The sequence below is a fragment of the Triturus cristatus genome, chromosome 6 (genome assembly GCF_964204655.1).
Source record: "Triturus cristatus chromosome 6, aTriCri1.1, whole genome shotgun sequence".
NCBI lineage: Eukaryota > Metazoa > Chordata > Amphibia > Caudata > Salamandridae > Triturus > Triturus cristatus.
The window spans coordinates 235122313-235194401 of record NC_140589.1 but is presented as its reverse complement, the minus strand read 5'-3'; the positions used below and the strand labels follow the sequence as shown (position 1 = coordinate 235194401).

The 72089-nt window shown below is 44.6% G+C and overlaps 1 protein-coding gene across 1 annotated transcript; it reads right to left on the bottom strand.

Moving 5' to 3' along the window:
- Positions 1–22878: 22878 nt before the first annotated feature.
- On the bottom strand, positions 22879–71365 carry SF3B6 (splicing factor 3b subunit 6). Its single transcript, XM_085610596.1, has 4 exons — positions 71185–71365; positions 49494–49612; positions 27248–27386; positions 22879–23199 (listed from the first exon to the last, which is right to left on the bottom strand). Exons 1-4 carry the CDS (start codon positions 71212–71214, stop codon positions 23110–23112), a joined length of 378 nt encoding a protein of 125 aa, XP_085466722.1. The 5' UTR covers positions 71215–71365; the 3' UTR covers positions 22879–23109.
- Between the last annotated feature and the right edge of the window lie 724 nt (positions 71366–72089).

Sequence of the window (72089 nt, the reverse complement as noted above, 5' to 3'; positions counted from 1 at the left end):
GAGCTTTTGTAAATGGGGGATCTGCAAGTGCAAACAAGTGCTTTCAGGCCTCCAAATACAGTGCATGTGCGCCGGCCGGGCGCGCGCACCATTTGGAGGCCTGAAAGCACTCGTTTGCTTTCACTTTCGTGGGCCGTACGGCAGTAAAGATCGGCAGTAAAGATTGCAATCTCTTTGTTCCCAGCATCAGTGATATGCAAATGAACAAACAGCGTGAGGCCAAAGGTCTTATTTTTTTTTAAAACAAACCAGGTCACTGCTACAGTGAAAGGAACAACAAGCATTTACACAATGCAATAGGTCTCGCATTTACGCGAGTTTGAGCTATTCACATTGCAAATAACAATGCCTTTTATTTGTGTTTTCGTTTTTCAAACATAAATAAAAGGCATCGTCATTTACAATGCCAATAGCTTAAACTCGCGTAAATGCGAGACCTATTGCATTGCAAATGCTTGTTCACAGTTGTAATTGTACGCTGAAGTTAGCAATTCGGATAATGGAGATCCATCAATTGCAGCAGAGATTACGCTTTTTGCAAACCTAAGTTACACATTATTGAGGAAAGCTTTTTTGTAAACAGCCCAGAACATCAAACCATTACCCTGCTGTGCTAATTCCCTTTACAGTACTGAGTTTCAGCATGGTCCCTGCAGTCTCTTCATAGCTCCCTTCAAACAGAAGCTAACCTGACTCCTGGAAGTTAGTAATGAGTTAGCTTTGATCCAGTCAATTCAATTCAATAATTCTTTATTCGGTGGTTAAAAACCATCATAAATGAGTACACATATATACAATTAAAATAGTATTAAATGATTATACAAGAACATTGACTGAATCTATATACATAAAAATAATTCATTATTCACAAAGAATCCACCTTGATGGCTTAATCAAAGTAACGGGTGGCGGAACCTGCAGGATTCATGAATGGTACTGACCTCTGGTTACCCTTAATCTTAGTGCAAATTTATAACAGAACACAGTGTTAGCGGGTCACTGGCCCTTTGTAGAAAAGTCAGTGCCTCTTTGGCTCGAGTAAACCTAGCCTTTTTTCAAATTTCTTTTAAAAATCTTCGTCTTGGTATTGCATATAGAGGACATAAGAATGAAGGGTGTCCTGCGGAGACCTATTGTCGCAGCCGCAGGCCCCCTTCTGCTCAATTGAATGACTAAAACCAGCTGGGTCGGCTAACAAATATGATAAAAATTTGAGCCTAAACGTGACATTAAAAACCTTTCTTGAGCATTATACATAACACAAAGATACGGTTCCATCCCTTCAGTGGTTTCAAGCCTGCTGTAAGCACTCACTGATGGTTTGACCCCTTCTATTGTGGTTCTGACCGATGCTCTTAGGTCCATGAAAATTCTCTTGAGGTTAAGCTTATCCTGTGCAATGATCACTGAAGGGTTTATGTAAAGCTCTTGGCAACCCATGTTTTCCAAGCTAGTCTTGACGTAGTTAAGCCATGGGATATTCAGGCTTTTGTCTCTGCCAAGGCAGTCTTTGAGGATAAGCCTACTCAGCGCGGCTTCCGGGTTTGTCCAAATTTTGAGCCAGGCCAGAATTGGTCGGAATTTAATCAAATCCTCTAGGTAGGGTCTTCCTAATTCTCTGTGGCCTATAACGGCTGGTGTGCAATTAGGGACTTTCAGTATTGAGCGAAAAAATTTATTTTCCTCCCTTTGCAGTGCGTCAAGATTTATAAAACCCCACACTTCTGAGCCGTACATGGCTTTGGGACAACACATTGAGTCATAAAGGTTCATTGTTTGTTCCGGGCACCAGCGGCCAACTCTCCTCCCGTAACCTGCAATGGCCCCAGTTGATGCCACCAATTTGCCACACCTTTCCTGTACCAGAGGTGCAAATTTCAATGACTCGTCAAAGAGCACGCCTAAGTACGAGAAAGGTTGCACCCTTTCTAGTGTGTGATTGCCAATTCTATATAGGAAACTAGTCCGTGGTTTGTGACCTGCTGTCATTACATATGATTTTTTTTATTTTGGCGGACAGATCTAACACGTCCATGAATTTGACAAACCCATCGATTAGGATCTGAAGGCTTTTGGGGGTTCGCGCCAGGAGAACTGCATCATCTGCGTACAACAGCACCGGGATGTTACGTGTCCCCACCCTTGGGCAATCTGTTTTTAAGTTGGTCAGGGACTGTTCTAGATTATTAATGTATAGCGAAAATAAGAAAGGGGCTAATATGTAACCCTGCCTCACACCGCTAGTGCAACTGAAAGAATCAGTCAATTTCATCTCCTACTCAAATTCCACATAGCAACAACAACCGGACTACAGTTGCTGCAATATTTTTCTTTAGTCTGGCTCAGGTTGGGGTATACTATTTTGGGGGAACATTGCCATGAACTGTGATAGTTTGTGGACCAGATGACATACCTCCATGTTAGTCAATTGTAGTGCTCCTGCTGAATGGTTGAAGTATAATCCAGGTATTTTTAATCTTGGCAGGTCACGTCTAAAGACACTTTTGAAATCTCTTAACTGTTTTTCAGATTTGTGCAGTATATTTGTAATGGGGCATGCCCAATATAAAATGCAAAATTGCGTCCCTGACATTTATCGCCTGCAATTTTTCCTACAATACATTTTTTCCACTTGGCGTGGTCTAGTTTTATTTTGCCCTATACTGGGTGTATGCCTTAAACTAAGTTGTCAAGTTCGTGGTGCAAGCTAATTGCTTGGTATTTCATGTGTTTTCATATGTTAACTGTTATTATGGCTCCCACACATATTAGCGAATCATCAAATATTGTTGCAGTTGATATGATAAGTGGGCCTGAATCAAGCAGGGAGAGTAGTGCGGGAGAGGGAACAAGAGTGGGGGGTGGGTGAGCTAGGAGGAAAGAGGCGTTCACAACAGAAAGAGCAAAAGGCAGGAGGGAGAATGGGATGCAGAGAAGGGAGCCAGCAGAAGCAGAAAGACCTAGGATTGTGAAATAGTCACTCATGCAGTTTAACGCCAGCACTGGATTGGAGATAGAAAGAGATACCCTAATGGCCAATAACATGAAGTAAGAGAGAAACACTGCTCTGGGATAAGTCAAGATGCGACGGACAAAGTTACAAGCCAGTGGCTCTAAGAGTCTGGTAAAAAAAAAGCCAATGGTTGAAAGGGGCAGACCAAACAAGCATTTGCAATGCAATAGGTCTCGCATTTTTACGAGTTTGAGCTATTGGCATTGTAAATGACAATGCTTTTTATTTAAGTTTTTTTTTTTTAAACATAAATAAAAGGCACTGTCATTTACAATGCGAATAGCTCAAACTCTCGCAAACGCGAGACCTATTGCATTGCAAATGCTTGTTTATATAGTGCTTCATACCAAACGCATGCCATATCAGGGTGCTGTTTAATGAGACTCGATTTACTGACTTTGTACAGAAAGGAAGATGAGATGATCGTGCAGGGTTTCGAATAAGCGGCTGATGATTGAGAGGAAATGTTCATAATGGACAGTTAACAAACCAAGCCATCTAGGCAGTTTTATGGAAGCATCTCCTCAGAGCCGGGGAACATCATTCTTAATTAGATGGGAATACGCGTTCAAATGCGGAGATGTTTTGTAATAGGAACGGCTTAAGAGGACGAGTCTTCATTTAAGAGAACCAGGGCTCCACCAAGAAAATTGTCAGAAACATGGCCTCGTTTTGACGGATTGGGGTTTGCTGGCTACATTCTACATAATGAATATGAAAGAACCTTACCATTGAGTTTAAACAATTAACAAGGGAAAATTGGACTTAACCGGACGGGGAGACAGTCATTTTGATGGCATCAAAGGTACACTGTTGTGCGGCAGAAGGAGCAGGGTACCGCCATAGTGGTCAATGGCTAATGTAAGACCTGTTTCAATATACGGTTCCATACAGGGGTGAAAGCGTGGCCATTTTATTTTCTATTCATGAAGAACTGTCGGTGCCACAATCAATTCAAAAAGTAAATGGAAACATTAAACTAGGTACAACACGAGCAAGTTCAGACGAAAATTGACAAGCGTGGTACACTGCACCAAGCCTTTTTCAGCAGAGAAAAAAAAGTTGGTAGACCTGCTCACGAAACTAAAATGAAAAAAAGAAATGTTTCATCTAAGGACAGCAAATCGAGGCAGGCAGAACACTTGTGGTTTCTCCAACAAATGGCTTGAACCTCGTGCCGCCATGCAATCCGTTTGGCATCGCACTTCAAAGGGTCCGCTCCCCCGCCAGGAATGCGCTCCCCCGCCCCCGCGCGCGCGCCACGCTCCGCCGGGCTTGTCTTGTCTTGTTGTTATATTTGCACGTTAGTTTTGCTTTCCAGCCTGTGCTATTCACAGTAGTTTGATGGAAACGTCGTACAGATCTTGACAGTTGTACAGTATAGAAAACCGCAAAAGTTTAGCGCCTTCGTTTTGTTGCTTGGAAGTAGTAACAGTCCGACTGCAGTCCTTTACGTTAAATGTATATTCGAGATTTGGTGCTTTAATAACAGCATGCAGGGCCTTATTGTATGTATTTTAAACTCCAGGCGTCCGACGTGTGGCCGGTTTTGGCCCAGCCCTGACTTCCGAAAGCATCGGCCGATCTCGAAATCTTCACGGTTTCACCACAGAACAGTTCACTTCTAGCGGGGACGGCACTTCGAAGACATGCACTTTGCTAAAACGGAAGTTACCGTGGGGTGGACAGCCAGGGAACCTAAGACCTCACCCCACTGATTTAAACCCATGTTAACAAGCAGGCGTGAGCCATGACTCGAAACTGCTGAGTCTGCACCATCTCCTCTGTGAATACAAACCTGTGTCAGAGAGTGGTTGATAGTGAATAAAACCCTTTCGAGAGAGGAGAGTCCTGTCATGGTTTGTGCATAAAAAGCTTTGTGAGCCCCCGTGCCAGACGAGCGTAGTGTGCATGTTTGTGAATAAAACCCTTAATTGTGTTCCTCCGTGCCAGAGAGGAGTCTGGTGTGCATGTTTGTAAATAAAAACCTTTCTAGTGGGCATGTTTGTGAATAAAAACCTAGTGGGAATGTTTGTGAATAAAAACCTTTCTAGTGGGCATGTTTGTGAATAAAAACCTTAATTGCGTGCCCTGTATGACCCGTACCAGAGAGGAGTGTGGTGTACAGGTTTGTGAATATCTCTGAGCTCCAGTGGCAGTGAGGCGTGTAAGTGTACGTTTGTGATTAAAAACCTTTCTTTTAAGCCCTCTCTGCCTGAGGAGTGTAGTGTGCAGGTTTGTGAATAAAACACTTTATCGAGACCCCTGTGCCAGAGAGGAGCGGAGTGGGCAAGGTTATGAATAAAAACCTTTTTTATTTTAGCCTCCGTGACAGAGAAGATCGTAGTGGGCATGATTGTGAATAAAACCTTTGTGAGACCATGTGCCAGAGAGCAGTGCATTGCGCATGTTTGTGAGTATAAATCTATGTGAGCCCCCATGCCAGAGAGCAGTACGCTGGGCATGTTTGTGGAAAAAAAAACTTTCTTTCGATCCCACGTGCCAGAGATGAGTGTAATGTACATGTTTTCTCTCCCCTTGTTTCTTTTCTTCGTTGTGCGGCTGGCAGACGCCCGGCACTGCCTCTCAGCTGAAGAGCTGGGACACGAAAGAACAGTAGCCCGTTTGATCTAGTCCAGATGGCCCGGGGGGGAGGGGCGGCTGTGGCATGCACGCCCTCCCAGCGGAAGAGGCAGTTTAGTGGTGTTGATGCGACGGGCCCTCAGGCGAGAACTGTGCGCGCCCCTCCCGGCGGTAGTACAGTGGTGGTGCCATGGCCATCCGCGCCGGCTCCTGCCCGCTTGAGTGATAGGGGCGCCTATAGAAGTGGTGGTGAAAGGAGTAAGTGTGTTGACCACTCTTAAAGCGACATGGCTGCGCGAGTTTATCAATGAATCAATTTATTATGAATCGTTCAGTTGTGCGTCTTCGCCACGGAATAACAGCTATTCATTAATTTTCATGTGATAAAGCGGTGCTTTCCTGCAGCTTTTATACAGGGGCAGGCTCTGACCTGCGGTACGGTTTCCATGACACCCGTCACTCATCCTTTCAGCCGGAAGATGAAAGGCGGAAGCCGCCTTTTGATAGTGAGCAGCTAATTGGACTGGCAGATCCTGAGTTTCAACGTGAAAAGGTGGAGGAAAAAAAGAGCGGTAACAGCTGTGTTTTGGAACCATCACATCATGCAAGGATACAGCATATAAAGGGCAAGAAACCCAACACTAGATTTTCAAAGAAAATCTATTCAAAAAACGTAGGCAATATTGTAGTCAAATGCATTAGATGACGACTGAAGTTCTTTTAAAGGGTATTTTTTTTGTTTTTTGTATTCAAGCTTTTGTGTCACGTTTAATAAAAAAAAAAAAACATGAAGCCGAGGGAGAACAAGCATTGGCCGCACGCGCGCCCCGCGCTTAAAAGTTTTTTTTTTAAACGCGCTTGGGGGCGTGGGAGCGCATTCCAGGCGGGGGAGCGGACCCTTTGAAGTGCTCCCAAAAAGCGGATTGCATGGCGGCACTGCACCAAATAATTCTACAAGGAATAGAAAATGCCTAACAGAGCCCATATCTATTGAATTTACCAATACTTGTTTAACTTTGTAAGTCTAAGATTAAAGCCCTGCATGCAAACTACTATTTGCAAAAAAGGCCCGGGAGACTGAAGGCATCATATATAATGTGGGGCCACTTGGCAGCACGGCTAACTCACAAATGCCACATGCCGTCTTAAGCTCATTGAACAATGAGTTCTAATGCCTGGGTTGCCACATATACATATGCGTAAGGATGTTTATATTGCATACATACTGGATACGATATATGGAAATCAAGTACCGTGGGATGCAGGTTCAAATGCTGTTCTAGTGCCGTTTGCAGTAAAGGCCATTAGGGCAGATGAAAGCCCACCAAGCCGTGTTTGAATGTACTTCACACAAACAGCAGAGAATGAGCTTTGCTGCGTGTGGCCTGATGCAAGCGTTGGTCCGCAGACTAGCTCTACAAAGTATGTTGAAAGAATACGAAAGCCCGCCGAGCTGTGTTTGAATGTACTCCATACAAACAGCAGATGGAGAGCTTTGCTGCGTGTGCTCTGATGCAAACTCTGGTCCGCAGACAAGCTCTTCAATGTATGTTGAAATAATATCTGGTACACTGAGCCCGAGGACAGACCAACACTGCGAGGGATGCACACGGACAGCTTGTTTACGCAGCGTGAGAACGGCTTCTTGCGCAGCTTTATCTCCGGATATCAGACTGCCACGAGTAACTCAGGCTCACATCCTAAAAGGCAATGTACAAAGTAATAATCATATGGATAATAGGATTGTTGGAAAGCATGCCTGTTTAAAAGTGAAAGTGGGCAGAAACCCATTAAAGAAAAGAGGGCTTACAAACTAAAGCAAGCTGTCGCCATCATGCTTTCACTTTAATGAAAACAAGCCCGGCAGAGCGTGGCGCGTGCGTGCTTCGGGGCGGGGGAGCGCATTCCAGGCGGGGGAGCGGACCCTTTGAAGTGCTCCCAAAAAGCGGATTGCATGGCGGCACGATGCGCATGATTGTGCGCGTGCTAGCCATGCAATCCGCTTTTTGGGAGCACTTTTCAAACCCCCTTACAATAGTCTCGCTTTGCGATCGCTTGCGCGATAGCAAGGCGAGACCTAAAAACTACTTGTCAAAGTATATTGTAAGAAAAAAAGCCTGGAAAACCAGACATAAAATTAAAATGTGCATGGAAATGGAAATCTAAGGCGGACCTAGATTTCCAGAGGACTTTTGGAAATCTGTGCTGCTCTGAAAGTCTGAATTATATACTGCAAAGGTACGAGTTATCAAAACTTTCTGACTGACCCAAGCAGTAAACTCTTGTATCACTTTCAATAATGCTCAGTGCGATTTCGTTTTGACGCATCGAGCATAATGTCATCGTCATAATCATTCTACTTTAACTCTTATAAAAGTAGCAGTGGAAAAAGCAGACAGACTCGTCATGTCCCATTTTTCTTTTTCGAGTCTAACGATTTGTGTCTCGGCCCATAGTTCCAGAGACAGATGTTTTGGAATATCAATGATTTTCATCACTTAAGACACACATATGGACATTTTCTTCCCAAATATGAGGTACACAGCAGGGACACTGGTAACACTGACATTGGGGCTGGTAAGATGCTGCAACAGTGATACGTGGACAGACGTTTTCTTTTAACACCACATCGGCCAACATAATCTCCTTCAGTTTCTCAGTTCTTCGGAAAGCCAAACTTTTTTTCCACACTCCCACAAACATGAACGAAGTCTGAGAAGTCAGAATAGTCCTACCACTGGAGCTAAACTCCTTCAGAAGAGCAAAAATCAATTTTTCGGATCATTTCATCCTGCCAATATGTTTCTATCCTACCCGTTCTTCTGCAAAAATCAGCTCCTACTGCTGCTACTAGAACATCTGGCATGCTACTTAACTTCTGTACATGAGTGGGTCCCTTCTTGGTCACCATCAACACCAAACCCAAGTTATAGGTACTGGATATTAGAAAAATGTGCTTCCATCGTCCCTTCCACCCTTGCTTAGCTTATTCACTTTATTAATGCCCCAAGAACGAGAACATGCTAGCAGCCTCATAGGTTCCTTCCCACAGTACTCAGGATGTATAACTATTTGGTTCAAGTCTATCCACAACACCCTACCTCCACACCAATTGCAAACCCTTACACGCTGGATCCCGAACTGTGCTCAGTCAACCACTATTTCTTTCACACACAAACACCTTGGTGTTTCATTATTCATCACATTCTTTACTCTACTTCTCTCCCTACTAATGGAGTACTGTTAGACCAGACATCCATGATTTTGTTTTTGTTGGCCTTCCTACTCTGTGCACTTTACCACAGCTTACTAGTGCTAAAGTGCTTATGTTCTCTCCCTAAAACCTGGTAGAATTGGCTTATATCAAACTGTCATATTTAATTTACTTGTAAGCCCCTACTAAGGAGGCACTACTTGTGCCCAGGGCCTCTAATTTAAACATGTCTCAGGCCTGCCATTGCAGCCTGTATGTGCAGTTTTAAACTGACATTTCGACCTGGCAAAAGAAACCTCCTGCCAGGCCCAAACCTTCATTTTTAATACATATATGTCACCCCCCGGTAGGCCCTAAAAATCCCAGAGTGCAGATTGCAGTGTATTAAAAAAATTGGACATATACTTTTAAGTTTTACATGGTAGTGAAAAACTCTTAAATGCGTTTCACTACTGCAAGGCCAACCTCTCCCATAGGATAACATTGGCATTACCATATTACATTAAAAAGTTGTAACTTTCAAATGGGAACAGGTGACAATTTCATGTATCGTGCCTTTGGTTTTGTAATCAAACAACCTATCTTATGGTGAAGTCCAATTTTAAATTACATTTGAAAATGCCACTTTCAGAAAGTTAAAGAAAATGTTTCTAAGACGACATGTCCTAGACGTAGCCTGCACTACCAGAATTACCACTCTTGGAGTGTTGATGAATATTGTACAATATTGGAAGACGTATAAACAAAATTTCATCCAGTACAACCAATTTAAACATAACAAGAGAAACCAATATACGTCAGCAAAAAAAATGAATTCACAGTCCAACGTAGTTCGTTGCTTCTTGAATTCAAAAGCGTTGTTTTCCAATACTGAATATAGAACTCCACTGTTACATTAACATATGATGTGAAGTCTTGAATTGTGATGTCCCCAATGCATTTCGGGTGATTCATACACCCTTCATCAGGGGAAATCTACAGAAAACATATACAAGTTATATTCATACAGTTAAATACAAATAGTAATGTCGTACATTTGTAATATACCGGCCTCCAAATTACTGAGAAAAAAGAATTTGCATGATATGTAGAAAATATCTTCATAGATGTTATCTCAACAGTTCAGAGTTGCAACCTTAACACACCGACCCAGGAACATGCCCAAAAGAAAATGAATGTGTGATCCAAGTGTGCTAAAAAACAAACAAATAACACAGTGACCATAATCCACTTGTGAGATATACACCATTCCTATAAGTGCTGATAAAGTCCAGTCTAATAGGTGGAATTACCTATGTGAGCCCTCTGGCTCAGACATATGGCGAGTCGCTAATGTCGGTGGTTCAATTGATCTGCTACTATCACTTTCTGATACTGAGGAATGTCGGGACAAATCGTATTTGCGCCAAGCGCCCGAAATTATCAACAGAATGTCCTGTGGAATGAATGCAAGAAACCTCACTTTAGTGATTGCCCTGAAAAACAAGAAAATGATGTTTCACCTCTAGTGTACTTCAACCTTGTGCATCTCACCTTACTTTTCTTGTCTTGGTTTACATTCCAAGTCATTCAAAAACTGCTCGTACTTTCTGAAAGCATGCGCAAAAGATTAGGTGCCAATCATGGTATAAGTAGGTATATGTAATTTCCCTGTATTAAATAAGTCTCCACTCTAAACTACCAACTTACTTGTTGAAAAATAAGGGGCCCTTAACGGTGTAGTCTCGCCATCAAGTGGCGTCCGCGCTGTTCCTAGCCGTTAATGAAGCTTACTAACGCGTTAGCGAGTTCGTGCGAAAACCACTGAACATGAAAATAGGACTGGTGTAGCTAACACGCGCTGCAGCCATGTCTGTGTGTATCCATGAAATAAAGGAAAAAACACCCAATGTGCTCAAATAAGTACAAATGCAAGGTGTAAAATGTGGATAACCTGTACTAAAGTAAATCCAATCGCTGAAATGTGATCGTGCCTCCCACGGGAGTCTTCTAGAGACAATGACGAATATACAAAGTTATTCACCTGCACAGAGCCTGATAGTTAAAGATGGCGTGAACTTGTTAACAGCACTATCAAACTAAAAAGCATCCTAGTATATTGCAGGTCTATGTATATATGACATTTGTGCAACACATATTAAAAAAGATGACAGCATTAATAATGGTATTCATGTAACCATCAAGCATTCGAAAAATTAAACAAAACCAATATCGTCCACCTTAAGACGTTCAAAATACATTTCTTCAAAAACATCAGTCAATGTTAATTACATGTGTTGGTTTTTCAACTACAATTGCATACAAACGATACATGTACATCAATTTCAGGAACTGTGCTGCAGTTTCTACTGTAACCATAATGCCTAGTTAATTGAATACACTGCCTGTACCCCTTAGCGAACAAGAAGCTGTGCATAAACGATCGTTCATAAAAAAATTCTTGTGTGACATCCTAGAATCAAACATACTGTATTAATGTGTTATTAAAATTAATGCATATGAGATAATCTTGTGCAGTCAAGATGGCTGAACGCCATCAACCCTATACTTGTCGATAAACAGACTTCATAAAGTACATTACATAATTGAATCAACGTTAGTTCCAATAAAATTGGATAAAAAATAAATAAATAATAAAAGTGAAAATGAGTGTGCGAGAAAGTAAGTGCTCATACTTATAGTGACATATCATCCAAAACTGGGTTGCTGTGTAAAAGGTGTAACTGGTACCTAAAAAAGTCAGTCTGTTAGAAATATGCTCTCACATCATCTGGTGCAGAGCATACATGCCCTTACAGGAAACACGACAGTTCCAGTTTGTCATTGAGGCCCTTGGGGCAGAGAGTGTTCAGGTATTTTATCCAAAAGGTTTCTCTCTGCGTGATGACTTTAGACATATCTTTGTCATCACGATGTTTGACTATCTCTAAGATCGGCCGCAGACAGAAAAAACACTAGTAGTTAATATTTCACAGACACCACTTACCCTAAACACAAACAGCAGTACTTAACAAAGGTATCACGTTTGTGCCCACATTTCAAGCAAAGACATTGGACACAGAGATAGATTTGTACAAATTCACTAGGAAACTTAGACTTCGATATTTCTTCGCTAACCTAGAAACCACTTCTGACCATCAGCCAGAATACAGAGAATTTAAACCCAAGAGTAGTTTTCTCACTCCAACTTCAAACAAAGTCATAGATTCTTTTGAGACTCTGGTGAAAAGAGATTTATCTCATCTTTCTCTTAAATCCAACAAATGCAACAATTTAACACTTAAAGACAAACAAGCGCTCAAATCATTGAAATCTGCTGAATCTCTAGTTTTTTTATCCTGCAGATAAGGGAGAAACCCTAGTGGTAATGGATCGTAGTTACTACGATTCAAAGGTAGAAACTATACTTTCCGATGAAACCACATATCTTCCCCTTAAGAATGATCCCACTAAGGAGTTTCAAGACTCTTTATGGGAATTACTGGGGCACGCCTTGGACATGAAATGGATCACAATGAAAACACGTGATTACTTGTATACCAGGTTTCCTCGGAGACCAACAATTTACATGTTACCCAAAATCCATAAGAATTTGGAAGACCCGCCTTTCCGACCCATAGTATCTGGGTGCGGTTCAATACATGAACCTTTAGGGCAGTACATAGACACTTTTTTACAACCTTTTGTACAAGCGGGTAACACATACATTCAAGACACCACTCATTTTTTGAAACTGATCAGGGATCTCCGACTGCCACCTATGAAAGAGATATGGCTAGGCACAGTGGATGTGGTATCTCTTTACACTTCTATACCACACTCAGAGGGAATTGAGGCCATTGAGTGGGCTCTGTTACAACAAGAGGAATTAGCTGCTAATAAAGTTTTTCTCCTACAATTACTACAATTCAGCTTATTCAACAGCTACTTCAGCTGGAAGGACAGGTTCTTCCTGCAAACCCATGGTACTTCTATGGGTTTTGCAGGAGCACCAAGCTATGCGAATACATTCATGATGCAATTCGAGCAGGAACACGTGCTCAATGATTCATCTTGGACTGATCAGCTAATCATGTATCGTAGATACATTGACGATATTTTTAGGTCTCGCCTGACCCAGGGCATGCGCTGGTCTGGCGAGACTTATTGAGAGGGCTCCAAAAAGTGCTACCAGGCCAGCCTAGAGCTACAGTGCATGTGCGCGGGCGCCGCACATTACTGAGATTACTTTCACTTTCGCGGCCACTTTGATGTTTGATCGCGATCACTTTCACGGCCGCACGGCATAGCCAATAGGTCTCGCTTTTGGGATCTTATAAGTATTTAGTTATGCAACTGTTGCATGGCTAAACACTTATAAGGTCCCAAAGGCGAGACCTATTGGCTATGCCAATGCTTGTTATTATTTGGCAGGGTTCTAAACAGTCTTTAGAAAATAAATTGAGGGACTTGAACACTAAAAACCCGAGAATTCAATTTTCTCATCTTACTTGGATGTTAACGTAGAAATAACAGGATCCAACATCAATACCTCGGTCTACAAAAAAAACTACTGACCGCAATAACACACTGCACTACAGTAGTTTTCACCCCGATTCCCTGAAAAAGAACTTACCTTTTTCACAATTCCTACGTATTAAACGTATCTCATCCAATGATAACCAATTCGCCCAAGCTCTTGGTGAATCTAAAAAAAAACTTCCTGGATCGAGGTTATCCTTGTGAGGTGATTGACGCTTCTGCCAAGAGGATAGAAGGAATCACAAGAGAAGAGCTCCTTTAGAAAAAAGAAAAACCACCCCCTGAACGGGAGGTTTATGTATCTACATTTTCCAGCCAGTCGGCAGCAATCAAGAGAATCATTTTACGTCATTGGGACATCTTACAAACTGAACCCGACTTTCAAAATCGGTTTCAAAATCCAAAATCCCCCCATATTTGCATATAAACGTTCCAACAATTTGCGTGAGATTTTGAACAAAAAACATTTTTTGACACGTGGAGAAACACACAAAGGAATGCAAAAATGCTTTAATCGCACTCATTGCAATAATGTCCTTACTGGATCCACATTATCACATCCTAGGTCAGGTAAACCAATAACCTTAAAATACACAGGCAACTGCAATACCAGCAATGTAATTTACTTGATCAAGTGTCCTTGCTCTCTTTACTATGTAGGGAAGACAGAAAGGGCCTTAAGGATTCGCATCACAGAACACAAAAGCAGAATCAGAACACGGACATTAAGTTCGCCACTAGCTACTCATTGGGCATCAGCACATCATTCTATAGCCCAGCTTAGATTCACTATCTTAGAGATAGTCAAACATCGTGATGACAAAGATATGTCTAAAGTCATCACGCAGAGAAAAACCTTTTGGATAAAATACCTGAACACTCTCGCCCCAAAGGGCCTCAATGACAAACTGGAACTGTCGTGTTTCCTGTAAGGGCATTTATGCTCTGCACCAGATGATGTGAGAGCATATTTCTAACAGACTGACTTTTTTAGGTACCAGTTGCACCTTTTACACAGCAACCCAGTTTTGGATGATATGTCACTATAAGTATGAGCACTTACTTTCTCACACTCTCATTTTCACTTTTATTATTTATTTTGTATCCAATTTTATTGGAACTAACGTTGATTCAATTATGTAATGTACTTTATGAAGTCTGTTTATCGACAAGTATAGGGTTGATGGCGTTCAGCCATCTTGACTGCACAAGATTATCTCATATGCATTCATTTTAATAACACATTAATACAGTAGGTTTGATTTTAGGATGTCACACAAGAATTGTTTTTATTAACGATTGTTTATGCACAGCTTCTTGTTCGCTAAGGGGTACAGGCAGTGTATTCAATTAACTAGGCATTATGGTTACAGTAGAAACCGCAGCACAGTTCCTGAAATTGATGTACATGTATCGTTTGTATGCAATTGTAGTTGAAAAACCAACACATGTAATTAACATTGACTGATGTTTTTGAAGAAATGTATTTTGAACGTCTTAAGGTGGACGATATTAGTTTTGTTTAATTTTTCGAATGCTTGATGGTTACATGAATACCATTATTAATGCTGTCATCTTTTTAGGTCGAGGACTACCGGTCTGCCGAAGGCAGAACCGGAAGTCGGAAGATTTAATGTTTCCTAGAGTGGCTATTTAGCCCGCCTCTCTTTTTGCTTCTCCTCCATTGGCTGGCTTCCTAAACGGAGGCCCGCCATTGGAGGAGAGAGCCGTCCCTCCAAATAGGCTCCGTCTTTTTCAGATTCGGGGGCGTGTTCCTTGCTGTTCTTTCCACTTTTTAGCCACGCCCTTTTAGAACGGCAGGAACACGCCCCCGAATCCGAAAAAGTTTCGAAGTTTCCATCCGCCATTTTTTTTGCTATCGTTTGGCCGGCCGTGAGGATCTTCATGCTGTTGTGCGTCGAGGACATGAGGTAATGCCTTTTCTCCTTTCCTCTCCTCGCCGTTTAAAATGATTCTATGTTTGTATTTCTTGATGGATATTAAGCGACAATGACGCATCCTGAGTTGCATAATAAACAATAAAGCATTGGGCCGCCTGAAAAGGGACATTCATTTTCCCGTGTAGCCCTCCCTCTTTCTTTGTCAAATGCTGGCATTATGCTTTTCGTACAAGACAAGGGTCATTGAACAAACTAAAGCAATGCGAGGGAATAATATTATTCATATAATCAAAGTTGATTGTAAAACATAATCCTCCGCCATAAAATGTAGTGCTACGAAAAGCGGCCCGGGAGCCTCGAAGCACGTGTATTCCTGTGGTCACGACTTTTTTTTGGCACAATGAGTCGGGTAGTAGTTGATGAAAAACAATACATTTTTAAATGATTCTCGAGAAAATGTCTACTTAAAGGATCAGAGAAGATAATATTTGGATAATGCAGGTACCCCCCCCCCCCCCAACCAGCCACCGTTTTGCTTATAGGATGTGGCGCCGGAGGGGGTAGTCCTTCCTTTTGGGGTGCAGCCGCAGCACTTCCGCATGTTTTCTGTATTTACCACAAACGCCACCCTCTCTCGCAGTAGAATAGGAGTAACGGGATTGGAAAAAGCACCTTCACGTGTCGTCTGTCCGGCTTTGTTGAGCAGCGCACCCTTCACCCCCACGCTCATTACTAATTGAAGGAGCACGAGTGCTGGTCACAGCCTAGGTCGACCTAGGAAACTACACGCGCTGCACACCCTGTTAGAGATGAAAACATCTCGGATGAGAGAACACAGAGGCCCGCCCGACTTTACCCAGGATTTAAATCTGAGGATCATTCTGGTGTTTATAGAACACAGGAATCGCACATGACATGCTATGACAGAGATTGCAAATATAGCCACTTGGACAGATTCTTTGGCGGGCAGACTGCCGGGTGGATGCAGGGATTGGCGGGGAGAGAAATAAAAAAAATCGGTAGATTTGTAGTCTGATTCTTAGACGGTTAATATATTCATAGGTTCTTAAAAGTGACAGCTGAAAATAGTTGGTTGTATGGACAGAAATACATAGATTGGAGTGCATTAATACACGTACAGAGGCATAACTAGAAAATAATACATAAATAGATAAATGGAGTAGATAGAGGTATTGTATTGCAACATTTATATAGCGCTTACTATCGCTATATGGGGCGCGAAGCGCTTGCTACATTATACTTACCTAGACAGGCATACATAGATAGTGCACATATAAATGTAGATAGTCCTAAGTAGTAAATAGATGGATACATAGTTGAATACATGGATAGATAGTCCTAGGTAGATGGGTATAATAGACAGACGAATAGAATGGAGTGCATCGATGCTTTTAGATAGTCAAAGTAGATAGGCATACACAATGGCTAAATAGAGTGGGGTGCACAGAATCATGTATAGACAAACGTAGGTAGGCATACATGGATAGATAAATAAAGCGAAGTGCATAGATGCATGCAGACACACGTGGAAAGGTATACATAGATGTATACATAGTTGAATAAATGGGTTGATAGTCGTAGGCAGATGGGTATAACTGACAGACGAATAGAATGGAGTGCATTGATGCTTTTAGGTAGTCCTAAGTAGATAGGCATAAACAATGACTAAATAGAGTCGAGTGCACAGAATCATGTATAGCCAAACGTAAATGGGCATACATAGATAAATCGAGTGAAGTGCATAGATATATGTAGACACACGTAGATAAGTATACATGGATGGATAAATAGACTGGAGTGCACAGATATATATAGAAAGATATTGATATATGGACGAACAGATACACGTAGAAAGATCTAAACATATGGATAAATACAGTGGATTGTGCAGATTCTACACGTAGAACGATATAAAATATGTGGATGAATACAGTGGAGTGCATAGATGAAGACAGACATGTGGATAAGCATAAATGGATAAATAGATTGGAGTGCACAGATTCATTTAGATAGACAAATGTAAATAGGCATAAATAGATAGATAAATGGAGTGAAGTGCATAGATATATGTAGACATACGTGGATAGGTATGGATGGATACATTGAGTGGAATGCATAGATATATGTAGAAATATATAAATGTATGAAGACTAGAGAGATTACATAGATGTAGATGGAAGTTTATGTATATGCATAAATAGATGAATAAATAGAGTGGAGTGCGCACGTAGACAGATATATATGGGTGAATAGAGCGGAGTGCATAGATGTAGATACACTTTTTGTGGATAGGCATAAATAGATGACAGATAGACCTCAATCACTCTCTATCTCTCTACCTCACTCTTTCTATCTCACTAACTCACTTTCACTCTCTCTTTCACTACCTCTCTCTTTCTCACTACATCACAACATCACTCTATGCTTATATATCACTACCTCACAACATCCCTCTCCCTCACTATCTCACTCTTTCAATACCTCACTCTATCTCACTACCTCACTCTCTATCTACCTCACTCTCTCTCACTACCTCACTCTCTATTTCAATACCTCACTCTCTCTCTCTATCTCACAACCTCACTCTCTCTCTGCTAATGCAATAGGTATCACATATGCAAAAAAAAAGCTAATGCCAATAGAAATGACAATGCCATTTATTTAGGGATACAAAAATGATAAAAAAAAATAATGAGCAATACCAATAGCTCTACCTATAATATTGCCGAGACCATTGCATTGTAAATGCTTGTTTAATATGTGTTGCACAAACGTCATATATACATAGACCTGCAATATACTAGGATGCTTTTTAGTTTGATAGTGCTGTTAACAAGTTCACGCCATCTTTAACTATCAGGCTCTGTGCAAGTGAATGACTTTGTATATTCGTCATTGTCTCTAGAAGACTCCCGTGGGAGGCACGATCACATTTCAGCGATTGGATTTACTTTAGTACAGGTTATCCACATTTTACACCTTGCATTTGTACTTATTTGAGCACATTGGGTGTTTTTTCCTTTATTTCATGGATACACACAGACATACTGACATGGATGCAGCGCGTGTTAGCTACACCAGTCCTAGTTTCATGTTCAGTGGTTTTCGCACGAACTCGCTAACGAGTTAGTAAGCTTCATTAACGGCTAGGAACAGCGCGGACGCCACTTGATGGCGAGACTACACCGTTAAGGGCCCCTTATTTTTCAACAAGTAAGTTGGTAGTTTAGAGTGGAGACTTATTTAATACAGGGAAATTACTTATACCTACTTATACCATGATTGGCACCTAATCTTTTGCGCATGCTTTCAGAAAGTACGAGCAGTTTTTGAACGACTTGGAATGTAAACCAAGACAAGAAAAGTAAGGTGAGATGCACAAGGTTGAAGTACACTAGAGGTGAAACATCATTTTCTTGTTTTTCAGGGCAATCACTAAAGTGAGGTTTCTTGCATTCCTTCCACAGGACATTCTGTTGCTAATTTCGGGCGCTTGGCGCAAATACGATTTGTCCTGACATTCCTCAGTATCAGAAAGTGATAGTAGCAGATCAATTGAACCACCGACATTAGCGACTCGCCATATGTCTGAGCCAGAGGGCTCATATAGGTAATTCCACCTATTAGACTGGACTTTATCAGCACTTATAGGAATGGTGTATATCTCACAAGTAGATTATGGTCACTGTGTTATTTGTTTCTTTTTTAGCACACTTGGATCACACATTCATTTTCTGTTGGGCATGTTCCTGGGTCGGTGTCTTAAGGTTGAAACTCTGAACTGTTGAGATAACATCTATGAAGATATTTTCTAGATATCATGCAAATTCTTTTTTCTCGGTAATTTGGAGGCCGGTAAATTACAAATGTACAAAATTACTATTTGTATTTAACTGTATGAATATAACTCGTAAATGTTTTCTGTAGATTTCCCCTGATGAAGGGTGTATGAATCACCCAAAATGCATTGGGAACATCACAATTCAAGACTTCACATCATATGTTAATGTAACAGTGGAGTTCTATATTCAGTATTGGAAAACAACGCTTTTGAATTCAAGAATCTACGAACTACGTTGGACTGTGAATTCATTGTTTTTGCTGATGTATATTGGTTTCTCTTGTTATGTTTAAATTGGTTGTACTGGATGAAATTTTCTTTATACGTCTTCCAATATTGTACAATATTCATCAACACTGTAAGAGTGGTAATTCTGGTAGTGCAGGCTACGTCTAGGACATGTCGTCTTAGAAACATTTTCTTCAGTTTGAATCAGTGGTTTGGTAGAACCACTTCGAAGTCAGCACACCTACACAGATGAAAGTGTATAACTGTTTTATTACTTTGATTACTTTCCATTGTAAAGAATGCACCACAGTTGATAGTATTCACAATTATACTTTCAGAAAGTTGGCATTTTCCTGCCTTAAGCACACACAAAAGGTGATGGTAGAATGCTTGCAATAAGTCTAACCACTGGCAATAGCTTGGGGTAGCACTCCAATCCATTTGTTCACAATGCCACCATGACACAACAGCCCGACTGTTCGTATAAACAGGATGTTTGCACTACAGTGACGGCCCTCCGCAAAGCTTCCCTGCTTCTTGCGGTCCCCTCCACTGGGATTCTTTGTACTGTACTGAGAAGGTAACTCTAGAGCGGGACTGACCTAGTTCCTGTATCTGACCAGCGCTCCATTGCAGTCGGCCTGAACTTGGAACTTTCTCCTTGTCTCGCCTGACCAGAAAGCTGCAAGTGGCGCTTTGGGCTTTTTTGCGCCATTTTCACTCGAATTTTTAAAACTGCTTATCTCTGGTTCTACTGGTTGGGTTTTTCCTAGTTTGGTCTTGATTTATGCTTTACATTTTACTCTATTTTCCAAAATGATGTGTGGTTTTTCTTGTGTTTTCAATTTATTACGGTTTGAGGTTCTACATAAATACTTTACACATTGCCTCTAAGTTAAGCCTGACTGCTCGGTGCCAAGCTACCAGAGGGTTGAGCACAAGTTAATTTGGGGTTTGATTGTGCCTCACCCTGACCAGGATTGTAGTTGCTGCTTGAAAGGGTTTCACCCTTCACCTCCCAACCAGTATGTCAGATTCTCACAAGTACACTCTGCGCTCAGCTGTAAGGCGGGAACTCCTTTATTTGCTGTGTTCAAGATGGTCTTCTGGCATACTTTTCACAGTACGGAAATAATAAACATGGGGGACACTAGTATCTCCCAAGATGAAACCGCCCACACTTCCTCGATTCTATACAGCTCACATCGCGGACCTGCTTCCACATCCTATGTATGCTACGAAAGATCTTCAAGTGGTTTCCTCAGAACACCAGAAAAATATCACGCAAGCAATCACCACCAGCAGGCTGGACTACGGCCACACTCTCTAAACCGGCATCTCCAAACAACTTGTACACAGACTCCAGATCATTCAGAACACCGCTGCAAGACTCTTACTCGCTTCACTGGCTCCCCATTCACAAGCACAGCCAATTCAAACTTTTCATGCACAAATACGAAGCCATACACAACACAGGACCGGAATGCCTGAACAGCCACAAACCCACACGACACCTATGCTCTGCCTCACTTTCACACATTCCCCTGCATCCGCAAAAGCAAAAGTGGAGGTTGCTCCTTCTACCTTAGACTCAAGGCATGAAACGACCTCCCTCAACACATCAGAACCTCCTCCTTACTTCTTAAGTTGCGCAAAAAGTGGAAGATACGGCCTTTTGTATAAGCACTTTGGGGACCTCACACCTACAAAGCACCTAAATACCCTCGGGTGATTAGGGCGTTATACAAATCAATATAACATAACATCTCTAGTAGGTTTGTAAATTCTGTAGCCTATTCCATTCTTTGCTGCCTCACCCCCTTCTATACAGATATCCATCACCACCTAATACATGTATCCAAAATGTGGAGGTCTTCGTGTACCAGATTGTAGTCCTATGCTCAACAGTAATGTGTCAAATCTCTCAATCCGTAAGGGAGGACACGGACACAAGGACACTGCTCAGACCCCTGGAGAGGGACATACCATCTCCAACACCTGGACAGTGGCATTCGGCCAATGGACGAAGGAACAGAAAAAATAAGCAGAACTGCGATTATGGCGGTATTGCCTATTAAGTAGTGAACTTCACTAACTACCAGTTAGCAGGTGACTGTGACTGACACACACACACACACACTGCTACAAGTAAGGCCCATCAACCAATATTGTACCAGTCTATAGCAATAAACCAACCATCACCAACAGGCATGGAATACTGAAAAGATCTGCCACATGACACTGGCCAACAGAAGACTAATTCAAACGCTAACAAATGACCCCTCTTACTGCTCAATTGAAATCCAAACACATTCAGTTTCATTTCATTTAGGATATTCACTAATATAGAAATGGCGCTAGGGATGAGTGATCTCTGGGAGAACCCCTTGGCTGCTACCTTTCCATCTAAAGCGCACATGAAAGTAAAATATTGGGAGTGGGTAAATGCCAAGGTATTCCAGGAAACCAAATCTCTCTCACTAACTGATGAGTTTTTGAATATTAAACCAGCCCCAAGGTTAGAACACTTCTGGGATCTTGTCACCAAAGTGCTTGATAGGAAACTATTTTTCCAGATGCGGGTGGGAGCATTGCCTTTAAAATCCTTTTCTGCTAGATGGAAATCTACGAGTAGCAACTTATGTTTTTACTGTAAATCTCAGGTAGGATCCCTAGCTCACATGTTTTTTGCGTGCCCTGCCTACGCGGCCCCGAGGCGTGTATGGTTGAGACCCGTTTGTAAACTTTTGGGCACAAGACAGAGTGTAGAAGCTTTAAGACTCCTTCGTACCTGCACAGACCCGGTAATTGTGGTGGCCGTGGCCAAATTTTTGGGGTGGGCATGGGTAATTAGATCTAAGAGACTTAGCGAGTAGGTTTAGTGAGTTTGGATGCTACCCTTAATGATTTTTGTGTATCTCAAATGTTTTTTAAAAAAAAAATGTAAATATTTTAAATAGTAACATTTTTAGATTGTATATTTGTGTATTTTGTACCTGTGCTGTTTTGTATCGCTTTTATGACTTCTGTCGAATAAAGCGGTCTGGATTTGGATTTGAGAAATGGGACTATTCTGCAAAACAGTGTTATGAATGCCTTATGTAGACGAAAGCCATCCATTTTAAAAATACCTTTGTTCTAGGAAAGCAAGTCCTCTATATGCATCAAACTAAATCACCAATAAAATGTAAAAAGAAGATCTCTACTAAACAAGAAAATACTTAAAGGTTCAAGCATGCTTTTCATCAGCACTGTTTTATGAGAATGTAATTCCCCAGGAGGACAATAATATAGCTAGCTAACCGGCGTACATCTAACAGATAAGGAGTCAGGCAATTTAGATGCATACCGGAAATTTAGAACGCTAACACATTAACAAACTGTTGCACAGCATCAATCACTGCAGGGTATATTAATAAAACTAAGGAGGGGGGGCCAATTATGACCATTCCAGAAGCATGGTGCCTTAGATAATATGAAACCTCATAACTAAGCATTTAAATGGCAATCTAAGGGAGAAAGGAACAACAAGGTACATAAGAAACACAGCCATAAATTAGCTTCCATGTTTATTTTCAGAAGTGGTAATGATGTTGAAATCAGAGGATAAGCACTGCAGATGTCACTGAAGAAGTTTGAAGGGGGAATATAAACCAAGTAACAATCATCTGGAACGGGTGTCAACAATATACAGTTGGATCCAGTGATAAACGATAAATATAATTGGGCCAGAATTGTAAAGCAGGAGTCTTTGTTTGAAAAGAAGCAATAGAAGGAATCCAAAATCTCATTTGGGTGGGTCTGTGTTGATGCCATACTTTTCCTTGAGAAGCTTGAGCTGTTCCTCTTTCTTCTTTGTGTCCATTTTTTGAAATGCCTGCAAGAAAAAAGTAACAATCATTAAGTACGCCCAAGTGAAAAGGCATAGTAACTGCTATCGAAAGGGAAGCACCACCTCTTCTTTTCCTGCATGTACAATACAGGACCAGCCATGCTGGTCACGCCAAGCTATTTAATGTTACACAAACACTGTACATTTAGAGCATTTAGGTGAATATTTAGTATGCGCTTCGTTCAAAATTGTCATCTATTTAATATATATTTACACTTCAACTGAGCAGATTACTATTGTAACTAGTAATGGCCAATTCAGGCGCTAGAGATATGCTGTGGTAATGACATGGTATGGTAATTGTCAAAGTCAATCCTTTTTTCAAGCTAAAAGTTCAAAACAAAATAATTTTCGTAATAAATGTTTTTTAATTATTTGCAGAAAAAAAACAATCTTTCGAAAGGATCAGATATATTCTTTGTTGCTTTCAGTGCTAGTTATGAGCGTTCTGACAATACCCAAAAAAAGACATAGCTCTTTTCTGCTGGGAATCTCATGATATTTGATCCCCTTGGATGATTTAGAGACCACAGTGGAATAGCATGGTCACCAAAGTGGGTCTTGGGACCTGTATAAGAAGAATGGCAACCATTTTCTGGCGATTGAGACTGGCTAGTTAAATTAAGAGAATGCAGTGTATGTGAGACGAAGTACGGCACAGTACATAAAAAAAAAAAAAACAGCTACTATTTTCTCCAACGTTAAATCATTTGTAAAAAATGATATATGATCATAACTCTTCTTAGAAACAATAGTTAGGTCTCTGCCTCAGTATGTCATACTCCTCAATCTGAAGCGTGGAAAGTAGACCTGGAGCTCTCAAAAATACAGCATAGTGCACCAATACAAAGAGGCCTTCACTGGCATCAAACATTTCTCTGGAGCACATTTCTGGTTTATATACAAATATGACAGAAATGCAGGTACAGCATGCATAATGCTGCACAGTTATACCATTCTCACACCTAGATATGATCAATCACCCCATCTCAACATCCGAGTACAATAAATGCAATAGTGCAGTCAACTGCAGTGGCAGAAACTATATGTATTAACCCACTGAACAGCCAAAATTTATACATATGAGAACACAGTACTTAGTAACAACTATGTGTGCATGTGAGAAAAAGAAACCAACTCTCCAAAGTACCAATCAGTGATATCTTACAGAGAAACAACGATTCACAAAAGTCGATTGCTGTGGGTAAAACTGCATCCCTTTATTGTAAGGCAATCTTACTATACAATACACTGTCTCTTCATAGTGGTTATCGTGGTTCAGAATAAGGATTTTTTTTTTTATCCGGCTGATGTGGGTATCAAAGCGAAACGTTACACTATTTTTATTATTCTGTAACTGTGTGCATTTTACTTTAATTTCTATTTTTGATTAAGCTATTTCTGGTCCAATCTAGTCTGTTAGCACAAAAGTAATCAAAAACAGTTTTCACACTGTAACTCTATGACCAGACGTTAGCTTGAATTTACTGATGATTTATACAGTGAAACAGGACATTGCCTGCTATACAGTCTCACCAGTAAGTCATATCAACAGCCTGACTGAGACCCACTATCTGTTTATTTATAGAGATTTTGAAAGAAAAGACACTAATTTCAGAACGATCCCATTGCAATGCTGGATAGTACAATAAAGGAGCTATTCAATCCTCCATAGCAACACATTTGCTACCGAGATACAGAGCCTCTTGTGGACGGATTCCTAACGGTTTTGCTTTCTTTGTGAGTTTATATTGCACTCACTGTAAAATGTGACACGGTGCCTCACGTCATATTTAAACCAATTGGTTGCTTACTATGTTCTTTGTTTCCCAGTAGGTTTGATGACTACATGGACTCTATATTTCCAATTAAAAGCTTACAGAAGGTGCAAAATGCTTCTTATAGTTGCAGTTCTCCCCCAAAAATGGGCTTTCTACTACCTTCAAATGATCTATAATCACTTCACTTTCAGTAGGCAGCCGAGTCTGACACCTACCCACTGCACACACGCCGCAAGCATGTCTCTTCTACACCTCAAACTACCAACCAGAAACAATACACATGAGCTGAAATACAATAACTCAAGCACCCAAACCTATCCCTGTCAACAGAAAACAATCTTGAAACTCAGTTGACTGTTGTATGTCAGAATTACTTATACAGATATACTTTCAACCAGTTAGAACGTATGTCTCTTAAATTTAGTTCACAAAAACACCAACCCATTGTCTGTAGATTTTCTATTAGTAACTACAATGTGGTGATATTTTGTAGATGATATTTAAGGACACAATATTTATGTCAGACGATATTCTGGTATCCCTCATTTGACATAACCAAAGGCAGACGAGAAGCAATCTTTTTCTCTTGCCCCTTGTACACTTTAAAAAGTTGCGGCCTATGTTTAGGTCTTCTAATTGATTCAAGGGGAGCTGTCAAACATATGTGTTATTCACCTTACACATGAACTCCCTTGTGTCCTCTTAAGGCAGTACCTCTCGATCACTGAGATGCTTTACCAGGACTGCAAAATATTCAACAAGCATTATAAACCCAGTCACTCAACAGTATTTCCAGTTGTAGAATCTACAGACTCCTTTACTTATACCGGTAAAACCACAAGCCTAGCTTCATATTCTACAGACTCTGAATCAGGCACTGCACTTAATTGAGGCTCAGGAACAATACTGGGCATGCCAACCGTTGTCAACATAACCCCACAGCTGAAACTATAATACCCAGAGTCAAACTTCTACAACAACCTACCCAACTAGGACTCACTTTGAATTTTGTGATACAAGCATGCCATAGCTCTTGTAAGAAGTGTACAGCTTTCCTCTTATAGTAACGGACTTCCCCCATTTAAAGAGTTTGGCTGATCGTTTCCTCATGTGGGCGCCAATTAAATTAAAATAGAAAGAATGTTTTGTCAGATCAGTTCATTAACGTCGTGGCTATATATTGCGTCATGTTCTTAGACACATATAGACTGACCCTGGCATCAAAGAATAATTTTAGATATCAAAGTATGTATTGCGTGATCCAATACTTTGGCCATATACTTTTAGTAAAGAACATATTTTACTCTGAGGCCTGAAATGTAAACTTTTGTGGTATCTGACAATCTGAATGTCTCTAAAATGAAAATCTAAGATGTTCAGACAAAGAAGCTCTGGGACATGGTATCAAGTCAAAAGAGGAAACTGAGAAGTATGCCTATTTATGGACCTTCAAGAGGAGTAGTAAATGGAGGACGCATCATTAGTGAAAAAATAGGCTTCAGTGATGTGACATAATGGCAGGCCCGCCAATTTAGATTTCCGCTGAACACCCACAGGCTGTAATAGAACTGGCCAAACAAATTAGCCCAATGTCCGCTTAGCATCAACTGTGTAACCTCTGAAACCTGAATTTGTATTCCTAATGATGTGATACAATCTGGTGCCGTTTCTAGAGAACCACTGATTCCAGACAGTCTAAAACAGGCGAGACAAATGAAAAGTATTTTAAGGCTAGGAGCATTTGTAAATCACAGCAATACTAAACCAGTCAGTAGAAAAAGAACGTGTTCACTTAGTTTTAACAGTGGTTATGTTTTTAATACTATGAATATAAAGAGAGACTGAGATCCGTTATCTCTCCCCCAAAACTTGATCCTCCTATCCCCCCCAAAAGGGGCAGCCCGAGCACAATCTGAGCAAGAATAAAACAGATGTGAAGAACTCCGAATCCTTCACGGCTGATCGGAAGAAATGTTGGTACACAAGTAATGGCGCACTTGTCCATGCCTATACCATAAAACAATAAATCTGCTCTTTCTTCAATGGCCAGTGCAGAATGTTCCACTGCATGGCATCACATCAGTATGTAATAGTAGAATTAGTATGGAAAACGTCCATCTAAACTAAAATACGAGCGATTCTCACATGTATTGTTTAGTCCTATGATAAAAACAAGACAACACCCGTTATTAACTAATCAATAAAACACCAAATCAAGAGGCGCGTGTACAGAACAGTTTGTGTGTACTTACTCTGTTTGCATTGTAGTATAATACAACAAGGTATCTGTTGCAGACATTGAATCCAGAGAGATGGTCACACGCATTTTTAGCATCAAAGATATCCTCGTAGACAACATATGCAGTTCCTCTGGACTCTGGTGTGTTTCCACTGCAAAAAAAAAAAAAAGACATTACCTCAACGTTTCTGATATTGTTTCACTCATAGTAACTTGCAGACTGATACAATGCAAATTATTAAACTTTATATTTTGGTACTAAGGAAAACAATGTCCTTAATCTACAGAAAGATCTGATGTGTAGGAGGAGCAGATTATTAATTTCCAGGTCTTGATGTAAAGGTCTAATGAAAAAAGTAAATTTAGCAAGCATTGGCAAAGCCAATAGGTATAGCCTTTTAATATGTATGTGCTCAACATACAGAGATGCACAAATATACATACTTATTATGGACACATACATAACCACGGTGTCAGGTAAATTAAAAACAGCTCATAAGCAACACGGTAAATCCGAAAACAGAGGCGGTCTCTACAGAGTTGAACTTGGGTAACGAAAGAAAAGTGGGTAAAACAAAAGATTGATTTGAGAGCTCATGCCCATGTTGTGTGGGTGGGAAGATACGTTTATGAACAATATATAATGATGTTCCTGGGCTGGAGCGCTAGGGAAAGAACTTTGCTTCTCACCCCTTCTGGCCCCTGCCCTTCAAGTTTATGACGCTAAAGCAGTCAGCTCTGCTCTTTACGGAGCAGAGGTTTGGGGATTTGACAGGATCGATGACCTCTGCAGATCTGAGCACACATTTCTTAGAGACCTGGTGATGCTACCTAAAAACGTCCCTCTTACCCTTTACTGTTGGATATGGGCAGGCGGTCGATCGGAGATGTAGCTGGTTATGCCCACTGCTCTTCTGGGCCCCCATTAGGCGGACTTCAGAGCTTCTCCCCTATGCTGAAGCTCTCCCTGAGATCATTCGATTAGATACTGGCCGCAAAATTGGCTGGATTTCTAATGTTAGAAAAATGCTGGCAGCTATAGGGCTTCAAGCTCATTGGGAAAGGGAGGAACCCCCAAGGAGAGATGGCTCAAAAGACTGTATTGGGAATGGGTGGAACAACGGGAAAGCTCTAAACCCAATGTGGGCAGACTAACAACGGAATTTTATTTACACAAACAAACTAGATGTCTAGAGCCCTTTTAAGATATAATCCAGGTCCCCAGGGACAGGATGTTGTATATACACATTTTAGGTTCGGAACTCTCCCTGTCCGCGAGATGAACGCGAAATGACACTCATGCAACGAGACATTAAAAGATTGCCCATGCTGCAGAGTCCAGATAGAAAGCGCCGTCCATGTTATGTTCACCTGCCCAGCATACAACACCTCGCGGGCCAAGTGGCTAAAATCGATTTGTCAGCAACTGGGCACACTGGATTACCATACAGCCCTGCGCATCCTTAGGTCGGATTCCAGACCTCTTGTTGCGTGGCAAAGTTTCTTGGCCAGGTATGGCCTATCAGATGGAAAGCCCTCTCAAGAGCGGCACAGCTGTAACTTGAACAAGGTTGCGACCCTTGTCCGTGTATTGACCCTTGACCCTGTTGTAGGCAGGCCGCTCCCCATGCCGCACAGCTCCACCAGTTGTGCCCATGTCCCTTGCTCCTATCTCTTGCTGCTGCTGCGAGTTCAAGGCCCTCCTCCACCCGCAGGCTCCCGCCTGCGCCTCATCACTGGTGGCCCAGTGGTGAGACGTAAGTATTTGTCTGCTCGCTCTGTCCCTTCTTTGTATTTCTTTATTTCCTTTTCTCTTAGCTGTAATTGTACTGTGTTGTATTTGTAATTGTATTGTATTAGCGCTGCAGTCTGTTTTCTACTGCCCTGTATTTATTCTCTGTCCGATTTCCCCTCAGCCCTTCCTTGTGTTTTCAGCCTTCTCCTCTCCCTCCGTTGCGTCCCCGCCCCCTCGCTCGCCCAATCGCTCCCGCCTCCCAGCTACTCCTCCCTCCCACCTCCCCTTCTTATGACGGCAGCACCTTGACCGTGCCCAGCGCCAGACTCCGTGGCCCCTGCGAACGCCACGACGCCAGCACCCTCCACGCACTCAACACCGGCCGATCACTCAACTGCTTCCGGGACACCCAGGAGTGCACCCATGGACCCCTCTCCTGCCGGAACTGCAGCTACACCAGCCTCCAAACGACCACCACACCCACTGGAGCAGGACGCAACAGCCTCCGATGCATTCTACTCAACACCCGCTCCGCCCGCAAACACGCCATCGAACTCTGGGACCTACTAGACTCCTCCTCCCCAGACGTTGCCTTCCTGATGGAGACCTGGATGAACCCTCCTCGGCACCCGACATCGCCATAGCCATCCCTGACGGTTACAAGATCACCCGCAGGGACCGCACCAACGGAACAGGAGGAATTGCCATCGTCCACAGAAACACCCTCAGAATATCGACCAGCACAGACGACACGCTCATCGCCGCTGAACACCTGCACTTTCAGATCCACACCGACCCCAACACCACCCTCAGAGGAACCCTCATCTACAGACCACCCAGCCGCAGTTCAGCGACTCCATCGCCGACTTAGTTAGCGAGCACGCTCTGACCTCCACAGGCTACATCCTCCTCAGAGACCTGAACTTCCACCTCGAGAACACCAACGACAGCAACTCCGCCCCCCTGATCCCCAACCTCGCCAACCTCGGACTCAAAAAGCTCGTCTTGTCTCCCACCCACTCCGCCGGACACACGCTCGACCCCATCTTCTCCGCCAGCAACCACGTCACCTTCAGCCATACCATCGAACTCCACTGGGCCAGCCACCGCTGCGTCCACTTCACCATCAGGAAGCCTACCACGCACCACCGCACACAACCCGCCCCCCGCCGCAGCTGGCGCAAAGTCACCGAAGACCAGCTAGTCACCACCCTCGCCCGAAAGCCTCCAACGGACACTACCGACAACGCCGCCCGCAACCTCAGGAAATGGATAGACGACTGCGCCAACACTCTCGCCCTAATCAAGAAACCCTCGAACAGACGCACCGACAGAAAAGCCATCTGGTTCACCGCCGACCTCCAGGCATCCAAGCAGGCCTGCCATAGGCTCGAGAAGAAGTGGCACCACGAACAGACACCGGACAGCAACACAGCCTACTAGAGCGCCATCCGCAGACACCACCAACTCACCCGAACGGCCAAAAGGACCTCCTTCAAAGAGCGCATTGACAACAATGCACACAACAGCAAAGAGCTCTTCAACATCGTGAAGGATCTCTCCAACCCCAGCTCCAACGACATCCCGCCATCACAAGACCTCTGCGACTCCCTAGCCCCCTTCTTCCATCGCAAGATCGCAGACATCCACAACAGCTTCAGCAACCAGGCCCCCCGACAGAGACACCTCAGACTCACCGCCCCCCAGCCACATCCACCCCCTGCTTTCCTGGACCCATGTCAACAACGAAGACACCATCAAAACCATGAACACCATCCACTCCGGCTCACCATCTGATCCCAGCCCGCACCACATCTTCAACAAAGCAAGCTCCGCCATGGCACCCCATCTCCGCAAGATCATCAACAGCTCCTTCGAGACCGCCACCTTCCCGGAAAGCTGGAAGCACGCCGAGATCAACCCAAAGCAAACCCCAAGGACCTCAAGAACGGCCGGCCCATCTCCCTTCTCCCGTTCCCGGTAAAAGTCATCGAGAAGATAGTCAACAGGCAACTGACCTCCTTCCTCGAAGAGAACAACATCATGGACCTGTCCCAATCTGGATTCCGCAGCAAACACAGCACCGAAACAGCCCTCACCGCCGCCACCGATGACATCAGGGCCATGCTGGACAACGGAGAAACCGCGGCCCTCCTCCTTTCGGCCGCCTTCGACACTGTCTGCCACCACACCCTCCGCACACGCTTCCACAATGCAGGGATCCGCGACAAAGACCTGGACTGGACCACCTCATTCCTCACCGGCAGAACCCAGAGTGTCCGCCTCCCCCATTCTGTTCTAAAGACACCAAGATCATCTGCGGTGTACCCCAAGGATCGCCCCACAAACCGACACTCTTCAACATCTACATGGCACCGCTCGCCAACATCGTCCGATCGCACGACCTCAACATCATCTCATACACCGACGACACCCAGCTGATCCTCTCCCTCACCAAGGCCCCCACCACCGCCAAATCCAACCTCCACGAAGGAATGAAGGCCATCGCCGAATGGATGATTAACAGCCGCCTGAAACTGAACTCGGAAAAGACAGAGGTCCTCATCATCAGATCCACCCCCTCCGCCAGGGTCGACTCATGGTGACCATCCGCACTGGGAGTTGCACCGACGCCCGCTGACCACGCACGCAACCTGGGGGTCATCCTGGACTCGGCGCTGTCAATGACCCAGCAAGTAAACGCCGTCTCCTCCTCCTGCTTCAACACCCTCCACATGCTCCGTAAGATCTACAGATGGATCCCCACCAGAACTAGAAGGACGGTCACCCAAGCCCTCGTCAGCAGCAGACTGGACTACGGCAACGCTCTCTAAGCGGGAACCTCAGCCATACTCCAGAAACGACTTCAACGCATACAGAACGCCTCTGCATGCCTCGTCCTCGACATCCCCCGCCACAGCCACATCACAGCCCACCTGAAAAACCTGCACTGGTTCCCAGTCAACAAGATGATCACCTTCAAGCTCCTCACCCATGCTCAGAAAGCCCTCCACAACTCCGGACCAGCGTACCTCAACGAACAACTCACCTTCTATACCCCGAACCGCCAACTTCGCTCCGCCGCCCTCGCATCAGACGAGTGACCGCTGGCGGCAGATCATTCTCCCACCTTGCCGCAAAAACCTGGAACACCCTTTCCATCTGCCTACAACAGACCCAGGACCTGCTGGCCTTCAGGAGACTCCGCAAGACCTGGCTGTTCGAGCAGTAGCAGCACCCCCGCCCCCCCCTTGAGACCCTCACGGGTAAGTAGTGCGCTCTACAAATGTACTGATTGATTGATTAATTGACTGGCATGACCCCAAGACTGTTTGGCCAAATTATAAAACTAGATCTCATGCACAAGCACTTTGTTAATTTCTGCGGTTATTTCAGGAAAGCTCAAAATTCTTCAGTAAATTAACAATTAACTATAACATTATAAAGATTTTCATTAAGATGACAGTTTATTCAGTTTTACTTTTATTGTACATAATGTATGTATGTATCTGGTGTACCAACTTTTAACTATTTGAATGTGACAATTGTATTTTGTGCTAAGGGTTTAATAGGCCATTATGTTATATTGTCTGCTCATACAAGTCTCATGTTGTATTTCATATTTGTCTTGCTTGTACTTTTCTTTTAAAAATGGTTTTCTAAAGCTTTTATGACATTATCTGTTGAATAAAGCTTATACAACAACAAAAACAACAATGATGTTCCTAATCAGGGCTGGAAATGAGGGTCTTTTTCAGCCAGATTGGAGCGGATCCCATTGAAATATGCTGACATGGTCCCCGAATAACTTGCCGACTCTGGGATGCAATAAGTAGCGTCCTTATGTGTTTCCTTTTTGTCCTAAGCATCACTCAGTGAAAGGCCTTTCTTTTTTTCTCTCGTCCCGCTAGACTCTAAACAAAAGCCTCATTTAAAAGGCCGTCAGCCCTCCATTTGTTCAAATATCATTCTGGCTGGGAGCTATCTGGACCTACCACCCTAGACGGCAATGGAATGTATGAAAACAAGGACACATAGCTTGTTATCACAAGTACTTAAATAAAAAAACTACGATTTGGAGGCAGGGTTTTCCTTTGTTCAACCCCTGCATGTAAGAGATATGCACGCACCCTAAGAATGCCATGTGTATTTGTACGTAGGAGTATTTACACAAATAATGATTTATATAGCACTGTGGTATATTAGAAGGATTATAAACTGCAAGAAACAAAAGGATCTCCAGGTCAAAAGCAGTAACCCATTTACCCATCTACATAAATCCAAATATGTGGCGTGCATGTTACACCAGGTGCTTTGCAGCAGGCACATGAACCCTCTATGCTACTTTAGAAGTCAAAACTGCGACGACAAAATAGATCGCTCTAGCAAGAGCATCATCCACCATATGACTTATGTTGCCATTATTATTATCCCCTGAAGATTGCTGGACAAACAAAGATCTCTGCAGCAGGTGCCTTCACCCCAAAATATAATTTAAAACGCAGCCTCTTTGTGAACAATTAAGTAAGCCAGAGTAGATTTACTGTCACTTTTGACCTTGTTGCCAATTTGTTTGCTGCAGATTTTCTAAAGGAATATACAAGCCATCAAACTCCGTGTTTCATGACTCCGCTCCTTTAGATTCAACATCCTTTCCGCTGTCACATCTTGAACCCCAATTGTTCCCAGAGTATTTTATTTTTTTTAACAATTCCAGCGCGTTTCCTAATCAAACAGGTTTCATATATTGAAGTTAAACTCTGTAGATACTTAACGTTAACTTTAATTGCCTCAGGTTGAATTCCAATGAGATCACGGGTTGTACACCTACAAGTTAGACCTGTACCTCTGTAATTGGAGTGGTGGCTGTATCTCCTTTACACAGTATTCTCTACTTTGAATGACAATCGAGACCCCCTTATCAGCCGGCTTAATCACCACATCTAGAATTTGTTTCAGAGTGTCTATACTTTCTTTCTTCCTTACTAATGTTGTGCTTAGTGTATTTTTCTTCTTATACAATTTAATCACGTCACACAGTTTTTTTTCTATACAGGCTGTACACAGGCTATGCGCTTTCTTTCTTCCTGATGAAGGCCCATTTAGATGTTTATCAATTCTCACAATACTAGAAGGGTCGAAACGTCGACGCTCAATCAAAGAAGCATTAGTCCGTCATAACCACTACAGTCAAAAGGAATATATCCTTAGGTTACTTTGAGATATTATAGTGTCAAGCTCTGTTTATATGTAATGGTTTGTGATGTAAATATTCATATATATATTGTAATTTGTGGTGATAGATGTACAATGTCTTTTTGTTTATGTCTTATCTAGTTTGTGTACATGCCCTGCGTGTTTTTTTCTGAATTTATATATATGTCGTGTTTTTGAAGAAACATATGATTTTTTCGAATACATAAACTTCAAAATTGATGTTAAATCTATGACTAGTTTGTTCAGTCTGGAATGTGTGTTTGGGCTAATAGTTTGAAGGACATTCAATGTAATCCCATGATATTTCAGGGAAAGAAGAATTAATTGCGTGAAGAGAGTTGTGGCAGAACCATTGTTGGTTTAATGATATTTTTAAGCATGGCTGCAGAATGTCACACAATGACCAACTTTCACCTGAGAAAGTCGGCAGGGAACAACTTGGCAGATGGCGAGATGAAAGCCTTATAGCAGCGCTGCAACAGCAGACTGCTTTATGTTGTGCAATGAGGTGGGGGGGTTAGGGGGGTATTGGGGAGTGGGGCGGAAATGTTTACACTGGTGCGACCAACAGCTTTTTTGAAGCAAGCAAGGGGCCAGTAGGTGTTGTAAGCAATTAAAAGGGAGATCACCACCCAAAATGCAGAGCCGCTCCAACAGCCAGTTTTTAGGTTTCGCCTGCACAACGCTTGCCCTGTGCTTGTGAAATCTTTTGTATTAAATGTATCTCAAAAGGAGCTTACATTCCAGCTGCTTGCTTTTCATTGGTTCCTGTGCTTTCTACTTACATTTTTTCTCCATTTCTATTGGCTGTAGAATACTGTTTCCTGCATTTACCATTGGTTGTTCCGGAGTTGTTTCTCGTGTGCTTATCAGTTTCCTGTGGACAAAGTACTGTTTCCATCTGCTTTTTCGTATGCTGTACCGTTACCGTAGGCGGGGGGCGGGCGGAGATGGAGAGCTCTGTGTGTGAGCTAAGGTGCTGTGGTTCTCATCTGCTGCCCAGCTGCAGCGCTGTGCTGCGCTCCCTCACTGGTTAACTTAAGTGCTAAGTTTGCATTTTAGTATATGTGCTGCCAAAGCGAGCATGAACCTGAAGCTGATTTGTGCTAGGTCACATAGCTCTTCATGATACGGCCCCTTCCCTGAAATCAGACCTCCCTATCTCCCTATTGACCCTCTCCTCACTCCTCAACCCACAAACCACAGGAAAATGCCAGAGTGGTAGAATGGCCAGCCTGGCTGGGACTAGTAAAAGATAAATGAAAAAGTTAAACGAAAAGTTGGATACAATGAACTGAGATGAACAAATTAATCAAAATAAATTGGCAATATAATTCACCACAGGACTATATGATAATCAGATGTTAGTGAAATTACTAAAATAATATACTGCTAATAAGTGACATCAGCCGAAAAGCAAACTGAACAACCTCCATCATTTATCTTCACATTTTAAAAGCTGAAAAAAATCAATGGGTGTTCATCCTCTTGACAGAGAGTGCATGCGATCTACTTCAAGCTAAAGAGCGCCCTCTTGTGCCAGTTTGTTGTGTATTCTCAAACATCCACAAATCCCCCACATGCTTTCTAGATAGTATAATTTTAATTCAGCAACTGTTCACTCCTTTCTTTGGAAGTTTAAGAACATTGTACAATTAGCTGTTATTTTTCAGCTGCAACTAACATATGGGCCTTATCACGAAAAATACGCTCTTGTGCAAAAATAGATGAGCTAACGCCTACACCTCTGTACGTATGCAGAAGCTCTTCTGCGATAAACATGCCCAAACAGCAGTTTTCAGGAATCTCCTATGTTCTGATTAGCACATATGTGCATATTATAATTGTTATGACTTAGTGCTCATTTTAGGAAGTAGTTCCTAACTGAGAACATAGTTTTTTTCCTATTTTCCAGGAACTTAAATCAGTCCTCTTCAATCAAGTGAAATTATGAACATTACGGTGCTCTGGAACATTTTTACAGTACAGAAGCTTCTAGAAGATATGTATTACATATTTGAACAAGCATTTGCAATGCAATAGGTCTCGCATTTATAAGAGTTTGAGCTATTGGCATTGTGAAATTACAATGCCTTTTATTTATGTTTTCGTTTTAAAACAAATAAAAGGCATTGTCATTTACAATGTCAGTAGCATAAACTCGCATAAAAGCAGTGTGTGGAGTGCAGCAGTGTGCGGCGTGCAGCAGTGTGCGGCGTGCAGCAGTGTTTCGTGTAGCAGTGTGAGGCATGCAGCACTGTGTGGCGTGCAGCGGCGTGCAGCAGTGTGCAGCAGTGTGTGGCGTGCAGCAGTGAGTAATGCAGCAGTGTGTGGTGTGCAGCAGTGTGTGGTGTGCAGCAGTGTTTCGTGTAGCATTGTGCAGCGTGCAGCAGTGTGCAGCAGTGTGCGGCGTGCAGCAGTGTCGCACAGAATGCAGCAGTGAGTAATGCAGCAGTGTGTGGCATGCAGCAGTGTGCGGCATGCAGCAGTGTTTCGTGTAGCATTGTGGGCGTGCAGCAGTGTGTGGCTTGCAGCAGTGTGTGGCGTGCAGCAGGGAGTAATGCAGCAGTGTAGCAGTGTGTGCCGTGCAGCAGTGTGTGGCGTGCAGCAGTGTTTCGTGTAGCATTATGTGGCGTGCAGCATTATGCGGCGTGCAGCAGTGTGTGGCGTGCAGCAGTGTGCGGCGTGCAGCAGTGTGCGGCATGCAGCAGTGTGCGGCATGCAGCAGCGTGCAGCAGTGTGCGGCGTGCAGCAGTGTCGCGCAACATGCAGCAGTGAGTAATGCAGCAGTGTGTGGCGTGCAGCAGTGTTTCGTGTAGCATTGTGGGCGTGCAGCAGTGTGTGGCGTGCAGCAGTGTGCGGCGTGCAACAGTGTGCGGCGTGCAGCAGTGTCGCACAGAATGCAGCAGTGAGTAATGCAGCAGTGTGTGGCATGCAGCAGTGTGCGGCGTGCAGCAGTGTGTGCCGTGCAGCAGTGTGTGGCGTACAGCAGTGTTTCGTGTAGCATTATGCGGCGTGCAGCAGTGTGTGGCGTGCAGCAGTGTTTCGTGTAGCGGCGTGCAGCAGTGTGCGGCATGCAGCAGTGTGCGGCGTGCAGCAGTGTGCGGCGTGCAGCAGTGTGCGGCGTGCAGCAGTGTGCGGCGTGCAGCAGTGTGCGGCGTGCAGCAGTGTGCAGCAGTGTGCGGCGTGCAGCAGTGTGTGGCGTGCAGCAGTGTTTCGTGTAGCATTGTGGGCATGCAGCAGTGTGTGGCGTGCAACAGTGTGCGGCGTGCAACAGTGTGCGGCGTGCAACAGTGTGTGGCAACAGTGTGCGGCGTGCAACAGTGTGCGGCGTGCAGCAGGGAGTAATGCAGCAGTGTGCAGCAGTGTAGCAGTATGCGGCGTGCAGCAGTGTGTGCCGTGCAGCAGTGTGTGGCGTACAGCAGTGTTTCGTGTAGCATTATGCGGCGTGCAGCAGTGTGTGGCATGCAGCAGTGTGTGGCGTGCAGCAGTGTGTGGCGTGCAGCAGTGTTTCTTGTAGCGGCGTGCAGCAGTGTGCGGCATGCAGCAGTGTGCGGCGTGCAGCAGTGTGCGGCGTGCAGCAGTGTGCGGCGTGCGGCGTGCAGCAGTGTGCGGCGTGCAGCAGTGTGCAGCAGTGTGCGGCGTGCAGCAGTGTGCGGCGTGCAGCAGTGTGAGGCGTGCAGCAGTGTTTCGTGTAGCAGTGTTTCGTGTAGCAGTGTTTCGTGTAGCAGTGTGAGGCGTGCAGCAGTGTGTAATGCAGCAGTGTGCGCAGCAGTGTGTGGCGTGCGGTAGTGTGCGGCGTGCAGCAGTGTGCGGCGTGGTTTGTAAACAACAAGAAAAGCGGACATCAAAGGAAGGGTGGGAGGGAACATGCATATGGGCTGTGAGTTATAGCGAAAGTTAATTGTTGTAAGAGGGGATGCAGGAAGTGAGGCCGAGCGCGCGCTGGCGAAAGCAGTCTGCTGCTTTCAAGTCCGATGCCAGATGCCAGCTTCGCGCTTGAATGCCTCACATGCACTGGCCATAAACCGCATTCCTAAGGTCTTGTGCCCCTTACTAAATCTCTCTGAATGCGTGAGGCTGCGCACGCGCAGGAAGTAGCTGGTGGCAAATGGAATGCACGTGGTTGTGCGCGTAACCGTCACCCGATCCGCCTTGGGAGCATTTTCTGAAGCCCCTACATAAGTCTCGCTGAGCGATCGCTTACGCGATAGCCAGGCGAGACCTAAAAACATATCCTGAATGGAAAATTCATAATTTTACCTAACTGAAAAGCACTGCTATAAATTAAGTTCTTGGTTAGGAACAACTTCATAGAAACTGCACTATTAAAATATTTGCTATGCGCATATGTACTGCTAACCATGCAAGTCTGGAGACGCACAGCCTATGAATTAGCCATAAAAATCCACCCAACATGCTACACATTTACCCCTGTAATGTAATGTAAAAGAACTTATAGAGCGCACTGCAACTCATTGAGCATTCTGGCGTTAAAGAGGGAAAAAGACGGAAACAGTTATTATAGTAGAAGCAGAAAGATGTTAGATTCTGGGGAAAAGCCAGGTTTTGAGTGGTTTACGAAAAGATAAAAGATCTTTCATCTGTCGCAGCTCCTGGGGCAGTTTATTCCAAAGTCTTGCAGCAGCAACGCTGAAAGCTTGTCCCCCCAGCTTAGCTCTGCTGACCGGAGGTACTTTCCACCCAGTAAGCTGTAGAGGATCGAAGGCAGCGGGAAGGTGCATACCAGCAGAATTTACTCTGCAATGGTTTGGGACCCAGACCATGCAATGCCTTAAACACAACACAAAGGGACTTAAAATAGATCCTCTGTGCTATGGGAAGCCAGTGCAGCTCCGCAAGGGCCTGAGTAGAGGAGGATTGACGGGGGCGCGCCAGAGCCAACTTGGCTGCCATATTCTGAATTCTCTGCAATCTCCCAGTCAAAAATTTAGGGGATTCCAGCAATAATGAAGTACAATAATCCAACCTGCTCAAAATCACGCTCCTAACTACTAAAGGGCGCGGGGAAGAATCTTCCTCAAGATCCTTACGAGAGAGAAACAGGTCCCCAAAATCTTGTTGACATGTGTTGCCAAGGTCAGTTTCTCATTAAATGTGACTCCCAAATTGCGGACTGCCTTAGATGGTCGCAATGGGGGGGGGGGGGGGGGGGGGGGGTCTGCGGGAATAGGCCAGAAGTTGACCGGAAGAGGATGGATCACTCTCCCACCCTCAGTGCAAAGGATTTCAGTTTTGTCTGCATTAAATTGCAGAGAATTAATTCTTAACCAACACGCCACACTCTGCATACATGCGTGAAAATTCTCCAAGGAGGATGACTGTTCTCCCTCCAGTGATGGATCAACTGGGTGTCATCTACATAGTTTACCATGCCTATGCCATAAGATTTAAGAATATCCACCAGGGTACGCATGTAGACATTAAACAGATTGGGGATTATTGCAGAACCCTGCGGCACACCATGATGGATTTTGGTGAACTTGGACCGAAAGGGGAGGGGGGGGGGGGGCGGGGAGAGCTACGGCCTGACTTCTATCAGATAGATATGAATGGAGCCATTTCTGTGCAAGACAGACTACCCCCACTCCTTCCAACCGCTCCAAGAGGACATTGTGATTGACCGTGTCCAATGCGGCAGACAGATCTAATAGGATCAAGATGGCATGTTGACCCTTGTCTGCACGCAAACAAAGATCGTCCAACACGGTCAATAGAGCAGTCTCTGTCCCAATCCAAACTGAACCTCATCCAGTAGATCATTTGCCTCTAGGAACTGGGAAAGTGCTCTGCTCACATGGCGCTCAATGATCTTTACTGGGTATGGAAGGAGTGAAATAGGCCTGTAGTTTTTAAGACAAGCCGGGTCAAGTGAGGGCTTCTTCAATAGGGGGAAGAGACAACTGCTTGCTTCCAACAGGAGGGAACCATCCCACTAAACAGGGATTGATTACACAGCTGTCTGAATGGAGGAAACAATTCAGATCCTTTCCAGACCTTATGTGAAAGGGGTCTAAAGATGAGCCAGAGGAAACCCCCGCAGCGAGTTGCTCAAACACCTCTGTAGAGAGTGTGTCAAAATGATCTAAGACAGGGATGTGAGCCGGGACCTTCCTCATCACTCTCGGGTTTTCCGGTTTATCCTGTGTGAGACCAGCAGTCTTATCAGCCCTGTTTTTTTCTTCCAACCCTTCAATAATTTTACTAACCTTATTGTTAAAAAAGGCAGCTAGGCTATCACAAAGTTCCTGTGTGGGAAGGACCTTATTTCTAGTACACACCAGATTGACAATATCATTCAATATTTTGAAAATGCTCTTAGAGCTATTTGGGGCCTTCAAGATTACATCAGCAAAGTACTCCACTTTGGCAGCGGCAATTATTTTCTTGTAACTAGAAATGTTCTCTTTCCAGAGAACTTTGTCTGTATCCGCATACCCATTCCTCCATTTTCGCTCAGCCTGTCTACAACCCAGCTTTGAATTTTTCAGGGCAGTGTTATACCAGGGCGCTGAGGGTTTACCACCTCTTCTGATCATTTTCTGCGGGGCGATCCGATCAAGATAGTTGTTTATGTGTGAACAGAAGGTAATATAAATTATCCTCCACATGTTTCCCCGGATCGAACAAACCTTCCAGATGGAATATCGGGGAGGAGCTAATATTCCTCAGCAGGCCTTTCCAATCCCTGCTGAGAAAACATCTTATCTCCTTCCTAACCATATAATTGCAATTGATATTAAGCACATCAAATTTTATCAGATAGTGATCAGACCAGCCAACCGGGACACATTCACAACTTCCACTGAGTCTTCCCTGGCAAATATCAGATCCAAGGTGTGTCCCCCCCCGTATGTGTAGGCCCTACCCCGGGTGCACATTTTTCATAATATGGGGCTCTGGTGTTTGCTTCTTGATCCACTGAGCCATGATCCTCCCTATCATTTTATCTCTCATTTATCGCTATCATTTTATCTCCATTTCTAGTCTAATATCTTTTTTACTTTGCACTGGTTGCTATGATAAAATATTCCTTTTTAGGTCTCGCCTAGCAGCACGCATGCGCTGCCCTGCGACTTATTGTAAGGGCTTCAAAAAGCTCACCACACACACGCTCGTGAGTGTGTGGCCTATTGCTTGCAGTTACCCTCACGGCACCATATGTTTTGAATTATCGTGTCCAGACACTGGCACGATAATTCAAAACATATGGCCTGGTGCTCGCTCTCGCGCGCACCACTGCATTATATTCAACAGAAAAGTACGAAGGATACTGGAGAATCCGGAACTATTGTAGGCTAAAGTTGTGGGGCGCGTACACGGGGTCATTTCTAAATAAAAGGTCATTCTTGGTGAGTGCGCACCCATCCCTCAAAGGCATTCCAATACCCCGATGCCAGAACTTGAGACGCCCCAGTCTGGAACGGGTTAACAAATGATATGTTCAACACATTTCTGAGGGCTTCTGCTCCGAGTCCTTAGCTCAGAACATCTGTGCATTTAAAGGCGTCCCTGTGTTTTGGAGCAGAGGCCTTACGCAACCAATTTACACATTCTAAATAAAAAAAGGCAGGCGATTCAAAGAACCACCATCTTAAAAACGTTGTTAGTAATTAGCAACATTTTACTGAATAAGCGTGGAAGCAATGAATTTAACCCGAAACATTTAATCAATTCATTGTACCCGAAATGTGGAAGCAATCCGTTTTACTCGAAATGAGTTCTGGAAGCAATGTTTCATCAGCAGCGCGGACAACCCTATGTCACGAGAGGCAGCAGAGAAAAGGGGCTGCGAATATAACTCGTGGACAGAAACCTGCTTTGGACGGAACTGATGATGGGCATTAAGCGTGCGCCAGTTTCCACCATCATAAAACCCGGTCTGTGCGAGTCAGCAGAACAGACTGTTCCACATCTGACGGCAAATTGATCAAATCCAGGCGGCGAGGCCGCTGCGCTGTCGGTTGGAGTTTCTGCCGCAGATTGAAGACCTGAGTGCCACAAATATTTTTGTACTGAAGCTGTGAGGTATGGACCTGAGGCGCACCCCACTAGGCATGGCATTGTGCACTTACATGGGGGTCCAACCTGCGCCATGCCACTGGTCAGATGGTTTAAATACACGACCACAAAGTCACTGCTATCCGTCAGTCTGGCGAGTATCTATAAACTATGGCCAGAGCGTGTCACATATTACTTCGGAAGTCCTGTTTCTGTAAGGAAAGCAGGAGTCAAAGAATGATAAATATGTAAGATTTTTGTGGGAAACGGCATTCATGCTTCCATTTAAAAAAAAGCAATTTTTGGCCAATAAAGTTGGCTCAAATGAGAAGCGGTTTGATTTTTTGTGTGGATGTTTTTCATGTCTGTAAAAAAAAAAAAAAAAATAATAATTACCTTTAAAATGAAAAAAGCCTGTATTTAAAAAATGAAATGCAAGTAAACAACTTGAGTCATAACTTAAACAACAAGCACTGGCCTAGCCAATAAGTCTCGCCTTTGTGACCTGATAAGTGTTTAGCCAAGCAACAGTTGATGTAGTTGCACAAAGGATATTGCGCTGGATACCTAAACACTTATAAGGTCCCAAAGGCGAGACCTATTGGCTATGCCAATGCTCGTTCATTTTCCTTTGGCGGTTCTTAACACGCTGCTAGAATACTGCTGGTAATGGGAGCAAAGCTCTTTGCAGGCCTCATAGGAGACCCAAAGTCACCTTTAATACACCTTTCTTGTGCTGAAAGTGAACACTTGTGACACTTTCATTTTCACATGGCTTTGAATACTAAGGGAGAAGGGGGGGGGGGGGGGGGGGGGGATTTAATACAATGTTTACCCAGAGATGAACTGAAGGGTATTGAAGAATCATTATGTTGTACAATAAATGTGGGTGGTTTCAATGATCAGAATAAAGGGCAAAGAGTGGCCGAGTTTTTTAGATTGAAAACTTTGGATGTCGTGTGTGAACAAGAGACGCATATTCCCTGGGTGAAAAGGAATCGGAAGACTATGGGAGGGTATAATATGCTGGCCTGTACATCCCAGACCTCCAATATTCAGGGAGTTGCGATTTTCGCAAAGGTTGCTATGGGGGGAAGCTAAGCGTGAAGCAACGGACGCATTTGGGCGATGGGCAGTGGTCAAGCTTAAGTTAGGGTATACCATGTGCGCAATATACAGCTCAAACCAAAATGATCATGAGTTCTTTGAGGATCTTGAGATAGAACTGGCAACCTGGCCCTGTCCTCTAATTATTTGTGGCAGTCTTAATATATGAGCCGAACTGGGTAGAAATCGAAGCTATCTAGGGCAGAAGCCCAGAGTACATAGAGCACGGACATCCCTTATTAGTAGCCATGGCTTGATTGACATCTGGGGGAGCAAAAAACCCAATAACTGAGGGCATACTTATTACTCTTGTCCCCATAAAAAGTATACTAGACTTGATTACTCTCTCACTTCAATAAGCCTTGCTAATAAAGTGGGGATTAAAGAGCTGCCGAAAGTGATCTCTGATCACAATCCGCTAATACTGGATATAGATGCACAGATGCTGATACACCCAATAAAACATGCAATAAGTGGACATTTGACAAGAGGCTCCTAGTTAATAAGCCTTATATAGAACATATAAAGAATTGGGCTCAGGAATTCCTAGATATTAATAGATAATAGTGCTAGCCGTAATATAGTTTGGGATACTTTCAAAGCTGCCCTAAGGGGCGAGAAAATTATCTTTGTAGAACGTAAAAGGAAAGAGTGTCTGCTAGAGAACGAACGGTTACTAGCTGAGCTGGCCGGGGCAGAAGATCATACAACCTTAATAAATCAGAGACAGGAAGCAGCAGATCTCCAACTACAAATCATTTCCCTTAAAGCTGAATTAAACAGCTGGCTCACGCAGAAATTGGCCGAAGTATATCAGACGCAACAAAGCAAAGTATACGAGACCGGGGAACAAGTTGGGAAACTGCGAGAGCTACACAACAAGCAGAAAAATGTTAAGAATCACATATCCGCCATAAGGAAAGATGATCAAACATATGCAGAGATTAATGACATTCTTGGGGTATTCCAGGAGAACTATCAGCTTCTTTATAAAGAAGGCGAAGGGGCAACACAGGAAGCCGCACTCAAAATAACAGAAACTGAACTGGGGCCCCTACTGGATAGCCAGGCTAAGGAGGAGCTAGAGAGGGACCTCTCACTAGAGGAGGTATTAACAGCACTACGTGAGTTACCATCAGGTTAGGCCGCTGGCCCCGATAGCATTCCCCATTAAATTTATAAGCAAATACAAACAGTGATTGCTCCCTTACTAGTGGATCTGTTTTAGGGATACAACATAATGGGCAAGTACCTGAATCCTGGAAGGAGCCAGACATCATCATCTTTCCTAAGAAAGGCAAACTATCAGATAATCCATTCTCCTACAGGTCCATATCACTGATCAACACAGGCACAAAATTATACTTCAAAGTATTGGCTACCAGATTAGGGAGGGTCACTGTCCACCTGGTCTCGCCCTGGCAGCACGGGTTTATCCCCCGGGAATGGGACGACCGATCACATTAGGCGGGCTATAACATTGGCCATGATCCTCCTCGACGCTGAAAAAGCGTTTGATCGGGTGGCCTGGAGGTATCTATGGGGGCAACTAGATAACATTTTTATATCAATAGGGGACAAGACAGGGATGCCCCTGCTCCACTATTCTACTTGCCTTATATATAAACCCTCTGATAGAAAAAAAATGTAGGAAGTCAGGTCATTAAACAAATTATCTCTACAGGCTTCGAAATCAAGGTCCTGGCTTATGCAGGCGATATAGCTATTCTAGCCACATACCCGGCAGACGCAATTAGGGAGGCCACGGCAGTTTCGCTCTATTATGCTCACGATAGATGTAGACATTTTTAAAACACTGCAAGCCGTGTTTTCAAATTTTACCTGGCAATATGGAAAAGTCAGACGCTCTTTAAAGTATCGGACACTCCCGCAGGAAAAGGGTGGGCTTGAATTCCCTAATATTATATTTTATCATTGGGCGAGTCTTCTACATCAGATATCGATTTTATTTTGCTCGGCTATAAGTAAAGAGATAGAGGAGGTAAGAAATGGCAGGACTCCAACAATATATGAACTTATTGTAGGGAAGGAAGCTTTGGGGCTGCTATTACACCAGGCGGAGTCAAGCTATTACAGGAAGGTGTGATCTAAGGTCATGCATAGTGCCTGGGAAGTAGGGACCAAGGAGCGTAAAGCTATGACAATCCCAAAAATTAACTACTACACCCCCTTGTGGTGATCGCATGTTTTTCCGCACCCCTTTTAGGATACCATGGGAAGGCACTGGGAACAATTAGGCTTAACAACGATAGGAGATTTATATGATTCAGGCCAGCTACGCCCCTTCGATACCCTACAACAGGAGTATTGGATTCCGATCAGACAATATTTTAAATATGTACAAATTCGAGATTTTTATGCCAGTTGAAGACCAGAAGTATTTCCGGGGGGGAAAATACCGGTACTGGAGTTAACTGCACGGAGGGGTAAGAGTATAAAGAATATCTATAGTATATTGCCAGGAAGCATCCAGGACGATCTGGAGGAAACCGAAACTAATTGGGCTGGGAAACTGAATGATCCTGATGTGGATGTGTACATGGCTCTGCTATTAGCGGGTAAAACCTTTCACTCAACAAATCTTAAGGCACAAGATTATAAGACCCTGTTCAATCTGTATTTCACCCCTGCTAAACTCTTTAGCTGGGGCAAGAAAGCGGACGATAGCTGCCCAAGATGTGGGGAAGGGCCCTCAACGATAGTGCACGTTTTACGATTGTGTTAGGCTGCTCCCTTTAAAGAATGAAATGGTAAACTTCTGGGAGGGGCTGCTAGGACGTTAACCTAATCCCTACCCTGATGCTTATGGGCTATGATAGCCGCATCGGTCTGGAAACCACAGAGAAATATTTTGTATTTATTTCTACAGCTGTCTTTAGGATACTGATAGCAGCAAGGTGGAAGGATACTGACCCCCCCCCCCCCCCCCCATTTCAAATGTGGCTAGCGCGCCTCCTGGGGATTTGCTTTATATGCATGCAGGGGCAGGGAGACTAGAAAACTTGGGCGAGCAATTTGGTTACCCATTGCAAGGTGGAGGAAGACCGTGGGATGCCCGGATAGGAGAAGAAGTGGAGAAATATGGGATGTGTCAAACTAGGATTTACCAAGGGAACATATGTACTCATGAGCTGATATTACTTAGCCCTACCTATTTGATTATTACCCAATGTATGTTTTATACTGTATTAATAATGTTTATAATATTTATAAGCTACTTTTAAAGCCTGATTTCAATATTTATAAGAGCCTTTGTGTATATACGCTCTATTAATTAATGCTCTGCCTTACTTTGTATATAGTAATGAATCGATGTACAGTAACTGGTTTTATGGGTAAATAAAAAAAAAATGTAAATAAAAAAAATTAAATATACGAAGTAAGAGAACACCAGTTCTTCCGTTGCAGCGTCACTCCTCTATGTCAGCACAGCTATCTCCCAAGTTGCGCAGAGAAAACATGCACAGGTCTCGGATAACTTTACTTTGGGTTTCACATAGTTAACAGGCTCAGCGGTTACACAGCAGAGCGGTCTCCTGGGTTACATAGGACTCCAGCAATAAACTATCCTCTCACCGTAAACTCAAATTGCTCATCATGCACTTATACTATTGACATACTGCTACCCCTATACTTGCATACCTCTTACCTTGTACAGAGTAACATTTCTCACCCTCTACACTCACACTATTATCATTCTGCACTGAATACAGATCAATCAGCATGCATTGAGGCATTTTCCCCTTTTCCCCTGGCACTTATCAACCTTCATTTATGCACCCTGCACAGAGAACATCATTCTCCCTGCACTCCTACACTGCTCCCACACCTCTTATTATTAATCCCCTAGGCAAAACCTAGTGCATTTACCAATTTGTGTGCTGTAAAGGGGGGGGAGGGGCACATGTGCCTCTTGTGTCCCCCGAGCTTGAAGTGGGATGAGAGAAAGTGGGTGGATGTGGTATTTAAAAGGGGCGCGGTCTGTGTAAATAAGGGTGTGGCATAAACACACAAATGTAAACTACATTTCTGCAATCTCCATAGTGTGCCACCCAACAAGTAATTTGCTGGCTCTCTGAGCTTTCTGTTATTGCAGCTAAATATAGAACACAATAACGGACATACTTCTAAAATCAGCCAGGACTATTGGCTTTGTCAGTGGTTATTAGGTGTTTAAGATAAATGAGTAATAATGATTTTGTAATTAATAATTAAAACTGAAAGTGTTTCAACTTGAAATTGTGAGCCGCTGAATTTAACATTATACAATCTGTGGAAGAGGTAGTGGTCTTCAGGTAAGTGACTCAATCACTCCCCTTATGTTCACTTTATGTTAGACATGTACGACCTTTTTTTCCTCAACATCACGTCTATCTAATTATTTTACACCTCATCTCTTTCCTCTTCAGCACCCCGCTTTAAATCTCTCCTGAACGCACTTCCTCACATCTCCTTCACTTATCACCACCCCACCCCTCTAAACACCTAATCAGTAAGTGCTGCATTTGGTTTTAATTTTGCCATGCGAATATTTTAGCAAACTGTACCTGTGGATAGAACACAGTTGCAACTGGGATACATGGCTATTGCACTGTAGAGAAAAGGATTGAATGTCCATCAATTCTGAACACCTTTTTGACACACACTGTGAGAAACTCGCACTGCCTTTAGACTCAACCTCAGAGCTCACTTGTGACCTGTTACACCTGAAGGCAACCCAATTCAATGCACTATACAAGAATAATATGCAACACCAAAAAAATACTGAAACTCAAAATTCTGGAAATAGCCAACACTCGTGGAATGCAAGATTAAGTACAACGTGAAATAAACGGGAACTAAATTGGTGACATGGGTTACCTTAATGGTTTTTGCAGTCATTGTTCAGAAATAGATTAGTGTATTTGCCCGTAAAGTTAAGGACATGCATGTAGGGTCTGAGAGGGACCCATTTCAATAACTGGGTCAAAACCACTGGTTTATCCGACCCACTTAAAGCCATGCATACTCCTGATGCGTAACAACAAGTATTCAGGCTCAATGCTGTCACTCAACATGATCTCCATCAACAAATGGCTGTGAGGTGGACTGACCAAATTGCCACCGAAACTCCTCAGAAAGCCAGTGGCCGATCCACTGTAATTTGCCCTATGTGCTGAGCCAGCATCTCCATGGCACACTAGCGGACCAATGGCTGAAGGAGGCTGACCCAGAGCTGCTTTCTGTAAGTACTATTACTAAATAGGATGTATAATTTTCTTGAGAAAACAATAGGCTGGCAAAATAACGAAATGTCTCTAGGCCAGACCTAAAAACGGTCTGTACCAAATAATCCTGATTCACCATGGGTATCTTTAGATATTGTGAGCCTGTCAACCAACAGATTTTTTTTCAAGCAATCAAACATGTGCCGCTAGGCCCGGGTTTGAAGGTGGTGGCATTTTATTTTTTCTAGAAAATAAGTAAAATTACTTTAACATCTACGTATTCCCTCTTTTTCGGGGCATTCTTCTTGTTGGATTCAGTGTCTCATCCCCCTCACAGGCCGCCTCTTAATGCTCATCCTCATCACACTTTCCTTTCCAAACCCAAATCTTATTTCTTATTTGACTCTCCCCCACAGGAGTTCTCCCGCCCACCCCCCAAATTAACCACCTTTTCCATCGTCTTTTGTTGTCCACATTACCTCTCCTCACCCATCAATCATGATCCGCCAAAATGTCTGCCTCTTGTCCTTCTCGACCCCTCAGAGGCTGCTACTCTCTCCTCCCATCATATGCCAATTACCCCCACTTTCCAAACAGAGCTTCCCTGTAGAGTAAACAATCTGCCGCAACAATCCAAATGACCTCTTCACCCAATGCAATTGAGTTACTATTTTAATGTGTTTAATGCATGGAGATACACACAAGTACTAGTCACTGTAAAGCACTACCAACTATATTGAAGAACTCTTGGAGTGATCAAATTTCAAATACACACATTTCTCAGTTACTAAAACAAAAAGTTATATCATAACATATGGGGACGTCCAAGAAGGTGGAGTTACATTAGAACCGGGTCCCTGTTTTTACCCTTGACTTTTTAGGGAGGGCGTCCTGTTTGACACATATCATTATTACTCGTGCAGTCAAATACCATGACAATTGACACTTACACTCGGATTTGTCGAATAGGTCCGTACTTCCCAAAGATATCATACATTTCTTCTCCAGTGATTTTGTAAGGCAAATTCCTAATGTACAAGATCCGATTAACTTCAGGGGGCAAGCGAATCTAGGTGGGAAAAAAAGAAACTACTGTAATGTGTACATCTTTAGACACTTGGGAGTTTCATTACTGCAGTCTCGAAAATCTTGATTTTCCAAACGTAAACATTTGTAAAATGAAAGCTTTTTAAAAAGAGAAAGGCTTCTTAACATGCCAGTTTAGTAAATTACATAACATGATAATTGTTAACAAATTAGATTAAAAGGTAATGGCTCAAAGGGGTCCATTTCGATTACGGTCCCATGTCTACATAGGCTTTGAAAAAACTACTCGCCTAGATTGTATTAGGTTAAGTTACATTTAAGACCTATTCGCCTATTCTGTCAAGTTGACAAAGAACAGGTTTTCTGTTCAGTCAAAAAGTGAAGGAGCAATAAAGATGCCTAAAATCTTGTTTTATCCTGTCACATTTTCTGTGTTCAGAGACAGAGGTCAGAAGTCAGTTTACAGTTACTGTCCCTTCTCCGATTGCATAGTTCCAGGATTTTGTAATGTGAACTATCTGACCTGCAGTAGGAAGTGTGAAATTGAAGGCTGTATCAGGTTTTTCCTAACACACAATAACTAATAAGTCAACGGTACAAACATTTCAAAATATATTTCAGTAGTTGTGAAAGCCCATATTTTTGTACTTCTGTGTGATCAAAAAATATTTTAATAGGATGAAAAACAAATTATAACACTTTACTTGGTATTGTGCAAATGATAAATATGTTTAATGAAAACCAATTTTCACAGATTATTACACGATCGTTTTATCAGTAAAGCTGCAAGGTTTTTAGCCATTTCTTGGCAATTTACTGTCTGTGCGCTACCACAGTGAGTGTTTAAACATGAACTGAGAAACTCTCCTGCCCCGTGGCAATGCCATTATTAACCTGAGAGGCAAGTCAGAGATCATATGTGCCCTATATGTGGGCTAGATTCTATTTTACACATGGAGCAAACGTTTAGTCTATTTAACCAAACAAAAAAGAGTTTTGTTTTGTAGACTTGTTTTGTACAGCAGAAATGCTGAACTTACATATTTGAAGGTGCACTCGTATGCGAGAATGAAGAAAAACTGAACTTTGTAAAATAAAATATATGCCAATGATCACAGAATTTGAGACCAGTTCACGGGTCAAGTACATTACAGTTAGGTCGAGTAGATTATTCAAGTTATTCGACCTGCAAGTCAAGTGACATTTTTATGATTTTTCAAGGTCTGCTACAGATAAATACCAAAACCCCCTGCACATCTCAAACAATTAGTGTGTGCTAAAACATTTAAATAATGAATTCTGACATGCTACTGGCAAGACAGCATGATTGGGGACATCACTGGCAAGGTTTCCTTCACACAGCTACAATGGTTTCATAGCTAGAGAGCAAGATTCATTGACCAGATCCACCGTTATACCAAATGCACCAATTCAAACAGCCAATAACTTGCCTCGAGAGAAGGGATCAGTAGTCTAAATGGGTAAGATTAAATTACGGTTGGATTAAAAACAAGCATTGGTATAGCCAATAGGTCTCGCTTTTGGGACCTTACAAGTATTTAGTTATGCAGCACAATATCCTTTGGGCAACAACATCAACTGTTGCATGGCTAAACACTTATAAGGTCCCAAAAGCGAGACCTATTGGCTATGCCAATGCTTGTTTTGTGTGTGCCATCCCGTAATGGATGTCATGACTCCCTACCAGCTACTACCCAACACACACACACACACATACACGGTGTGACTTGCTTCTCTGTGGTGGTAGAGTCTTCTGTATTCTTGGACCTAGTGCTGGAACAACCTCTCTCTGGAGACACAGAATAAGCTTTCGAGCTTTTAAATACACTGTGAAAGCTTTCCTGTTTTCGAAGTTCTAACGCAGCCTCCCGGTTGGAGCTTGGCGCCTCTCCGGCTCTTGGTTCGTGACTTTGGTTACCGTCCTGCTTTTATGTCTTTTTGACTTGTCTATTCTCCTCAAGTGAACGTGTGCGCAATAAAAATTAATACTACTATTTTTACTACTGCAACTACTAATACTAATAATAGTAATGAATGTGATGGCCCACATTTTGTCTTTGGGGAACTACCAATGGCACAGTATCCATGGGACGCCTGATGGCGTAACGTCTCCTGCACGCTTCTGCTCTACATGAAGGTAGCACAATAGTATGATGGGGATGCTTCATGGCGTAGCGTATCTGGGAACCATTGCGATCACCTGGAAGTGTGTCTGGTACTCGCAATGGCACACTATATCTGGAATGCCTGATGGTACCCTGTCTCCAGGATGGCGCAATAGTATCTTCAGGAAGCGTGCCATTGGCCACTAGCATCCTTGGCATGCTCGCGAAAGTGTGTGTGCTGGGATGCAGTTCCATGGATCTGTAGAGCGTGCACTTTAATTCACTATAGCAAGCTGTAGCTTTTTGGCCCCCTGCTTCAGGACGCATGACATTGGCGCATATACACTGGAGGTACTTTTGTGACACAAACTGAAATCCAGAATCAGGGTTAGTGGTCTAGAGTGACACCTCCTGTGCACTCTCTTAACCAAGTGTGGTTACTGTCAGCTTGTCAGGCTATAGCGGACTGACAGTGGTGGTAGCAACACCTTTTATAGTGGCAAAGCAGTCTTTTTTTCCTGACCAGGCCCGAGAGTCATCTACTGGCCTCTGATGTTTTTCAAGTTAGTCTGCCAGTCCACTGCAAATGGGTCCTTCAACCATCCATGTGAGTTATGAATTTCACAAGTCAGCATTTTTAGGCACGTGGAAGGGTTCTGAGGCGCAGTATTGTCTCAGAGAAGCTTGCAGTGGCATAGTAGTGTCTTGAGGAAGCTTGCGATGGCACGGTAGTATGTCTAAGTAGCCTGCGATGGCGTTGTAGGATTTCTGAGAACCTTGGGATGGAGCAGTAGTGTCTGTAAAGCTTTTGATGGTGCATTATTGTCTCTAGGAATCTTTTGATGGCGCAGTAGTGTCTCCATGAAACTTGGGATTGTGCGGAATTGGCTCTAGGAAGCTTGCAATGGTGCAGTAGTGTCTCTGGGAAGCTTGTGATTGTGCAGTATTGTTTCTGTGAAGCTTGGGATGGTGCAGTAGTGTTTCTAGGAAGCTTGAGATGGCACAGTAGTGCCTCCAGGCGCTTGTGATGGAAATATATTATCTTGCCTTCTGATTGCGGGAACATTTTTAAGTGTAAGAAAACGGTAGTGCATTGCACTGTTTTCGGAGGACGGAAGCATGCGTGTGTTGTGGTGGGGGAAGGGGACAGTCGGGAAGGGTTCCAGTTTGCCTCTAAACGGTGTCGCCACCCATAGCACCAACGCACGCAGATGGAAGCTAAGAGGAAATGGGGGAAGGAGCTCAGAGCGGATGTGGTGTTGCTGAGGCAGCGTGGTGCAAGATTCATTTCTGCCATGTGATTCACTCCTGCCGGGAGGAGTGGAAATGCTGCTTTTACAAGCTGTACAATACTTGGCTGCATTTATTTCGCAGGAACGGCATTTCAGCCAGCACAAGTGAACAATTTGCATATGCATTGTAAACAGTTGCGGTTCTCATACACCGAACGGTGTTTGGGTGAGTGACATGTGGCCTGTGGATAACTTTGTGGGAGGGTGAATAGATAGTCAGGCCAGGGTTTTACATATGTATACGTGGTATCAGAAACTATGAGTGGGGGAGATCAGGATGACGTCCTTTAATGGTGCTGGTGAGCCCATCTTTTACATCGTGTGTTTTAAGACTTTTCTTGTAAGTGGTTAGGTTGGCAACAACTGAGCTCTAGGGAAAAGGTCAAATACAAAGAATGAGGAAAAGTGGGATTGAATTGATTTGAGCGAAAGTTGAGGGATCGCAGCGATGCATTTGACGGATTATGTGTTTGCTAATAAAAAAAAAAAAAAGGGGGCAGGCCCTTAATTATTTGCCGCTGAAAGCCTAAAATGGCTGATAAGATTTTTAACCATTTTGGTGTGGGGGTTCTTCATTGCATAGCGGCCCGCAAAAGTGAAAGTGATCGCGATCAAGCACGGCGGAGGCAAGACACATGGCGGCTGCGCGCGTGCACGCTCACGTGCACGCAAGCTTTAGGCCACAGGCAGCACTTTGAAAACCCGTACACTAAATGTCTCGGCCAGACCAGCGCATGCGCTGGATCAAGCGAGACCTGATAAAAGAAGGTAGACAGTTGAAAAGTTAAGTATAATTAGGACAAGCCTCCCTCTTGTATCTAAATTGTACGCTGTCGGTGCACCACAAAGTATTATGAAAATTCCACATGTGTGAGCATTTTCCGAAATGGTAATTTCATGTGAATTCAGAGAGGCCATGGCACAGCCTAGTGGCACAAGCTTGAATGCGCCAAAATGGAGACATTGATACTAACTGCATGTTGGCAGAAACTGTTCCCAAGAATTCTATTTTAACAGAGTTCAGGTTTTGAGGATACACTAAGAATGAGAGCAGGATGCCGGCGAGGAAACAATCATCTGGTGCAACTGATGTGGCAAGTCACAGTTAGAGTTGAATGGAGGGTAGTGGCAAGTAGGAGACACAGAGGTGGGTGTGGAGTAGAAAAATATTTGTACAATAGTTCTATAATACAAGTGTTTTATTAACAATTTGGCTACGCATGTGGAGGTGTACCGAGCCAATTTAAGATTGCAGCAAATAAAGGGAGTTCAGGTATAGTCAAAAAGGGCAGTGTAGAGCAGATTTTATTCATATCTTATTGAGATAATCATGGTTGCCTGTTTGGGAGAGGAGGTGAGATCCCCATCCTAAATGTCCAAATAGATTTCCAAATGTGCACCAGATAATTTCTGCTGTCAGGATTGTTACTGCCAAGCCTTTCACCTGAAGCTGGTTTCATCTGCCCACTTCAAGAGACGTTGTTCAGAGATGTTTTCATTCATCCCATATAACAGAACAATGAAAGCTGTGGAGAGCCTTGATTCTTGTCCTTAAGATTCTGCCACTATCTTTATGTTATAACTAGGGCTTCCGGTTTTATGGTATTTATTCTTTTGCCATTTCATCTGTTTACATCCATTTTTATTTTTTGGGCATTTTATCTGTATTTACTTTTATTTTATAGTTTTATAGAGCGCAAACCAGAACTGTGAGGGTATCAGAGCGCTTTAAAGGATTATGGGTGGAATACAAAGCTTTTGGAAGGGAGGCACCAATTGGGTAAAATAGGGGATACATTATACAAGAAAAAGAACGCAGTCTCAGGTCCCGGCTACATGTGGGATACAAATTAAAACAGGTAGATACATTATAAAATGTGGGATAAAAATTAAAAAACAGGTAGATACATTATAAAAGAAGGCACGCAGTCTCAACTCTTGGGTGGGATGCCCAGGAGTGCAGGAATAGGTATCATCCGTAGAAGCTGTGGATAATGCGGAGGTGGAGGGCGGCACATGTCGCTGAGGTGATTGTAATGTAATCATTAAACAAGGTATTTGCCCATTAAGAAGGTTTTGGTTTCCTTGACTGCATTGAGGGATAAGTGGGAGACCGATATCGGGAAACCTATCCCGGAGCTGACGTGGCCTAAGTTGCAGAGACGGGCATGGAAGAGTACGCGTAATGCCCGTTTTCAGCTGGTGCAGTATTTCACCCTGCATAGGGCATACCTGACGCCAGCTAAATTGTTTCAGTACTTTGGGGGGCCCACACCGCAATGCCCTCGTTGTGGGGAGGAGGGGGCTGACTTTAAGCACATATTTTGGTCCTGTGATGCTTTAAGCTGCTACTGGGAGGGGGTTGTCGGCTGCCTGGCCCAAGTGACGGGGCGGGACCTGCGGGTGGAGATGGGAGTTTGTTTGTTGCTGTGGTTCCCACACACGCCGCGCACGAAAACCACGAGCAAGTTTTGCGATCTGGGGTTGGTGGTGGCCAAAAGAGAAATTACCCTCCACTGGAAGTCCAAGACGGGTCCCAGCTTCACGAGGTGGAGAACGACCTTTACCAAGTGGGCGAGTAGCGAGGGCACGCTCCGGCTGCAGCTTGCGCTTCGGGGAAGTGATGACAAGGCTCTGGCCTTGGCCCGGGCATGGGAAGCGCTAGTGGTTGACCTCCAGGGGTGGGGACTAGAGGAGGAGGGGGACCCTGAGGCACTGGAACACCCGGCAGGCACCTAGGGGTGAGGAGAGGATAGCTGATTTGATCATGGGGGCCAGGGGCTTTCCCTTCTGCTGGGGGCCTGATTGTGGTGGTGGGGGGGGGGTTTGTGGCTCCTAACACAGCTACCTCTGAAAGAGGTTTATCCTGGTATCGGGCGTCTCGGCACACTGACATGTGGGAGGGGGGGGGGGTGAGTTCGTTTTGGGGAAGGTTTGGGGACAGTGCATTGGTAGTTGGAAGTGGCCCGGATTGAACTTGGACATAGCACTATTTGCCGATGGCGGCCACTGACCTGATTTACATTGTGTATGTCATTTGTGATTGAGTAGTGCAATAAAAATTGTTTTTGCAAAAAACAAAAAAAAAACAAAGAAGGTTTTGGTTTCCTTTTTAAAGTGTGCCAAGGACGGAAGCCTTCTGATGGCGGGTGGGAGAGAGTTCCAAATTCTTGGAGAGGCCCCAGAGAAGGCCAGATTGGAGGTGTTTTTCTTCCGGAAGCGTGCTGGTTGCAGCAACAGGTCTTTGGCAGATCGGGAGTTTCTGGCTACTCCAGAATATCACGAGTTTTTGGGCGAGAAATGTAGGGGAATTGGAGTAAAGAGCTTTGTGAGTAATGCAGGCTAGTTTAAGTTGGATTCTGGCTTCTAGGAGAAGCCAGTTCAGAACTTTGAGGTGGGGAGAGAGGTGGTCGAATTTCTTTGAGCCAGTTAGGAGTCTGGCGGCGGCGTTGAGGCAGGCTTTCAATGGGGCCAGAGAGTTCTTGGGTAGCCCTGCAAGAGTAGAGCATCCATATTCTAGTCTGGAAATGACTAGTGCCTGGATTGCCGTTTTAAGGTCAGAAACATTGAGGAAGGGTTTTAGGTTTCTTAGTTAACTCAGGTGGAATCTGGCCATTTTGGCCATCGAGTTTATATGGCCACGCATGCTCAGGCTGCCGTCAAGGGTTATTCCAAGGGATTTCGCCAAGTCAACAATGGTAGGAGGGTAGTTTAGTGCTGTGATGGTCTTGATCCATTCCTGGATGTCTGGATTGGTTTTGGGTGGGGAGATTAGAAGAAATTCAGTTTTATTTGCGTTGAGTTTAAGCTGGTTGGTAGTGAGCCAATTGACTGTCAGCTTCAGGGCCTCGTTCAGGGAGAAAATGTCCTCAGGGGAAGAGATTTTTATGTAGATCTGTGTATCGTTGGCGTACATAAGGTAGGAGATATTGGCGGCACGTAGCACCTTGGTGAGTGGTTCAATCCACATTTATTTGTGCCACAAGCAGGAGGCAACGCTGCAGCTAGTATTTTTCCACATTTATTTAAATTTACAATGCACACATGCATTCAGTTGTTATTGGTCAACACAATACATTCATCGGAAAACTTTGCCATTTGCAGAATGTCCCAAATACGCTTAAAAGTGCTATCACAAGCCATTTGTCTCAGAGCCTTGCAGTTTCGGTCATCGGCACAGAGTGCTACATCCTCTCCCCCCACTGAACACCATACTGCTCCACTGAGAGAAAGTCACACTCCCATCAGCTACAATCCAACTGTGCCCGCTATAAACACCTAGAAGCAACTCAATTCAAACTATGCACCAGACAAGAGTAATTTACTGCCTGAAAAAAGTAACAACATTCTGGAAAAATCAAAACACTCATAGGAAATACAACTTAAAACTTTTACACTCATTATTCAGAAAGCTAAGGACATGAAAAAGAAAAGTAGCGCTTGACAGGCAAACTCTGTAAGGTGGCGCTTATGTGTTTGGGTGTGAATAAAACCAATCTGGCCACTTTGCGACTACTCTGTCTTGTTTTATTTAGTTATGTATTTATTGTTCGTATTTTAAAACCTCTTTTCTCTCCTCCTGAGGCCGCGTTTTGGAATAGAAAAATGTCAGAAAAGACTTTTGTAAGACAAGTGTCCTCTTTTTTGGATCCATTTCACTGGGGAACAAATGACAGAAAGGAGAGGAAAGAACAGTCACAGTTTTCTGCAAGTGAGGAGGAGCGCGACAAAGAGAGGGAGTAAGAGGAAGAAAGAGAGGGGACAGCAGAATTGGACACTGTCCTTGTCTTGTCCAGGCAAGAAGGAAGAGCCAGCAATGGTTATGTGCTATGCAGTCCGGTCACAAACTCTGCAAATACTGTTTCTGAGTCTCACTTACACCCTCTTTCCTGTGTGTACGTCACTACACTGACGTAGCTAGGCTGTGCCGTCTCGGGGGGGGGGGGGGGGGGGGGGGGGAAGAGTCTGATTCCTGATTTTGCCGCCCCCAAAACTGCATACACCACTGACTCCAGCCCCCCATACTTTCCTTTCTTTTGAAATGGCTGGCCAGGCTCACTCGACGGGCGGAGCAGAGCCCCGGACATGGCTGGGGCAGCTAACAAAAGGCCGACTGGAGCGCAAAAAGACCCCTCATTGAAAGAAATTTCCAGCAAAACTGAAGCTGCTGGTTCGCGTTACTGAAGGCAGCCACATCCCTAGCATCAGCAAGAGGGCTACGCAACTCTGCTGGAGCACAGCAGCGCGGCAAAATGTGCTAGTATTGTCCCATTTTTTACATATAAATACAGACAAAGGAAAACTTGTTTTCCGTCTGTATTTATATGTAAAAATCCGTTTAAACTGAAAACCGGGAGCCGGGGGGGGGGGGGGTTGGGGGGGGGTTCGGTTAATCCTGACCTTTCTCTCAAATTTATATTCTGGAACGTCGCAGGCTTGCGCTCTAAGGCAGGACATCTATCATGGCTCTCTATTATTAGGGAGCATAACATAATTTGTTTGCAAGAAACGTGGTTAACAGCTCCCATTCATCTGCAAGGATATAAAACCTTTAACTCATTTGCCCAACCTTCATCATGTGGGAGAGCGAAAGGTGGCCTGGCAATATATCTCTCAAATGAACTCTTAAACACAGATACCAAAATCATTAATAGCAACCCCTACTCCCAGATCCTTAAGACAACACCTAGTAAAACACAGCTGTTCTACATAGTTAACTTTTATAACAATTTGACTCCAAAGGACATACTCCCAGTCTTGGAAAATATTTATCGACTCTTATCAGAGGAGCGACTCAAACATTCTAATAGTATTACCATAGTCTGGGGTGCAGACTTCAATCTCAATCTCTGTAAGGGAGGTGTTTTAAACATCTGGGTTATAACGTAACGCATTTCCCTCATACCAAACTTGGGAACTTTCTGACCGAGATAATATTTAATTTAGATCTCGGTTTTGCTAACGATCTTGTTTCTCCCCCAGTTCCTTTCACTCCCACGTTCAATGGCAGGGGATTATCTAGTCTGATTGACTATGTTTTGGTTTCACAAATTTCCAAAGACCAGCTACGTAGCTCTCGAACAGTTACCGATCCTAGTAGTGATCACTTTCCTAATACTCTCGTGATCACTATTCCGGATATGCCAGAATCTCCAGCAAGCAAACTCTCTTAACACAAGAAACCTTAGGGGTAAATAAACTGAACGGGTATGCAATTAAATGGAATAAAGTTGATGCTGAAAAGATTACCTCAGCAGTGCTGAGTCGTATACTCCCACATATCGAAACGTGCTTAAACTCACAATCTCGGAGGAGCCTAGCGCGCAACCAAGATGGCCGCGTAGGTGCGAGGCTCCCGAGGACCTCCGCAACCTCCTACGTTTATCCTGTCTTCATCCTGCATCGGTTGAGGGGACTGTGTCGGTGAGCCTGAGCCAAGGTGGTACCCGTTTCCCGTTTTCGAATCGGACCTCGGGTGCCGGAGTGAGCACCGATTGAAGTTTGCGGCCTACTTCTCTCCTGACCCCGGATTCGCGTTTGGGGGCGACCCAGTGGCAAAGTGAACAACAACGGCGGGCTGGGCCTGGCGAGTCGCGTACCCCACACTTTCACTTTCGCGCCCCCTTGCCGCTTTCGCAAGTGGGATCACGGCGCGCTTTGTGTTGGGGTGGCCTCGCTGGGAGACCCTGCCTGCCTGCCTGCTGCGGCCCGCTCTGCCGTCCTGGGGTGGCCCCCCCGGAGCTCGTGGCCTTGATTACTTGCTCTCCACTGCGTGGCTGGTGCGGGTGTGAGACCCGCGACGATGGCCACGAAGCAGGATGGGGATCGGTTAAAGGCCAAGTCAACCCGGCGTGGCGCCGCACATCAGGCCAACATCATGGACCGCTACACCCTCCCGAAGGGGTCTCCCGGCGGATCGCACAAGTCCTCTGAGTGCCCCCCGGATGCCCCAGATTTGCCCACGGATCTGTCTCTGCAAGACGTCATGAGCGCCATTGCTGAAATGAAGGCCTCGGTGGGCCAGCAGTTCGACACTTTAGCGCACAAAATCGACGCGGTCCTCATTGATGTCAACCTTGTGAGAGCTGATCTCTCCAAGACTAACGACCGGGTCGATTCTTTGGCCCACACCGCGTCGGGCCTCACGACGGAGGTGGCGGCCCTTCAAACGGAGGTGCACCGGCTCCGTCAGGCGAGTGCGCTCATGGATCGGCGCCTGGAGGACTCCGAGAGCCGGGCCCGGAGGAATAATATCCGCATCATCGGAGTGCCCGAGGGACAGGAGGAGTCGGCGGCAGATCTCTTTGTGGAGGACCTGATCACTACCCATCTCCAGCCTCGAGGACTGAGTAAATTCTTTGCCGTGGAGAGGGCCCATAGAGTTCCCGGGGGCAGACCGAAGGTTGGAGCCCCTCCGCGGCCTCTTATCGCCCGTATCTTTAACTTTCGGGACAGGGATGCGATTCTGCAAGCTTCCAGACTGCAAGGGCCGCTTAAGCTGGAGAACATGGAGGTGAACTTTTATCCTGACTTCGCCCAAGCGGTCCAGAAGCAGAGACTGAGTTTCCTGGGCGTCAAGCGGCGGCTTCGAGGCATGAACTTAAAATACGCCATGCTCTTCCCGGCCAGGCTGCGGGTGGAGGTGGATGGTCGCACTCACTTTTTTGACCGTCCTGAAACGGCCGGGGACTGGCTGGACACTTTGTCTGGGGGTCATGATCGGGAGGGCGGGGGGGGGGCTGCGGGAGGAGACGGCCCACCGGACCGGGTCTGAGGTACTGATGCCGGGGCTCACTCCGGATGATGCTGCCACTTTCGGCCAAGCTTAGGGTCTTTCGTTTGTTGTACTCGTCTTCCCTCCTTTGGAGGCGGTGTGGGGTCTTGAGGGGGTACTCTTTCCTCCTCTAGGGGGGTCTAACTAGTTCCAATTATATAGGGGCGACAGGCACACTGCAAGTTGGGGGGGCTGTCTGGGCTCATGCAGGGGTGCAGGGAGGGGGGAGTTTTGTTGGGGCGGTTGGGTTGGGTGTGGGGTTTTGTTCATTTGTACCACAAGGCAAAAGTATTGTTGTGCTCTTCCTAAAGTGCTCTCGGGGGGACGATTGATCGCTTTCGGCTATGATGGGGGGTAGGGGACTGAGTCTTTTGTCCTGGAATGTTAATGGACTGGGGGACAGGATAAAACAGGGTGTGGTCCTGCAATTCCTGAAACGAATTTCACCCGATATAGTTTTTCTGCAGGAGACACACCTCATTGGCAACTCCTTTCGTGCTATGAATCGACGGGGCTACCGCCTTCTGGCCCATTCGGGCTTCACATCTGGTTCAAGGGGTGTGGGCATTATGGCTAAAACCTCGCTCCCGTTGGAAGTTGATGAGGTGCTCCATGATGACAGGGGACGTTACACGGTTCTGGTGGGTAGAATGGAGGGCAGAGTGATTGTTTTTGTTTCTGTCTATGTCCCGCCAGGGCTGCAAACGACTACTTTTGCGGATCTGGGGTGCCTCCTCCTTGGCCTTCCGGAGGGGATTCTAGTGGTTGGGGGGGGATTTTAACGCTGTGGTTTCCGGAATTGAGGACCGTCACCCCCCTAGGGATCTCCCCCGTGCCCAAGCGTGGTTTTCTGGCCTCTTGGATACCTTGGGGCTGGTGGATTGTTGGCGTTTGAAACACCCTACACAGAAACAGTACACCTTTCATTCCGGGGCCCATGGCAGTCTCTCAAGGCTAGATTATGTCCTGGTGCCGGCGGCGCATGCGGGGAGGATCGGGGAGGTGCGCCATTTGGCGCGGGGTATTTCGGACCACTCCCCGCTCCTGTTGCACTTCGACATTCTCCCGAGGGGGGAGGGTAGGGTGGTCCCGATTAATCCCTGGTACCTGCGTGACCCCACCACTCGCGCAGAGTTGGTTAAATCCCTTACACGATATTTCGACGATAATGTGGGGTCTGTGTCATCGGCGGTCTCTCTGTGGGAGGCGTTCAAGACGGTACTTCGGGGGGAGGCCCTGTCCCTTATTTCCCATTCCCGGAAGCGCGAGCGGGAGGAGGTGACCCGTGTTGAAACTGAGATAACCGAGTTGGAGGGTGACCTAGAATGGGGGGTGACGGATGACAAATTACATGTTCTCCGACTCAAGCAGGCGGCCTATAAGGCCCTCGTCACGGAGGCGGCCAGGGGCCTCAGTAGAGAGCAACAGGGGAGACTGTATGATGTGGGTGATAAGGCTGGGAAATTGATTGCGTGGCTGGATAAAAAGGAGAGAGCGAGTCGAGTTGTCCCGTCGATTGAGAAACTGGATGGTGTGTGTGTCACTGAACCGGGAGAAATTGTTGATTGCTTCGCTGAATATTTCCGTGGGGTGTATTCCCCGGTGTCCTCCCGCTCGGAAGAGGACTCCCATGCCCTGCTCAGGGATATCGCGCTGCCTTCCCTTTCGGAGGAGGACAGAGTGTCGTTGGACGCCGCCCCAACATCTGAGGAAATTGCCCTCGCCATACGTTCGGTTGCTTCCGGCAAGGCCATGGGCCCTAATGGTCTTCCTATCGAATTGTACAAGCTGCGACCGGACACACTGGCGCCGCATCTCCGTGCTATGTCCCTCGCGGCCCGTTCGGCGGGTTCCCTCCCGCTAGACCAGCGTCTGGCTACTATCGTGGTTATTCACAAGGAGGGGAGGCCGCGGGACCGGGTCACGTCCTACAGGCCCATTTCGCTGCTGAATGCGGAACCCAAAATTCTCGCCAAGGTGTTGGCCAATCGGCTGGTTGGCGTGGTGTGCGATCTGATTCACCAGGATCAGTCCGGTTTTATCCCTCATCGCAACACTGCGCTCAACCTGCGGCGCTTGCATGGGGTGCTCGCGCGTGTCCCGTTCATACGGGAGCCGGCCATTTTGGCGTCCTTGGACGCCACTATGGCGTTTGACACACTTGAGTGGCCATATATTTGGGCGACGCTGGCGAAGTTTGGGTTTGGCCCGGGATTCATCGGTTGGGTGAAATTGTTGTATTCCGGACCGCTGGCGCAGGTGGCTGTAAACGGTAGAGTGTCGGCTCCGTTTAAGCTGGGCAGGGGCACGCGGCAGGGCTGCCCGTTATCGCCGCTCCTCTTCGCGCTTACCTTGGAGCCCCTGGCGGAGTGGCTGCGGTGGCATCCTTCTATCCGTGGTCTCCGATGGACCCCCGAGTATGAGGACCGCGTATCTCTTTACGCTGATGATATTCTTTTGTACCTGGCTTCCCCGCGTAAATCGCTGATAGTGCTGGTTGATGTATTGCACTCATTTGGCCTCAACTCCGGCCTAGCCATCAATTGGGCTAAATTTTGTGTGTATGTCCTCTCTGGGGAGGCTCCTATCCTTCCGCGGGGTTGTCCTATCCAGATTGCCCCGCGGGGATTTAGGTACCTGGGTATCTTCATTACCCTGGACGCGGAGGCCCGGTATAAACAGAACTTGCTTCCCCCCCTCCAGCGCCTGAAGGATGATGTGGCGCGTTGGAGGCGCTTGCCGCTCTCGCCGCTCGGCCGGGCGGCATTGTTTAAGATGATGTCGCTGCCACGTTTCCTGTACGCCTTACAGAACACAATGGACGTTGTCCCGGCGCGCTACTTTCGCGAGGTGGAGAGTTTGCAGCGCCGCCTGTTCTGGGAGGGTAGACCGCGTATCGCCCTGGCGAAACTGACGCTCCCGTGGTACGACAGGGGGGTTGCCCTCCCAGACATCAAGCGATATTACTGTGCCTCCCAGCTGGCTGCGATAAATCACGGCCTTTACGGGCCCGCTCTAAACCCGGCCTTTGAGATGGATAAAATGTTACTGCCGGGCGGCGACTATAACCGGGCGCTTTATTCTAGCTCGCTCGACGCACGTCTGACGGGCCCCACGCGGGTCATGGTGCGAGTGTGGCACGCGGCTAACTTGGCGATGGGGTGGAAGGATCGTTTGACCCGGGCGACGCCACTATACGCATCTGAGCGGCTGGGCTCCCTGTGGACCTCGAAGGGCTTTGAGAAGTGGGACATGATAGGCATCAGCAGGGTGGGCGATCTCTGGACGAGGGGGGGATTCAAAACGTTCGATGTGCTGCAGACGGAATTCCAGTTGCAGGACAGGGAGTACTTTCGCTATATGCAGATCCGTCATGCGTTGTGCTCCGTATTCCCGGACGTTGCCTCCATCCCGGAGTACTCCCCTCTGGAGGATAGAGTGCTAGATGGGCATGTACCGGACGCCACGATTTCATTAATTTACAAAAAACTCATCAATGATCGCTCAGGACTGCTGACTGGCCTTCGTGAGGCGTGGGGGGCTGATGGATTGGAGCTGGATGACGAGGACTGGGTGTCTGCGGTGGCTTCCCCGAAAGAGGTGGCCATACCGGCTCGCCTTCGCTTCGTCCAGCTCAAGATACTCCATAGGGTCTATGTTACGGGGCCGAGTCTGATGCGTATGGGCTATGCTGTGGACGGGTTGTGTAAGCGTGGGTGTGGTTCTTTGGGGACCTTTCTCCATATATTGTGGGAATGCCCGGAGGTGGCGCGATTCTGGCGTGGTGTGCATGAGGTCTTGCAGGCAGTTACGCATGTGCCGCTGCTGCCCGAGGCGAGGAGATGTCTCCTGAATGTGTGGGAGCCAACCGACTTCTCAGTGCCGCAGACGTGGTGGGTGACTCTGGGATATATGGTGGCCAAGCGTGATATTGCGCAATTGTGAGGTTCCCAGAGGTCACCGACTGTCTCGGCGTGGAAGGACAACATGGATTGGTGTATGTTTCGGGAAAAGGTGGTGTATGTTGCGAGAGGTAAGCCTGGGAAATGGGTGAAAGTGTGGGGCCCCTGGAACGCCTACCGTGGGGGAATTTGTACCCCGCCGCTGATGCCTGATCCGTCACCAGCCCCGTCTCCTTAGCCTGCTTGTCTTCCTGGTTCTGGGCATTGAGTTCACTTTGTCTCCGTCCCGACCTACCCCCCCCCTTGATATTCCTGTGGATCGGTAGGGTCCCCCCCCCAGGGGAGCACATGCTATTGTTTCCGATTGTGGGTTGCCTTGTGGACTTGTTTTTTCGTTATTTATATAAAAATGAAACCGTTGTGTGGGGTCCGGATGGTGTGGCTGCCAACGCTTCTTTCAACTCCTGTGATCTCTCTTCTGCCGCAGCGTGTGTTCTACTGTTTTGTATTATGTGCTCTTTCTGTCTGCTAGCGGCCGGCCTGAAGGTTGTAGGCCCATCTTTGTATATTTTTTGGATTCTGTAATAAACGGTTTAAAAAAAAAAAAAAACTGGGGAATAGAACTGGAGCTTGTTACAATAAAAAAATAAATAAATAAACTCACAATCTCTCCCTGATCAGGTACTGGCTAGCTTCTCTGTTATTACATCTGAAATAAAGAGCGAGCTGTTCCGTAAAACCACGGGCGTTAACCAAACAAAAAAGGGATGGTTTAATCCCGCAACAAGGCGCACCTACCTCACATTAAAGAAAGCTTTGACTAATACCATAAGGGATAAAGTGGAAGTGATAAGATTAAGAAAATGCGATAAGCAAGCACTTAAATCTTGTAAGGTGGATATTAAGAAGGAACTATGGGCCAAGTTACATCAGAGTTGTTCTTTTAAGGATTCGGCCACCTTCTGGAAAATAGTAAGAACACCTTTTCTAACCGACCAACAAGAGATCCCAAGGATCGAGGTAGCAGTGGGTGAGGCAGCTTGGGTTGGTCATTTTTCAAGGATTTTTGGTATTTCGGAGGATTCTTTGTCAGAGCCCCCCTCAGATAGTTTAGGGATGTTGACTACCCAAAACCATAGTAGACCATCCCTCTCCCCTAATTTTAACCTTTATTTTGACCATGACGGGGTACTTATGGCATTGCAGGCTTCTAAATGTGGTAAAGCCCCAGGCCCTGATGAGGTTCCCGTGGACCTATTCAAAAACAACTTAGAATTATGGTCACCTATTCTTACTAAGGTCTTCGAAGCAGCCACTAAAATCGGCCCACCAGAGTCCTGGACAACTTCCATTCTTCTTCCTATTTTTAAGAAGGGCGACCGTAATAGCCCTGCCTGTTACCGTCCCATCTCCCTCTTGGACTCTACTGGCAAGGTGATGGGTCGGCTACTTCTTAAAAGACTCCAGGATTGGGCTGAAAGCAATCAAGTGATTTCTGACCTCCAGTATGGCTTTCGAGAGGGACTTGGGACGGTGGAGCAGGCATTAAACCTTTCTTTATTGATAGGTAAATACGTATGGGCGAAAAAGGGGAGGTTACATTTAGCCTACGTCGATCTTTCGGCGGCCTTTGATTGTGTTTCCCATAGTAAACTATGGAAACTCCTTCTGGCTATGGGGGTCGATCCCCCCTTGGTGAGCTTTATTCGGAATCTCTATACAGGGGCCTCAGCGAAAGTACGGTATGGTCTGGGAGGGGGAAGTTACAACATCATTCCCAGTACTTAAGGGTGTCAGACAGGGATGTGTACTGGCACCCTTTCTTTTTAATCTATACACGAATGGTTTAGAGGCTGCGATGTTGATAGGAAGCAAGGACCTGCCCATGATTGATCGTCGTCCAATACCCGCGTTGCTCTACGCGGACGACGCGGTGATCATGGCCAGGACCCCACGCCAACTCCAACTTCTCCTTGATAGATACTGTGAGTTCATGGCAGGCCTAGATCTAAAAGTAAACATAAAGAAAACGTTTGCCATGCACCTGGGGAAACGCCTTAAACATTCCGGCGGTATCCAGATAAATAATACCATTCTGGAGACCGCAACTTCATACCCCTACTTAGGTATTCTGATAGACAATACCTCTAGTTGGGGTCCTACCCTCTTGGCCAGAAAGATGGGGCTCCTTAGAACTACAACAGCTTTGGTCACATTTGCGCAAAAACTAGGCCAGCGCCCCTCCCGGGAGTTGATTCAGATCTATAGGGCTAAGTGCCGTCCAGTGGCAATGTATGGGGCTGGGGGTCATGTCAACACGGAAAGTATGCAAAAAGCAGAAAATGCTTTCTTTCGGTACCTTTTGGCCGCTCCCAATAGTTCGCCAACTTATGGTTGCCATATGGAGTTGGGGGAGGATTATATTTCTGATCTTATTGCAATCCAACCAATTCTTTTATGGCATCGCCTCTGGGTTACTATAGAATGTAAAATGACTCGTCTGCTGATTTCTGACTGTCTTACTCTGGAAGGTTGGAAAAATATCCCGTGGCTGTTATATGTCCATAAATTCCTGAGAGATGTAAACCTGGAATCTCTTTTCACGCTCCCTGAGACCACAGTTGATATTTCACGCAAAAAGTTGAAAACCGCGTGCTTATCTCACTTACGTGAGCTTCGTCTAACAACTGAGATTTCAAAGCCTACAAATCTCCATCTTGCCGCGGTACAAGTCTCTTTTGGGATCCAGCCGTATTTACTATCCAGTGCTAATCATTATGAAAAATATCTTTTAACACGATTCCGGTTTAATACTTTCCATCGGTTGATAACTTTCCCGAAGACAAAAGATTGGTCTAGTAAATTAACTCCTTGTCCTTGTGATGGGCAATCAGAACAATCGCTATTGCACGTAGTCTTTTTTTGTAGTCACTATGAATTCCCACGCCAAAAGTGGATTTTACCTTTATTAAAATTCATAGGCTTACGCCAGTGTCGCCCGGCCCTTCTTGCCTTACAATGTTTGGACACTGAGTACAGCATTCTTCCAACAGCCTGTTTTTTAAAAGCTTGTGTTAAATATCGTGCAAACTATGACCTACTATAAATCGCCAGATTGTAATTGTGATTTAAACTGAAAGAAATAATGTGTTATATACTTGTTGTATTTACATTCTATACATAAGAACCTTTTTATGATCTATATTAATTCTTAAGATTTTAAAGACTTGTTTTTAACCTTTGTATACTTTTATGGACACAAAATTTGTATCCGAATAAAGTTTTAATTGATTGATTGATTGACAGTGCAGGGCTACAAAGTGGACAGCCAACAATTCAGTACTACATGGAACAGTGAAACAAAGGGATCTATTAAGTCACAAACGTACAAGCACAACACACTGTGCTATTAACAGACACATTCATAATTTACAACATTTTTTAAATATCAGGCTATGGAATTGCACATCCTAGCAGTTTATTAACTGATATTGTTTACAAATTGCTAAAGATGCATAACATAGCATTAACATATTTGTTGATGATGCAGCAAAAAGTAATACTTGGAATAAAAAGGGAAATGTGAAACAGTAGTGCTGCAGAGATTCAGCATGCTTCAGCGCATGAAGGGCCGCCCTACTGAAAAGGCTTACTAACCAACATGGTGGCACATGGGACAAGCCCCCCCCCCCCCCCCCCGAAAAAAAAAAAACAAGGAGCAACAGTCTATGATACCATTAAAAACCTCAATAAAAGTAGGTTAAAAAAAAACTGTCTATGATACTATTAACGAGGTTCGCTGATCATCCTGTTTTTTTGCAGGATTGTTCTGTTGGGTAGGTGGGTTCACATGTCCCCTCCTTTTGGTCCATAAAGAGGCTGACAGCCAAGGAAATATGGGCCAGGTTTGCTGTAGACTGAAAGTAATGGCTTGTGAAATGCAGAGAAACACAAAGCTGATTATAAGAATGCCTTCAAAAAGTGTCAGCCACTAACAGTTGCTCAAGCCACTTCCAGTCAACTGGTTTTACCTCCTGCGCCACTCTCCTCAGAACCAGTCAAGTGCAAATAAAAGGTCTGAGATGCACATCACTGCACAGGTCAAACAAGACCAAAACTGTTCTGAGGATGCTGGTGTCTCTTTTCAGAGGGGACCTCGCCTACCAGTTCTGACTGAACTTTTCCTGTTGGAGGGGGGACAACATATGATTTGAACATGGCTGAAACCTGCGTAAAGCTGCATAGCAGGCAAAAAAATAGAAAACATACTGTAAAGTGTCCTAAACCACTAAAACGTGTGCAAATATGAACTCAATATTTATTTGTGAAGTCCAAAAGCAGAAGAATCTGCTGAGACCGGATCCTTAATGAGGCGGATGTGATACAAACAGGGGTGAAAAGGAAAATCACAAGCACCTCTAACAAAGAGGAGTGTCAACACCACAGTGAAGCAGTCCTGAATCAGTCAGGGACAGGCTCTGACATTTTTTTAATGCAGCCAGCTGGTCGCCCAAAACTGCAAAGAATGTCCCCTTGGTACATGTTTCCCCTCTTCAAAACTACCCAGTGTACAGTCTTCCACTAGGAAATGCTATTGTGTTGGGGCTCTGCACAGACTTTTAGGTCTGGCTTGACTGCACAGCTGTCTGAAAGGCACATTGTTACCAATTATTTCAAATGTACAAAGCGGCTTTGCCTTCACCCAGAGCAATACTGACGCGTCATATCATACTTTTGGCCATTATATCATTCTGCCTTCCATGAATTCCTTCAAATGTAATACACAAGGGACAATTTTATATCGGAGTACTCAATCACACTGTCTGTCACACTCTGAGCTACTTGCATTGGAGAAAAAAAAAAAAGTAATCCCTTTTAATCTACATTTTTCTCCAAGATTAGCAAAGCCAAAAGAGCAGGCTTTAATGTGTTAAACAGCATTTTAGCACACAAACACATGTAAATAGCATTTGTGATATACTTTCGTTTACATTTGTTGGCACATTAAAACCAGACCAAGCCTTGAAAAATCATAAAAAGGTTACTAGACCTGCAGGCCGTAAGACTTGAATAATATACTTGACCTAACTAATGCCCTTTCCCCATAAACTGGTCTAAAATTGTGTGATGCTAGGCAAATATTTTTTTTCACCAAGGTGCCCTTTTAATTTATCACATATGATAACACCTTCAAATGTGTTCATGTCGGCTGCGCAAAACTCTAGTTTGATTTAATAGAATAAACTTTTGCTCCACGTATAATAAACATTTAGCCCACATAAGAGTACACATAACCCTTGACTTTTCTCTTAGTTCACTAATAGCATTGTCATCAGGGCGGGGGTAGGAATGTTTCTCAATTCATGTTTAAAAACTCCCACTTTTATTAAATATATTACTAAAGCATGATGTGGTAGCGCACTCTCTTTTAGAGAGTGAGAGAGAGCATATTTACAGTGAAATAGCCACAAAACTTCTCATGGACATGCAGTTTTACTGATAAAACTATATAGCGTACAATAATGTGTGCAAATTGTGTTCCTGCAATATGTATCATTTGCACATCACCAAGTAAAGTGTTTGATTTGTGGCCCACAGCATCTGCGACTAAACAACTCAAAATTGCACACAGTAATATTAAGCTCTACCAGGCAATGTAACTTGCATTGTTACTCTGATTTACAGAATTGGGTGTGGTTGTATGCCGAGGAAGCAGCTTTTCGTGCCCTGCAGCTCAGCACTTAATTTCAGTCAAAAAGCAAAAGGACTGACAGGTCATATAAACGGTTTGATCTGTCTCTGCTGTGAAATGCTGATCCATAAAGCCTTGATCACTGGGCAGAGGAACTCCGGTGTTGCAACTGAATAACGTCAGTCAGATTTTAAACCATCTGATTGGATCCTAACCACCTCCCTAACCGCATTCCACGCTTCCCCAGCATTATTGTGAGTGTCGCGAAGTAACAATGACTAAATTATGCGCTTTATACAATTTCCAAATAACTACCTCAATCAATGCCGATTATAATAAGGTAGATTTCCTGAGAAAGACAATGACCCATAAACATAAAGGAAGTCTAGTTGCAAGTGATAAAATATAAACCCAAAACTCTGAATCACAAAATCAGTAAATATCACACTTACGAGTCTGCTGGATTTCAGAGCTCTGGAAACGACCCCTGCCATGAACAAACATCGACACCCAACCAACGCCCAAGGCCCAAGCTCACAGGCTATAACAAACCGTGTTTTTACCGACTCACAGCCACGTATCGTCTACAGCCTATAATAGGGAAATCCCACGTTTAAAATACAATATCAAAAAGTAAGGGAAACATAGTAATATGGTGGTGGTGGGCATCGAAATGTTAAACGGCAGGGACTTCCTCGAAATTCAGGGCAGGAAACAACTATGTAGGGATCCTACACTGCAGTAGACTTATTGGGCGCTGAACAGCACAGAACTAACAATGACTGATGCTGGATCAGATAGCACTCACATTCGCTCTCTTGGCCGCTTGCATCGCCATGGCTGCGGGTTCCTTCGGGGCGCTTCACGCAGATGAAATCAAAGGAGATGGAGTAATGATCGCTACCACTACCAAGCAAAACACAACAGGAAACAACAACACCATGCAGGTGAAACAGGAAGTGACACCACCTACGTCCCTCAGTGTGTACATCACTTCCGTTAAATGTCGAGCAAAGAAAAAGAAGACGGACTACTTTAGCGGCGCGCATAGTGTGACGCAGTGATAAACATTAGGGCGTCGGTGCGTGCGGGTGGCTCTGAATCTATACAGTTTAGAAAGAACCATTCCAGTGTTTCTCATTCATTATGATTAGTGTGGTTCAAATCTTTAAAGGGATGTATTGTGCAGATGTTCGCTAAACTCGTCACAGGCTCTAGGTCCAACGCCCCAAATGAACCTAAATGGCATTATGTGCCGTTGGTAGTCATTAGTCTGTTCAGCTTAAAAGTTACTGGCCTTGATTTATTCATTTAGTCAGCTATATTAATCTTAACATTTTGGTCAGAGTTCGGAAACAAGTGACCGAGGATGCCAGTGTTAAACTGTATTACGATTTATTGAACATAACAGTAATATGGCAGTTGTGGGACCATTAGGATTTAAATGTATTGCAATTTTAAATGAGATTTTTTTACATTTCATGTGTTTTTCATAAAGTGAAGATAGCAGCCAGGTGTGCGGTCATCGCACTTCAAAAGTGTGCGTGTGTGAATGTGCGCAAATGTGTGTGTACGCAATTACATGCAAAGCAAACAGTGCATGTGGGGCGATTAACCACTATGTTTTATTAATGTAGTGACTGGAATTTGTCCACAGGACACAGTTGATTCGTAGTATTGAATATCCAAGATATAATGCCACAATTTACGTTG

Excerpts from the sequence above, each read along its gene's own strand:
- SF3B6 (XM_085610596.1), bottom strand. The coding sequence starts at position 71,214 with ATGGCGATGCAAGCGGCCAAGAGAGCGAAT. Across the intron at positions 27,387-49,493 it reads CCTATTCGACAAATCCGAGT|TGGAAACACACCAGAGTCCA; the intron begins GTAAGTGTCAAT and ends TTTTTTTTGCAG. Across the intron at positions 23,200-27,247 it reads TATACTACAATGCAAACAGA|GCATTTCAAAAAATGGACAC; the intron begins GTAAGTACACAC and ends TTTTTCTTGCAG.